Here is a 72,089-nt window from a genome sequence, read left to right on the forward strand (position 1 = left end):
GTTGCTTTGATCGTGGTGTCTCTTCACAGCAATGAAACCCTAAGACAGAAGGCAAGGGGAGAATAGATACCAAGTTTGGGTGATGGAATGTCAAATGTACATGCAGAAGGTGAGGGAAGAAATGTGATAAGAAGGTGAAGGTGGCAATGGGAGGAACTTGGGTGATTGGATTCAAAATGTGTTGTATGAAATTCTCAAAAATTAATTTAAAAAATATTACTTTTACTCCATCCAGAAATCAGATATATGCATTTTTAATTTTTATGTTGACCTTTTTAAAAAGAAAAGCTAACACACTGGCCCAGATAGTGGCATTGTTAGTAGCAAGAATATTATTTTACTACATAGTAGCTTCAAATATGGCACTATTAGGAGATTTCTCTTTGTCTTTCAAGAAGCATATATTAGTTTGAATGCTACAAAAACTATTGACTATCATAATTCAAAATACATTTTGTATAGCAAACCAAGCAAGGGATTACTTTAAACATTTCTTCTTTGGAATAAGTATGAATCTCTAGCAGAGAGTTCATCAGTGCTACCCATTCCTGTACCATCATTTGGTCATTCAATACAAGTTCTGCCTCAGTCTTTGCATGTTCTGCTCTTGCTGTTGGAGGCTGCTCCCCTAAATACCTACAAGTTTATCTTCTTACCTTTTACAAGTCTTCACATAGGCATTACCTCTGCAGGAAGGTCATCTTGACCCATTCTATGATCTCTACTCCCACTACTTAGACAACATTCCTGCATTGTTCTCATCCCCTTCAAGGATACTGCATCATTATTTGTTTTAGTAAGTATTTGGGAGATGGGCACAGCAGTAATTAACAAATAAAAAGCAGGGTGCTAGTGACGTCTGTTTCACTGGAGTAGATACAGGAAGTGGAGGATGACATAGGAGTCTATACCAATGGGGATGGCTTATTACTCCATGGCATACTTAGGGCAGTGTCATGCTGGAATCAAGAATCTGAAACAGTGCCTTCCTGGAGGTTGCAGAAGGAGCACAGACCTTGGTCCACAGACCTTTGGTGGACAGGCTCCCAATTGATACACTAAGAATTTATCCAGGAAGCATACATGCCCCAGTGAGTCTCACAAGCAACTAGCTTCTTCTTAGATCAGCCAAATGTTTCCAATTGTCTCTACAACCGAGCCTTGACAAATACAACACTGTGTATTCACAAGAACATTGAGCATCAAAAATGTTCAATGATAATGGCATATCAAACTCAATTTTCTATGACTCCCCGAAACCAAATTCTAAAATATTACAAAAAAGATGGGTGAATGACCACAAGAAAAAGTTGCATAAAGGCAAGGTGAGTGGGTAGGTTCTCAGAGTTTCTGGGTTGCCACTCTCCACATGTTCAGCCATTCTTTTGATCCCTATGCATTTTGAGTGTTTGTGTAAAGGACCCTAGGGGCTTTCACCAGCCTTACACCCACCTACCTCAGGGCAAGACGAGGCCAGGTTCCAGCTTCCCACCTGGGATTGAGGCTAGGCCAAGTTCCATTTTCCACCCACAGGAACATTCTTGAGTAGAAAATTCTCAGAATGTACTGACTGGTGCTTGCTAGCCGGTAGATTTAAAGGTTAATATACTTAGCCAATAAGTTTAAACTCTAACCTTGCTGAGGTAATCTGTGCCCCTAAAAAGTATAAAAACTGCTTGTAATAGCCATTTGGGGTCACCTTCTAGTCACTCACCTCCAGGGACTGATTGAGGATCGACACTGATGTGCCCAGAAAATAAACCTCTTGCTTTTGCATCAATCTGTGTCTCAGTGTCTCATTCACAGTTGTCTCAGAGTAAGTATCACTGATGGAGGGTGGGGGTCTTACCTGTGGAGGCTTCATTTCAAAGGCAAGTTAACTGTATTACTAGTCCTGGTGCAGTCTCTCTTTGCTTTTCAAGGACTAAGAGGTAGAACTAAAAAATCTGATCATTCTTTACTCTTTTGGAACCACTACTTGTCCTGAAGCTATCTAATGGCTTCCAGCTACAAGTCACTTCATTAATATGAAACAAAATGCTCCTTACTCTGAAACCAAGGATGTTAGAAGCTGTGCATAAGGAAATGAGAACAAATTTCAAGTCCAGATTTCACAATATCACAGAGCATTTCCTAGTCCTCTTCCACCACCTTAGAATGGTTGTTTGTTTTGTTTTTAATTTCCTCAGCTCAAGAAATCTTTTTTTAAGCCCTCAGAAGCAGAAAAATTTGGAACTGATGAATAAATATGTTCTTTATAGCCAGCCCTCTCTCTGGAATACTTTGCACCTGCTGCCGATGTTTCCTAAGGTTCCTCCCAGAAGGCAAGGAAATGGTGTTTCTCAACAGTCATGTTTTGTACATAATAGATCATCTATGATGTATAGGGAATTTTTGAGATGTGTTGCATTGAGAAATTCAAATTAAGTCACAAACGTGCTTGGTTCTAAAACATCCACCGTGAGTTTATGGTACACATTATGCTCATATCCTTTAGCTGAAAATGGCTTGTTTTCCTTTTCTGAGTACTCAGTTGATGACTTGTGTGATTTGGGACAATCAGAGGCTGTGAATCCGGCTGCTGATTCCTATCTTTGCACAGTCTGCTTAGGAAGCTAAACTCTTTCTGAGTTTAGTGAGTTCTTGTGGATTTGTTTTCAGCCTTTGAAACTGAAAATATTTTCTTTCAAGAAAACACCATCTCAGAAAAACATTATAGGCAAAAAAAAACTCCATTATTTAAATAACTTTATATATAAAAGACAGTTTCCCTCTCTAAAGAAGTTAAAGAGAATTCTACTTTATAAACATTAAAAAGTCAGAGGAGCTAGAAGATGAAAAAAGAAATTTTATTTGCTAGTAATAACAGAAAGTTAGCAATACAAAATTTTCAAACACTAGGTTAGTTCACTTTCATTGAATTTTTGCAAACACACTGAAATTTTCTACTTAAATAATTTTTCCATTCTCAAAATTTGATCCAAAACAGCAAGGAAGGCATGGAACAACCTCAGTAAAGACACAAGCTAGACAATGAGAAACTATCTAATCATTACTAAAACATTCTTTTTCATTCAGCCAACATTTAAATGCTCATATCAAATAGAAACCAGACTAGCAGCACAGAGAATACCCCTTTAAAAGGCAGCCTCATTTCATTTGACATTTTATTGATCTGGGGGTGGGGGGGGAACAAGCTGAAAAAGAATAAAATCTTTACTAATAGAAATTATATTTTAAAGGAATTTTTATGGCACAGAACACTACTACATAAAATATTACTCACACATACACTATATAGTAACTACAAGTAAATAGGATAATTCCAGGAGTATATAGTAAGCAGGCTGGGGAAGAATAATTTTGGTAGGTGTGTAGTCTTGAAGACCAACCCTGTTCTGTTTGCACAGAGTGAGGGAGGCATACCATGAGGTGGAATTGGAGTCTCAAGAGCCTCATATTCAGATCCATAGAGCTTGCAGGAGAGCCAAGATGATATATTTCTACACTGAAAATTAAATTATAAAGCCTGATAATTCTGTACATCCGATGTTTCCAAAGATATTGTTAGGCTTCACACCTAATAGCCACTGAATGCAGATGCGGAATACAGTTCTGTCTTTTTCTTGTCTAAATGGTAAAATGATGTCTAAAATAAGAAGTCCTATCTTCCAACCATGAAGCAAAAAGCCAGTATTGTAAGCATGACAGATCTGAAAGATGTGAGGGCATATGAGACTTTAAAGTTATGAATGAGCCTCCTCCAGATAGCTTGTTGCATGATTATTAACGACCTTGATCCTTATTTCTGAAACTACTGGTACTTATCATTTATTCCTTGCAACCAAAAGAATCTTAAGTCAGATATACCTACAAGGAAGAGTTTCTATTTTTTCAAGGCCCTCAGAAATAGCCCAACATGATTTGAAAGGCCTTTCCCTGCGGCACCCTCCTCCACCCTGGGGGACACTTGGGGTAGGGAGACCTGGCTTGCTGACAACTGCAATTCTTGAATTAACAGAACATTCATCTTGGACATGTAGTATCAATTCATACTTGCCTATAAAGTACCTGCCATGTGCATTGTTTGAAGATGTTCTCCAAAAAGCTGCTTCCTATTTGGGGGCCATTTGGAGATACACCTTCAGATAAACTCAACATACTAGGCTGGATTACACCAATAACCATTTAACTACTTCTGAAATGTCTCCTAACAATATTATTATTATTATTATTATTATTATTATTATTATTATTATTATTATTCCTTCAATATTATGACCATCTTAACCAGTTGTCTGCTTATTGCTGGTAAGCGTCTCCTAGTCTGCTTTGATCTCACTTGGTGATGGAAGATTCTGATGTAATAATACACATTTCCTTTGTCATCAGGTGACAATACACATTTCCCTTCTCAGAAGAGGGTGGGAGAGAGATGTGACAGAGAGGGAGAGACAGATTTCCCTGTATGGTTTTACTGAAGCAACTCTCTTTTACAAACAGCAGAACTTCCAGGAGTATTCATGTTCTTGCTAGTTTTGCTAGCTTCACTAACAGGTTCCTGAACACCATAAAGGGAAATGTTCCTGTGAGTTGTACCCATATCCCAGAGGGCAGAGTCCCAGCTCCTTCACTGGCACCCTGGCCCCTTGTACCCATCTCTGCTTTCTTTTATCTGTAGCACCTCTTATCTGTAGTTCACTAAGTGAACCATACTCTACACTGTTGCAGTTGCAAACCTCAAGGTGGGCCACTGAGTTTTCCTTCTACCATGGCTACATAGACTCAGCTATTGGAAACTAGATGTGTTCACCACATCTATTCTTGTGGCTCTGAGGCAGTGTTTTTACTTAATTATTAATCCCTTCTTATTACCAAATTGTTACTGATTATTCAGTAGGGTACTGGCTAGATTTAGCTCAACCTATCACAAACCATAATCATATGAGAGGAGGGAACCCCAATTGGCAAGTACCTCATATACCTCAAGATTGGGCCTGTAAAGCATTTTCTTAATTAGTGATTGATGAGAAGAGCCTAGCTCATTGGGTGGTACCATGCCTGGGCTGATGTTCCTGAGTTCTATAAGAAAGTAGGTTCAGCAAGCCATAGGGAGTAAGCCCAATAATCAGAATCTCTCTATGGCCATGGCCTCTGCATCAGCTGCTGCTTCCACATTCCTGCCCTGTTCGATCCTATCCTGACTTCCTGAGCAGCAATGTGAAAGTGTAAGCCATATAAACCCACCCTTTCCTCCCCAACTGGCTTTTTGGCCAGGGTGTTTCATTGCAACAATATAAATTCTAACTAGGACAAGTAGTCATCTTTGTTTAGTTAATTATCCATTCATCGTAATTCTTTTCTTACCTTTTATTGAAAAAATTCTTTTCTCATGCAACGTATCCTGATTACAGTTTCCCCTCTACTCCCAGTTCCTCCCCACCTCCCCTCCCAACCAGACCCATGCCCTTTCCATCTCTCATTAGAAAAGAACAGACTTCTAAGAATAAAAACAAAAAAATATATAATAAGATAAAACAAAACCATCCCATTGAAGTCAGATGGAGCAAACCAACAGAAGGGAAAGAGTCCAAGGCACAAGAATCAAAGACCACCTCATTCACACACTTATGTGTCCCATAAAAAAAAATGCTAAACTGGAAGTCACAGGATAAATTCAGAGTGCCTTGTGCAGACTTGTGCAGGTCCTGGGGTTGCTGCTTCAGTGTCCTGAGTTCATATGAGCTTTCATTTAAGCATGGTGTGGTAGTGCATTCCTGAAAGCCTAGCACTTCAGAAGCCAAGCCAGGCTATATACAGCAAGACCCTGCCTGAAGCAACCATATTCCATTCTGATTAGTAGTCGAAGATTGCTGCCTCCTAACCCCACCCAGAGTGACACATTATCCCTAGGCAGTTCACAAGAATTTTGCAAATACTATTTTTATTTTGTATACATGTCAGGAGCTGATTAAGTTCTGAAATGTTGATTGGAATGTTGGACATGAAAGGTCAATCTTCTAAGCTTGGTAACCTAGTGTGTTCAATTTAACCAAAATGTAGTATGGAGAAGATCCAAAAATCAGGGGACTCAAGAACATTGAATTTCTACTATACTGACCTTCTTTATGTGAGTGAAAATTTTGTAACTGGGATTCTGTGGTAAAATTTCAAATGTTAGCCCAAAGATTAAATTAAACATCTAAAACTATGTTTCTTTGTAATGTTAGATGTGGTTATAATTCAGTGTCAGAGCACTCATCCAAATTAAAACTCCAGAACCACAGAAATGAACAGTAGTAAGAGTATAAAAGAAACAATACTTTAGTCAGGAATGTGGCACATGTCTGTAATCCCCACATTCAAGAGGCTGGGGTGAGAGGATTGCTGTGCATCAATCAGTCTGGCAATATAGTAAAACTTGTCATAAAACAAATACTCTAAAACCTTGATGTCTAACGCTTAGAAAAATGTTTGAGTAATAAGCTAAATGATTGCTGTAACTTAAAGTTTGAATTATTTTTAGTTCTATGAGCAGTGAACACATAGACAAACTACATTTAACTAATGTCAGTATAGACTAATGACTATCAGAAGATTTTGGATTATTAAGCTTGTATTATTGCTCCTCAAGGATATCCAAAAATAAATCTGATAAAAGATTAGTTTCAAAGATGGTTAGTGGTGCTCATACCTTTAATCGCAGCATTCGGGAGGCAGGGGAAGGTAGATCTCTATGTGAGCTCAACGTCAGCCTGGTCTGGTCTAGGGCTACACAGAGTGAAAGGTAGAAGTTTTAAGGTTACCTCCCACCCCCAGACAAAGGTTTTCAGAGCAGAAGAAAAAAACCAGTTAGGCCCTGGGATTGTATGTTCCAGGAAGCTTCTCCTAGGACCATAGAATGTCGGCTGGTTCGACAACTCTCTTCCAGGAACTAGCTGACCATAAAGTTAGATTAAAATCTTGAGAAGCAAGAAGCTTCTCCCAGAAACTAGCGGACCATAAAGTTAAACAATCTTGAGAAACAGGAAGCTCCTCCTTGTGATTTTTCACTGGTATTCTCGACATTTTCCAATGACCCCCTCCCTACCCCCTTGGGTTGTGGTTTCTTCCTTTAAATTCCCCTTCTCTTAGCTATTGGGGGTCGAGCTCTACTGCCTCTGCGTGGGATATGAGTCTCGACCCCAGTGCACTGGTTCCTATCAATAAACCTCATGTGAATTACAGCAAGGACAGTCTTACGTGAGTTCTTGGGGGGTGGCGTCATCCCGAGACTTGAGTGAGGGTCTCCCCGCTCCAGGGGTCTTTCAAGAGAAACCTTGTCTCAAAAACCTTAAAATGTGGGGGTGAGGATTCGTTTCAAGAATATATTAAAAATTAATACAACTCAGTAGCTTTTTAATCCCAATTAATATGAGCAAAAGATTAATGTTAAAAGTACTTACTGCTTTCCCAGGAGATGTAAATTCCATTCCCAGAGTTCCAGAGAATCCAAAGCCCTCTTCCGGCCTCCTCATGGCCCCCACACGTGGTATACACACAGAGACATTTACACATAAAATAAGAATAAATAGGGTTGGAGATTTGGCTCAGTGGTAGAGCACTTGCCTAGCAAGCGCAAGGCCCTGGGTCCGGTCCCCAGCTCCTAAAAAAAGAAAAAAAAAAAAAAGAATAAATAATATCTTTAAAGTAGACAAAGAACTGGAGACAGTGTGTGAAGAAAAGGTACACAAGTGAACATAAGCAGGAAAAGTCCAGTGTCATTTGGTAACTATGGAAATAAACATTTAAACCACAGTGAGATAATTTTCTATCTACTCAAATGAATATAATAAAAATAACAAATGTTAGTGGAGATGTAAAAACCCAGACTCCTAATGTATTGCTGGTGGGATGCAAATGTTCAGCTGCTATGGTAGAGAGTTTGACTGTTTCACAGTAAGCTTGCCATGAAGTTATCATATGACTCAACCATTATACTCCTAGGCATGTATACCCCAAAAAACTGAAAGCAAATAATCAACCAAAAACTTGTATACAAGTGTTCATAGCAACACTGCATAGTCACCAGAAAGTGAACCGCCTCCATGGTGCCAGATAAAATGTACTGTTTGGCCTTGAAAAGAAATTAAATGCAGACATTGCTGTAATGTGGGTGAAACTGGAAAACAGTGCTAATTAGAAGAACCAGGGTACGAAAAGCAACATGTTGTATGATCATTTTTATACGATGTGTTTCTATGACAGAATACCTGAGAAATCAAGTTAAAGAAGGAAAGGTGGTGGTGGTGGTGGTGGTGGTGGTGGTGGTGGTGGTGGTGGTGGTGGTGGTGGTGGTGGTGGTGGTGGTTATTTTTTGGCGCATTCTTTTAGAGAGTTTAATCCACGATCACTTAGGCTGGCTGGTTTTAACCTTCTATACATGATAGAAGACACCTGTAGAAGGGGAACCCTAACTCACAGTGACTAGGAAGGAGAGAGGAAAGAGAGACTTGCTTTTATTACGAGAGCCCTCTTCCCAAGTCTTTTAAACTATGAATACATTAGTGCATTAATTCATAAATTAGGCTAACAATCATGACACAAACATCTTCCAAAGGTCTCACTGACTAGCACTGCTTTAGGAACCAAACCTTCAACACATAAGCTTCTGAGAACCTGTTACAGTCAGAGTCTGGAATGATCCCACAAGTTCATATTTTATATGCTTGCTCTCTAGCTGATGGTACTATGCTGAGAACGGGTGAGATTTTTAGTTGACATAGCCAGGTGGATGTAGGTCAGTGATGGAGGAGCTTTGAAAATAATACTTGGCCTCTGGCTATTTCAGCATTCTTTGATTCTCTCTCATGATGTAAACAGCTGCCCTAGGGTAGACACTCCCTCTATTATGATGTCTTACTCTTGAGTCCTGGACCAAGTCATCTACGGACTTAAATCTCTGAAACTATGAACAAAAGTAAGTGTTTTTCTCTTTTAAGTTGTTTTCTGTTATGTATTTTTGACACCACAATGCAAAAAAAGTCATTAATTTAAAAAACTGTTTTTAATCCAAACAATACCACCTAAAATAAATACACAGAAGAGGCAAATCCACAGCTAATTAATGTCTAGAAGTTACAGAAATGGGATATGAGGCCAGATTTGCTAAGCAGGGTAGCGGACTCCCTTTGGAAATAATAAAATTAACCTAAAACTAGACAGTGGTGACTTATCCAACTTTGTAAGTGTACTAAATGGCATTAATTATACAATTTTATATAACCAATGTGATGAATTGAGCACATGTAATTTATCACAAAAAGACTATAGAAGAGACACTGGACACGTTAAACATCAATCTGGAAGTTGTGTTATAAATAGATATGGAAAAATGGGACAGAGGGAAAGATGTTTAAAGTAGCAAATACAGTGTCATTTTATGATGATTATTAAAAGATGTTTCATGAATAAATGTATGATTACCAAAGCATAGAAGGTGTCCAAGTTCACCTCAGGATGAACAAATGAAGACTGCCATTGAGTGCTTTAGCTCCTAATGACCTGAGCTACATTATCTGCTAACACTCACTTGCTAATAAATGAATGAACAATGGCAACCAGACAACTTTTTAAACCACAGGAGAACATGTCTTAACTAATATTATTTCTTCAGACATCAATTAGATTCAACCACAGATTGTCTTCTGATAGTGAAACAATACACAAAGATCATTAATATATGCTAATAGAAGATGGGTAAATGATAAATCCTATCCTGAATTGTTGGCGAACAGCAGAGCTAAGCATCTCATGGAATTGGATGGTTCCAAATGATTTAGAGTAAATTCTTTTATTCTACTACTTGAACTTCTATCATTGCTTGACCTAACATCTTAACATAAATGAATTTAGTTACTTTCAAATGAGAAGTACATAATGTGTGAGTACAGGAAGTAAATGAAGTTGTCCCCACCAGCGGGGACCCAGTTATTCCCGAAGGGGCGCTACCCTTGGGCCTAAATGGGGGGCGAGAGAAGAAGGAGACCAAGCAAAGTTCTGTTGTCAAGGTCTTGTTTATTGAGAGAAATGTACAGCATTTAAAGCTCTGAGGAGGAATAGAAGCGGGAACTGAAGCTTAGGGTGGGGGAGTTTGGGAAGTTCCCAAGGATATAAGGTGAATCACTACATTGCAAGATATCCTCCTATAACAAAGAGGCAACAGTCTTCCGTGGACATGTTCTTTGAAAAGGTCGAACCCTTCTCAGGAATCTGCTGAGGGACATCCGGTGTTTTGCTCAGGCTGAAACATCCTGTCATTGCTCCCAGGGTCTTCCTGGGAGAGGCTTTAGTTCAACAATCTCATGTCTGTATGGCAGTCATTTCAAGGTTGAACCTCTGTGGCCATGCAGCCCAGAGTCATGTAGCCACCTTGAGCTATGCAGTCACAAAGCAGCCAGGCCCAAATCCAATACGGCTCCCTACATAAAGTCCTATATCCATGGTTGTTGTTGACATGAACAAGGATCCCAATGCTTCAGCCCCACAGGAGTGGCAAAGTCTTACTCAAATGAAGCTCAGAGGGAGGACAAAGCCTTCCCTGGGTCCAAGTTTGAATGTTGACAGTATGCACTAAAAATGTCTGCTGTAATTTGACATTGCTCTTGGTCCACTCCCTAATTTTCTGCTCCATAATTATATTACAATTTTCTCCTACTCCATATGGCTTATACTTTTTGTGTGGGTGATAGAGAAATTAATTATAAATAGGCTAGAAGACTCTTCATACTGCCTAGGTTACATAGTACTAGCTTACATACTACTAGGTTGCCTGGAAAGGAGAGATATCAATGGTCTATTTGTAATGGAACAGTGCATTCTACAGTACTGATCTGGTAAACAAAATGTGTGACTTGGGCAACACTGACAAGATTCTTTATTGGATAACCAAATGTTCTTTTCATTGGGTTTGAAATACGTTGCAGAGGAGCAGATACACTCCTGAGACTGTGAATATATCAGGAAATATTTAAACCCAATGAGGGCACACTGAAATTGTTTTGTTAATTTTTCATGTTGTCAAAATGCCTCCTAAATATTTACACGTATACCTGGATATAGGATTCTTCCAAACTTCTGCAACAGAAGTTTCTTATTACAGTGGGTCGTGGCAAATACAAAGAAGAATTCTGTTCAAAGTAGTTGTTACAATAAACACACAGTGTACTGCTAAAATAAGCAGTTGTGAGTATTCAACTATTGATGAGACATCTATAACAAGTGTTTACCCATCAATCTGAGGCGTAAGAATGGGTGGAAGAATTACAGAAGTTCAGAAGATAGGCAGGTTTGATATAAATGTTGTCTTTGGTCTATGACAAGGTTCCTACACCCATGAACTCACAGCAGGTGCAGTAACATAAACATACCTGCAATTATTAGGTAAACTAAATTATCCAGGATAGAAGTTATGGAGCCTACTTAGGTCAGACTGGTGGCTGAGGAGCTGTTTGCAGTGTTGGCCACTAGAGAATGAAGACCACGCCTACTCAGAGAAGCCCATATCTTTAAATAGTGCCACTCCCTCACCAAGCATTTTCAAACCAACATAACGGTATTGCTTTTGTTTTACCTAAACATGTCCTACTTTGGTGTTTCTGATTCCCTTTTCTGCACTGTGATAATTATTCAAATGTGGGTATTAGTTTCTAAGGTCAGTAATAGCATATCTAACCTCATAAATATTGTTGTGTCTCTTGATAGAATGCTTCAAAGTCTCTAGTTTCATACTAAGATATTTAGTATAATTTCCTTCTCCATTATCTTGTAAAAGTAGCCCTCTCCTGGATAATAAAAATGGTGTCAAACATTGTAAAAAAAATGTCTGCTGTAACGATCTCTCCATAGATCAGTGATTCTCAACTCATGAATCACTATCCCTTTGGCAAAACCTCTATCTTCACACATATTTACATCACAATTGATAACAGTAGAAAAATTACAGTGATGAAGTAGCAACAAACATAATTTTATAGTTGAGGGTCACCACAACATGAGTAATTGAATTAAAGGGTCACAGCATTGGGAAGGTTGAGAACCACGGCCAAGATGTTTTAGCCTGAAGATTGTTCTCCTACAGAGACTGCTCCTCAAGACTGACAAAAGCTGCCTCTTTGCTCACTTTGTGTAACCACTCTGCCTCAGCTGTGCAGTGATCCCTGCCCTCTGTTCAACTGTAGATAATAAACAGGCTAAGCTTCTAGATGCTGCAGTTTCTCCATCTGAGAACTCAATCTAATCACATCACTTCTGTGTCTGTGTGTCTGTCCTTCCTTCATCTCCTCACTATTGCAGGATATTTGATTACACCATGAACCCTAAGACTGTATTTACTGAAAAAAAAAAACTGTTTTAAGTTGTGGTGCGGCTCAGCCTTAGTACATACTTTTAATCCAAAAATTTTCTGCTTGAATATTATAAACGGGATTAAATAAAGTCAAACATAGCTCAAGAGGCATTCTCCACAGTATGTGCTATCACTTCAGTTTTTTATTTTAGCCATTCTGATGGAATCTTGGAGTCATTTTGAATTTCCCTGATGATTAAGGAAATTGAAATTTTCTTTAACTGCTTCATAGCCATTCAAGATCCCTCTGTTGAGAATTCTGTTCAGTTCTGTACTCCATTTTTTAAATTGGGTCATTTGGTTTGTCGGTGTCTACTTTCTTGAGTTCTTTATGAATTTTTGGACATTAGCCCTCTATCGGCTGTAGGGTTGGTGAAGATGCTTTCCCCATCTGTAGGTTGCCATTTAGTTTTATTGATGTCATCCTTTGCCTTGCAGAAGCTTTTCAGTTTCATGAGGTCCCCCATTTATCAATTGTTGATCTTAGAGCCTGAGCCATTCATATTCAAATGCATATTCTGTTCAAGAAGTTGTCTTCTGTACCAATGAGTTCAAGGCTATTCCCAACTTTATGTTCTGTCAGATTTAGTTTATCTGGTTTTATGCTGAGGTCTTTGAACCACTTGGACTTGAGTTTTGTTTAGGGTGATAGATATGTATCTATTTGTATTCTTTTACTTGCAGACATCCAGTTTTCCATCTCCAAGCTTCTCTATTCTTATTTAAACATTTATCATTATTATCCAAGTCTGTTGTCTGAGTGTTAACCATTGAACCTACATTCCAAGAAACAAGAAAGAAGAAAGAAAAGAGCAGCCTGCTCCCTTCTAAAAAACAAGAACAAAAATACTGTAGATTGTCTACATACAACCTTGACTAAAACATATTCAATCTGGGCTTTGGTTCAGTGTTACAACAACTGCATAGCATGTGCAAGACCCTTGATTCGGTCTTCAACATCAACACCATAGATTTTGTTTCTTTCTTCTTTTTGTTTTTTCAAGACAGATTTTTCCCTGTGTAGTCCTGGGACTTGCTCTGTAAACCGGGCTGCTCTCCAACTCAGAGATCTGCCTGCCCCTGCCTCCTGAGTGCCAGAATTAAAGGCATGCACCTAGCTCAACTCCATAAATATGGACTCATTTATATTTTCCTGGAAAATTGATTGTGGAATATAATCTATTAGTTAACTTGGCATGCTCCAAACTAAAGGCAAAGAGGTTGGAAGTCAATTCTCAGATTTACTATATAGTTCAATATGGATAAAAGATAAATAGAAAAGAATCAGTAAATGTTGAGGAGAATAAGTCTGTGAATGGATACCCAAATCTACTATGAGCAATCATGATAATACTAATAATTTAATGTATTGAGTTTAATGTGCCAAATGCTCTCCTAAGTACTTTATATACATTATCACATGTAATAAGCACCACAACGCCAACTGGATGGACAAAAATTGCCTGATTTTATAAATAAAACTTAACCCCAGAGAGTTTGATCAACTTAAAAATCAGCAGCTTCTACATGGAAAATTGTAATGAAATCTCAGGCCTACATGATTCCAAACTCTGCCTTAAAAACATAGGGTCTATACAGCAGAAGACTTGTAATTACATAGAAACTGTTTATAAAGCATATTCTCAGGCCTACTTAGACTTTCTAAGTCAAATGCAGTTGAAATAATATTTCAGGACAAGTAGTAAACCAAATAAAATTAGAAAACTATGACTGTCAGGTACCCTGCACAAGTATACCAAGACAGAGATGATAAACAGACCTTTTCTTCAGGAAAAAGTTAACTGTTGTAATACAGGGCAAATCTTTGCACCAGCTGTTTGTATGGTTTTTGGAACATAATGATTTCCAAATAACACAGAAGCTGTAGTAATTAATTTTATCCCTATCAAGGGACATGAACTATGCAGTGACCCCCATGCATTCTTAGAAGTGTTTTTAGGAGTTTGTCTTAACACTCCATTTTTCTCCTTTACCAACGTTAGCAGCTTCTATCTTTCCTTATGCCCCTCATCACACACGTTCATTTCTTTTGCAGTGAAAGTACTATATTGGTGGTATCCTTCTCTCAATTGATAGTAATTTATTTTCTAATTTGCAAAGTCTTAGCAGTATAAGGTCTTTGTTCGTTACATTATTTTAAGAGTTCCACCTCAGCTCTATTTCCCTATTTGTCAATATTTTTTCTAAGCAATTTTGCTGGATGAAAGAAGCGATGCACACCAAAGTAAAACAATGACACACTGGGAAAAATACTGTCAATCTTATTTTATTAAATGTCTGTTATCAAAATGATTACTGTCAAATATTCCCAGGGAAATAACAGAAATGTTGTTGGTATTGAAATGTTAGTATGATGAAATTTTTGGACAAAAGTCTCTAGTTACAGAGACTCTAACAAGACTCTGCTTCTGAGCTTTCCCCTAGTCTCATCAACCCTTTGTAATCTCAGATCAATATATACTCTTCATTCTTTCTAGTCCCACTCCTGAACGTAGATGATTCTGATTTGGTGATTCACCCACATGCCTAGGCAGATCCTACACCCAGCCTTGACATGGTCTGTGAAGTCCCGTTCTTGGTGTTGACGCAAATCCTTTCTTTCCCATGAGGTGGGTGTAACTATGAATTAAACTTAAATGTAAAACACACACGGGGATATAATCACTTGTTTAATTCATACATGTTGTATTGAGTTGGTATTTCAAATATTGAGTGTTATCCCTAATTCCTTTGCTTCTCTATGTCTATGCCTGATTATAACATTTTACTTCATATTTTACTCTTAAATGACATTTTTCTTATCAAAGTCCAACTAGACAGCATAATCATTATTAGTGTTTTATCAGTGCTTTAAGTCCATTTCCTTCTGCTTAATCCAAAACCTTAAGGGCATTTCATTTCACTGGGGGAGTTTTCTTTATTAAACAAATGCTTCATATCTTTTTTCACTTAATCTAAAAACTTTAAAGTTATGATGAAACACAAACATTGTGATATTCCAAAAAAAAATCTTTTTGTCAATCCTCTTAATCTAAGTTTTCTGCTTACTGTAGTGTTTTTGGCATGTATAATCCTTTTTCAAAAGTTGATGAATTCAGAGGAACAAATCTGCAAAACTGTGTGCAATTCTAAACCAAAATCTGCTACTATATGTTTTAGCATCCTCCTACCATTTTCCTCACAAACGTGCTGTGTGTTATCATAAAACAGAGAGGCAGAACAGAGCTGCTTTATAAAAAGGCTTAAGGGGTTGGGGATTTAGCTCAGTGGTAGAGCGCTTGCCTAGGAAGCGCAAGGCCCTGGGTTCGGTCCCCAGCTCCGAAAAAAAGAACCAAAATAAATAAATAAATAAAAAATAAAAAGGCTTAAGAAAATGGCAACATCCAGTTTCTCAGTAAGTTATTATGTCAAATCATACAAGTCATTACTGAGTAACCAGAAAAGAAAAATTATTTTTCAATGAAAAGAGGTGAAATCTGTCAGTTAAATCTGTCCTGTCAACAGTTTTTTAAACAAACTGCCTAAGTTGACACATGCACCTTCAGCAGGTGAGAGGAGGCATTGTCAGCAGCTAACTCCCGAAGTAAGAAATTTACTTGACATTTCAGTACAAGGAAACGAGTGTACTGATGGGATGACATGAGCCATAAACAAGCATCTGTTCAAAAAAATGAAACGTTGTTTTTTGGGTTTTGTTGTTGTTGGTTTGGTTTGGTTTGAGTTTGAAATAGGGTTTCTCTGTGTCCCGTTGGTTGTCCTGGAACTCTCTCTGTAACCAGGCTGACCTTGAACTCAACAGAGATACTTGTAAGGCCTCTGGAATTAAAGGATGTGCTACCACCACCAGAGAATCAAATATTGTTAAAGGGAACTTTCCAGAATATGTATGAGACTCCATGAATGGGAGACCAGAGTTAAAGAACTGCATGTAAAATGAATCTACACTCAAAAAATTTTCACAGAGCCTCAGCGGCAAACCTAAGGCTGTTTATAAAGACAGGTTGGTCGAACCAATTAGTCCTTACTTTTCCTGCAGCTAAAGGCTTTTGTTTCCTTCGTCGCTCTACAAGGTCATTAAAATTTGCCAGGCGCACAGAAAACTGGCCATGATCTGCTTTAACTCGAATTCAGGTTTAACCAAAGTAGTTACAATGCACTGCGCATGCGCTCTATTTGCCAACTCTGACGCTCGAAAAACCTCTTCGACGATCCTTTGCGCCTGCTCCATTGCCCGCAGGCGGCTGGTCCAAAGACAAGGAAGTGGTCAGCGCGCCTGCGCCGCCCCTTCTGCGGCTCCGGCGGGTTGCGCAGGCGCACAAGTACCTTTTTGACCGTAAACATCCTGCCGATTTGAACCAAGGATTTGGGCGGCCGGAAGAGCCGCGCCGTAACGGCAGCCATCTTGTTTGTTTGAGTGAATCGGAAAGGAGGCGGCGGCCGTGGCGGTGGCGGGAGCAACTCCGAGGCTACACCGCACAAGGGCTCCCCCTTTCCCCGCCCCCTCCCCCGACCCTTTTCCCCCTCCCCGGGCCACCCACCCCTCCCAGCTCCCCGCAGAGATACAGGTAAGCGACCCGGCCGACCCCTTCTCAGGCTCTGGCTCCCTCCCCCGTGCTCTTCCCCGCCGTGCTGCTTTAGGGGCGCGGGCTCCGCGGCCCGGACTTGCGGTGAGAGGCGGCCGGCACCGCGCCCCCCGCGTGCTGCCAGCTCCCGGGCAGCGCCCAGCTACCCCGCGCGCCCGGGCCCCTGCGTCCCGGGTCCGCCCTCGCCTGGGGTCCTCGCTGGCCGGGCCGTGTTCCGCGCCTGCTGAGTTACTAATGGTTCCGCTGCATTCCACGGCCCACAAAAGCCCCTCCGCTACTTGGAGGTCGGACAGTGGGGACACGGGGAGAGGAGGGAGGTTTGAACGAGCCCGCTCTCGGACCTGGCCGCCCCCTCGGGGGAAAATGGCTGTCTGCAAAGACGCGGGACTCTGGGCGGGAGCCGGCAGGGAGGCTCCTGGGCGGGCGGTCGTGGTGCACCGGGTGTGGGGTCCGGGGTCCGGGGTCCGGGTCGCGCCAGGCGTGTGCTGGCCGCAGGGCCCGGGAACTCGCCAGCCTGTACTGCTGTCTCCCTCAACCCAACTTCTCTCTATATATTTTTTGTATGTTGGGAATCTCAAAATTTGATCAGGCTATTCTAAAACACGACAGAGTAACATTGCTTCCAAGAACATGAGTGTAACTGGTATTCCCCTTAACTTTGCAAAACTTTTTTTTTTTTTTAATGGTTAAGGATCGAGTGCTGTAGAGAGGTTCCGAGGCTGGGTGCCTTTTTCGTAGCAGAGGAAGGCTTTGAGAATGCTCTGCCAGGATAGTGTAAGGTGACACTGTCGAGGTGTTCAACTAGACCAAGCGGCCTTCAAATTTAAGAGGGAAAGACTGTGGACGTTTTCTTCGTGCTCTCTGATTTGTTAAGCCGTCTTCAGCGTTCCAAAACGCGTTGGTGTTTGAAGGGTTTATGGAAGTGGCTTCTCTTTACAAAAGAAAGTTAATATTTGCTCTCGTTAAACTGTATAGGGAAAAACATTGTCGTCGTCCCCCTCCCTCCCCCCACAAGGGTGCAAAATCCTCTTAAAAATCAAGTGTCAGTGAACTGAAAGGCTGCAGAGTTTTGGAACAGACTGAAGTAGCTTTCCTGAGTTGTAAATACCTTTACGGTTGAAAGCAGCTTTCTTTGAGAAGGTGTTGATGAGGGTGTGTGTCCTTGTCCAGTGTTTGAATTATTTTAGAATTTGTATAATCAAAATTACAGAGGTGTTTAAGGAGTGGACTTGGTGCTTTTTGTATTATGCAGAAGTAAGTTGGAATTTCTTTTCAGACTTAGCAAAGCATGCAGATTCTTAGAACTATCGTGTACTTGGGTAGTTGGGGAAACTAATTCTTGAGAAATATATTTTGTTTTTCATTCTATCTTAAAGGTGTGATCATACTAACTGGGCAAGTTGTATTTTGAGACTACTGTTTGAAACTATTTGGGATTACATGTGCTGTTCCATTTAATTGTCATTATCCCTAATGAATACTGTTTGCTCTGTAGTTGATATAGCTGAAAATCAGGGTTATGTTTTGTTCCTGTTGTTAGGAGAGGTGAGGAAATCTGATTATGTACCCCAGGCTGGCTTTGAACATCCTCCTGCCTCAGACTCAGGAATCCTAGGATTACAGACACCCAAGTCCAGGCTAAACTTCAGACATGAAATGACTTCTTATTACAAATAACTAAGTAAAGGAGGAGTTAAATTTGAAATAAAACGCACTCTGTCAGTATTAGAACCAAAGAGAGTTGAGCAGCCATATGCAAGACAGACTAGACACACAGAACACACTCACACACACACCCCTTCCTCTGTAACCTCCCACGCCACTAACAGACAGCTCTGTTTTAATTTGAGTTAGGTATTGATGTTTTCCATGGTTAGCAACCTAACCTTTAGGTTTCCTATTATAAAAACACATACAGATCATAGTTGAGCATTTTGCTAACTGGATAGCTACTACAAATTGTGATTATGCCTTGACTTCTAGTGTGGTGGTTCCAATTTTGGATTGGTGTGCCTAATTTTTGTTTTTTAAGTATTCACATAAATGCAAAATAGTACAAAAGTGAAGAGCCACTCTCCAGATGGAACTGTTGTCACCAGATTCTTAAGTGCCATAGATAATTTGCACTTATGCAAACTCTCCTAACTGTATACAGATGACCCTACATATCCTTAGCTTCCCATAGGGGGACTAAACCAGCCACAGATTAAAAATGTTAATCATACCTCTTTTGTTGCCTTTCATATTTACTATGGCAATTTTTGTCTGTTAAACCAGTGGGAGGTTTGTAACAACCCTTGACCCAGCCAACATAGAGATAGATGCCATTTTTTTCCAACATTCAGATCAGGATCAGGTCATTTGGCTAGTAAAATACTACTTACAGTGTGCACCTAGTTTTCTTAAGATACAAAGCTGTTATACAATTATTGTCCTAAAACAATAACTTTATACATACTGACAAGCGAAAGCCTCCTTTGACTCAGTAGAAACAGTCTAGAACCAAGCCTGCAGTAATAGCTCTGAAATGTACATGTGTTTGTGGAAAATTTGAGACGGCCATTGTGCTTTGGTATCTATAAGAAATTTGCTCCAGGGGACACTGCCCCAGGGATTACAGCCCCCTCCCATACCAAGAAAGAATAAATATATGGACATATTCAAATTTCCTGATATACCATATTGTTTAGGGAATAATGAAAAGGATGAAAGGCGTACATGTTCACTACTGACACACATTTAAAAACTAGTTCTTACTGCTGTTGGCTTAATCTAAGAATATATACCTTTTACCTTTGAAGGGGCAATTGTATGCTCATAGACCACATCCATTAAGTACAAAGACTCCACCACCGTCAAAGCAACAAAAGCTACACTTCTACCAAGCACTTAGGGAATACAGTTATCATGTATATTCTTTATTCTTATGTAAAATGGGCTAGTATTTAGTCCTTAGGAAATTGGGCAAAACATTCGATACATACTTAGTTCATTTTCCCTGTCTCTTTTTCCACACATTCCAGTATATCTTTAATATTGATTAGTGAAAGCATAGTTTCTGTCCAGAAAGCATGAATGTGTGAAATTTTCCTAAGACCTTGCCAAATTGCTCTTGAAAGAGGGTGGACTAGTTTATTCAGTCACTTTCCTAGTAGGTAAGTGAAATGCTGGTAAAAACAGACCTTGGAGCAGAAACATGAGCTTCACTTTGACTTTCCTTCTTTGCTGTAAAAAGAGACTGCTTTAGTTTTGCGTCCGTGAGGATGTTCTAAATAGCATCATCAATTGAGTTGCTTGCTGCTTTAGAAAACTAGAAAACGGTTTAAAATCATGACAAGCTCTGCTTTGACTTCAAATGCAAAGGTCTTTTGCAAGTGATCAACAGAATTTAGAATCTCCAAAATCTCTACAGATTAAGCAGCCATATTTTAAAGTTTAGATTTATTGAGGGAAGGGGGGTAATGATGCTTATGTTTTTTTCTTTATTCAGATACAGGCTGTAACTGAGTGACTTACTGGAGTTGCTCTGTCTGACTTCCCTTGGTAGAATACTCTCCTGTTACTAATTGTTTCCCAGATTAATTTTAGTGCCCCTCTGCTTTACTTGTTATCTCCCACCACGTGCCAAAATCTATTTAGGAATCTGCCTCTGCATAGCTGGAATGCTTTAGGCACAGGCCTCTGCCCAGCAGCTGAAGTAGTGCCATAAACTACTGACACCTGTTGAAACATACTAGTAGTTTTCATTTCTGGACTCTCTAGAATTTTTTACTTTTTTTAATTGAGAGATCAGTTAGTATATCCTATTTTCTTAATAATAAGCACATATTTAGTAACTGTCTTGTGGCCAACGTTATTGTAGCAAGTTTTTCTCTTATTTAGAACAGAGTGTTTGGAGTGACTTTTAAGAACACATTACGGGGGTGGGGGGGAAGAAAAAAAAAGAACACATTACCATATTGAATTCCCATAAATTCTCTAGGTTTGCTTATACACTAGAAATAGTTGAGGTTTTTCTGTAACAAACTTTAATCCTCAAAATCTCTGAATTTCAAATGTAAGTTTCTCCACGATATGGTAAATATTCTATAAAATGTTAAGTGGCAAACATAACTTAATGAAGTATTATTTCATACACCACAGAGCATTAACCTATTATTTTCTATTATAATATTCATTAGTTTCAACCTGGTATTTGATAGAAAGGTTACAGTATAATAAAGAGCTGATGAAGCTTGGTTTCTTGTTTTCCTTTGAGAACACTTTCTACTGTAAATTAATGATGCAGTTAGAACATTAGGCTCAGAAAAATACGGATTTCAGCATCCTTTGTTACTAAGTGTTGGAAAGGAGGGAGCTGAAGCAAACTTGACTGTTTCTGTCTTGCTATCATACCTATTCCAAAGATAATGTATCATTTTCCCTTTCCCTTTTCATCCCTCCAAACCTTCCCTTGTACCCCATGTTCTTCCAATTCATAGCCTATTTTCTTTGTTGAGAGTGTGTGCGTGTGTGTGTGTGTCTGCGTGTGTGTGTGTGCGTGTGTGTGTGTCTGTGTGTTCCTGAATATAAAAATAAAACCTGTTCAGTCTGTATGTCACTTACACGTATGTTTTCAGGGCTGAGCATTTGGTGTGCTCTTCCCTGGGGAAGACTCTCCTCTCAGCATTCCTTAGTTGCCTCTCGTTCTTTGTCTAGGGTTGAGGACTCATGAGCTTGCCCCATCCCCATCCGTGTCTGCATGTTTATTGGTGTTGCCCTCGTTTGGATCGTGTTTGGCAGGCTGCTTGGTGAGACTTCATGGGTGTGGCTTCGCTGGCATTTCTAGTAGACACAGACTAATGGTAAACCTAACATTCCTCTGGCTCTTAAAATCGTCCCACCACTTTTCCTCAATGATCCCTGAGCCTTGGGTGTAGGAGTCGTGTTGTAGATTTGTCATTTAATACTGGATTCCACTATTCTGGATTCTGAAAGTTGTGGCTTTTTGTTAATGGTTTGTTACAAAGAGGAGTTTCTTTAATGAGGGTTGAGAACTGTGTTTATCTGTGGGTCTAAGGATAGTTATTTAGATTGTAGTTAAGAATTGTGCTGGTTTAGTAAAATGACCGTTGTAGGTTCTCCTCCAAGATTCATGACTTCACTAGCCCCCAAGGACTGGCTAGGTTTCCAGTTCCAGGTTTGATTTCCCTCTTAGAGAGAACACATCTTAAGCCCAACTAGAGAACTGTGCTTGCCATCAAGATATGCATGCCACTCCTGTACCCTTAGAGTTACTGCGCCATGCTGGTCATCATTGTAGTTCTGAGGCCTCATAGCTAGGTAGGACTGTTGGTTGCTTCCCTTTGGGTCCTCTGGTCTGGCCTCCAAAGTGTATGGTGTCTTTAGCAATACCATTTACTGTTTACCCAGGGCAGCCACGGGCAGTGGCAATAGTCACAGTATTTGGTAGAGTCTCTTGGACAACCCTGACAACTATTCAAAAGAGAAGGGCTCTTCATGCCTGTGTTGAGTTTTGCTTAAGGCAGTCTTTGGCTCTTAGAAGAAGCATCATCAGTCCAGATGGGAAATTTTTATGTAGAGTATGTATGTATGTTTTTATACCAACTTATGTATTATATGTAATTTTAGGTAGATAATAATATGATTCTTTAAGACTTTCAGACATCCTTCTCTATTATTTCCCTGCTCCCTCTCTAATTAACCCCCTCCCCATTTTTTACATCTTCCCCTTAAGATCACACCAGGTTATTTCCCTCTGTTGCCTCCTTTTCCTTTGTTACTGTACTGATTTCAGCAGTTAAATCTAGGAAACACATGAGAGAAAACATTCAGAGTTTGTCTTTCTGAGTTAGCAATATGATCTTTGCTAGTTCTGTACATTTACCTGAAAATTTCATTTTTCTTTATCACAAATAATGTTTTTGGCATATATGAATTTTCCTGCCTATGATACATTGAAAACAAAGTTTCTTTTCATCAATAGAAGGAACAGGCATGTTGTTAGTTAAAATATAATCAAATTTTCACTTTAAAATTTACTATTCCCTTTTATGTGAAAAAGGAAATTACAGTTACTCTCTCTTTTTTTTTTTTTTTTTTTTTTTTGACTTAAACCGTTGTGATAAGGGTACATTTTCTTAGTGGCTTACTGATACTAGATACCTTTTTATGTTCTCATTTCTCATGGGGATGTCTTTGCTGGGAAATTTCCTTTTTGCTTGTTTTCTTATTGGATTTTCCTCTTTTTTTTTTTTTTTTTTTTTTTTTACTGGTTTTGACAGTTCCTAACATATCCTAGATTAAGTTCTAGGTAAATAATGGGGCTTTTAGCTTTTTCAGTTTGAGTTCTCAGCAGTCTTTTATAAAGCAAACAGTTTTAATTTAATGAAAACCAGTTTACAGAGTTCATTATGGACAGTGTGGTTTTGTTCCTAAGAGCTACATAGCCCATACATTGGTACCTTTTGTCTAAAAGTGCTCTAGTTTACATTTAAGACTGTGGCCTAATTTTGTGGAGAGATTTTTATTCAGATTTAATTTGTTTCCTATGCAGTTAATTGAGTTTAACGTAAAATGGCCAAATGGAATGGTTTAAGACTTAAACTTTTCAGATGTCTACTCTTTAGCTTTTGTTGAATGTGGTACAAATGGAGTGTTCCTTTCATCCAGGGAGCAGGCAAGTTGCATTCTGATTGCACAGTGGCCTCATCCCAGGGTTCAGATAAATGTAATTTGGTTGTTTTTTAAATAATTTGTATGTAGCCTGTGAGGTTTGAATTTAGTTCTGTTGGTTTTGCATTTTGTTTCTGTCGTTTTGGTCTGTTGACTCTTAAGTCTCTCCAGTCCAGTTTGTTGCAGGATTTATCATTCTCTCTGACTTGTTTCTGCATCTCTGCGAAAAGCCAGATTGGAGATACATGGGTGTCTGTGAGCTTTCTGCTTGGTTGCAGCGATCCCTAGGTATATCTTTCTGCCAGTACCGTAGTGGACTTACAGCTCTGTGAGGTTTAAAACTGAATGGACTTGTTCTCTCTGTTTTACTCTTTATTTTTGAAGATGTTTTAGCTTTTCTGTCTGCTGCTCCCTATTAATTTTAGAATAATCTTACCTGTGGTTCTTAAAGCACACTGTTTTTGCTCATTGTGTTAAAATACCCTTGAAACCGTATGTAATCTCACTGTACTGCCTAGCAGCCACACTTAGAACTTTCGCTGTAAAGTCGGCTCACAGTAAGTGTATACACTGTATGTACATTAGCTTTATCAGCAGTAGCCCAAACTTAACAAGTAACTGAATGTTCTTCAGTGGGTGAGTGGCTAAGTAGATTGTAATTTCTTTCCTCTCATAGTTTCCTCAGCAATAAAGAGAATGCACTGTTGATAAATAGCAAGGTGATTGACTGTGCTAAATCAAAAGAAAGCCCATTCTGTGTGACTTTATTGTCAACATGTTTATATAAAAATATCAAAATGAAATGTATACAGTTTTGTTTGCCAAGGCTTAGGCATAGGGGGCAGGAGTGGGCGAGTCAGTTGTCTGAGCAAACAGTTGGATGTCTCATTTACAGTGTTGAGTACACTTGTACACATCCGGCATGATGGTGTAGAGAAGCGATGTGCTCTTAGTTTACAGGATAGCACTACTGAGTCAGCTGTTCGTGAATCTATAATCCTTCCAAAGTTAAAAGGCCAAAACTATTCATAGCCTGTTAAAGGTCTGCTTTCTAGTTCTTAAAGTGGGCCTCTGTTATTTCAGAAAAGGGCACAAATTCATTTGACAAAAAAGGTGGGCTTAACATCTTCTTGAAGGGGGAAATTAAATAACAAAGTCTTCAAAGGTAATTAAAGAGTTAGAGGTGCTGGGTTCCTCCTGTCCCTGCACCTCACCTACTCCTTGCTCAGCCTGACCTCAGCCTGACCGGCCTGCTCACCTCAGCAGGTGTGCTGCTGCCTGTACTGAGCGCCTTTCTTGGAAGGGGTGGGTTTGGGTTTGTGTTTTTGTTTTCTTTTGTGATGCCAGGGATTAAGCCCAAGGCCTCATGCTTGCTAGGCTTACACATTTCTTTTCATGTGGATACTAGCCAATGAGCAGAAGTATTGTCTGCCATCAGTAATTAGATTGGAAATAGGGTTTAATACTTGGTTGGGTTTAGAATAAGAGATTTTTGATGACAGTCTTTAGAATAGCAATTCATAAAAGGGTTTGACCTGTCTCTTTTCCCTATCTGTGTTAATGTTGGCGGTGGGCCTTGCCCTCATACTAAATTAGGATTATTTTGTAAAATGCTTACTGTACTTTTAGGCTCTTTATATTCTCATACTCAATGTAAAAAACTAGTGTTTCCATATTTTCTACATCTTAATAAATATTTCAGTTCTCACACGAAACTTAATAATTTTTTTTCTCTCCTCAGGTTTCTTTTTATTTCATAGCAAATAAGAAAAATGTTCTACGCACATTTTGTCCTCAGCAAACGAGGGCCTCTGGCCAAAATTTGGCTGGCGGCCCATTGGGACAAGAAGCTAACCAAAGCCCATGTGTTTGAGTGTAACCTAGAAAGCAGTGTGGAGAGTATCATCTCACCTAAGGTAGGTTTGGTGCTGGCGATTTTTATATACTCGTGTGTGAGACGGAACTTGTAAAACAACTGTACCTGTGCATCAGAAGCAAGAGAAGCCTATAGGCAGATTCGCCAATTTTCCTTTATTTTCATTTTTATCATTCAAAATAATAATGATCATAATGTATAGACTGAAAAATACTGTAGACCCATTAGGCTAACGCCCCCTGGTATTGGTGTAGGAAGAGAGGATCTGGAGGATAATGGACATGAGCAGAGGCTTGTTCTTAAAAGTTGTGAGGAAACATCTGTTTTTTTAGGTGAGGGGTAGAGGGTTGAGGTTTTTGTTTGTTCTGTAGACATTTGGTTGGTTTTAGACTTAAATAGCTCGTGGATCTTACTGGGATTGTAGGTATTTTTTCATATCCTTCCTAGGACAATTCTCATTTAAAGTTTTTAGTATCATGAAGACCTGACAGACAAACAGTATCAATAACGGTATCACCTAGAGAACTCTTTCATAGTAGTTGCTTTCCTGCAGAATGTTGTAGGTGCTCACATTATACACAGTATTAGTTGTGTCGTCTACATAAGAGTAAGCTATATTGCCTTGTAATTGACTGCATTCAGAAACTGTGTTTATAGCTCATTTAATTGTTGCATAGCACCAGAGTCCTTTGTCTGTAGAACTTAGAGGATTTGAAGCATACTTCAGCTAAGGTGAAATCGTTCATAAAGTCATATAGGACTTTAAGTCTGGAATTCTAAGTCACTGTTTGGGTTGAATGTGACTATCCTAAGCCTTCTCTTAGGATAGTTTACCTTATTTCTAACTTTTTGAAGTCTTAACTCTTTTCTGTATAATACAGCCATTAAAGAAAGATACAGCAGCAAATGATACAGTTGAGAAAGGTAGTCCTCAGGCCAGAGAGATGACTTAATGAGTAAGTGTTTGATGTGCAAGCCTAATGACCTAACTTCAGGGCCCTAGAACTCATTTAAAAGCAGAATGAAGTGGCTCTAAACCTGTGGCGTGGGGGGATTTGAAAAAGGAGGAAACTCCTGCCCAACACCACCACCATCACACCACCACCACCATCACCCCAACACCACCATCACTACCACCATCACCCCAACACCACCACCATCACCCCAACATCACCGTTACCACACCACCACCACCTCCCTGCTGAACAAAGGCTCATGGGCTAGCTATACTGGAGTTCACAGCACGGTGGCAAACTAGGAGAAAGCCCTTGTGTACCTTAAAAAAAAAGAAAGACAGACAAACATGGAGAGCCCCAACAGTGGTTCAATAGATTAAGGTATTTGCTTAAGGGGGACCTAACTATGTGAGTTCAGTCCCTTGAACCCACGAGATAGAAGGAGATAACCTATTCCAGCAAGTTGTCTCCTGGCAGACACACAAATGTACCCACTAAATAAATGTAATTAGGAAAAGAGATGGTGGTGGGAAAATTCTGACCCCTGGTATTGTTCTTTAACCCTATAGACATATACATACATAAACATTGTACATGTGTATTTAGACTTAAGAGTTAAAAATTAATGTTTTTCTTAAAGGGTGGTCTTTTTTATAATAAATAGTGCTAGAATAAATAATATCAGCATGTACGACAACAAATCTGGAGACATACCTTATTTCTTGCAAAAATAAGTTAACTCAGGGTCATAGACCTAAAATGTGAAGTATAAAACTAGAAAATAACCTATTAAGACTCAGACAAACCCTATTTGTAGAAAATATGCCAAACACTTTAGTCAGATGTTGATTAAGAAAATATGCAGAGAACAAGTAAATATATTTAAAGGTGTTTCCACATTGTGTGACAAAATAAATAAAAAATTCCAACAACCAAATGGCATCACATGTCTGTTGAAAAACCAAAATCTAAAACCCTTGGGGTATTAACCATTGGGGAGAAGGTGGAGCTGCAGGGAAACCGAAGTGGGAATGTTTCCTTTACTTTGCATTGTAAGCCCGAAAGAAGTCTTTTTTTTTCTTGATACTTACCCAGAAGTAGTTGAAAACTTATACGTCTATATTTAAAAACAAAGAGATGTTCGTAGCAACTTGACTCAGATTTGCCGTGCAATATCCTAAGTGTTTAAGAGATCCTCAGTGGATGGGTTGATAAAACCTGGCCTGTGCATTGCCCTGCTCTGGAAAAGCTTCCTGCTGCAGGGTTCTGACTGCAGAACACTCTTAGAAAGGCACAGCTATAAAGGTAGTGAAAAATGAGGGCTTGGGGCTAGAAGGAAGTGTGACTGGGCAGACCACAGGCTTGATTTAGGGCAGTAGAGTTGTGCTCCCTTAACTACGATGGTGAGTATATGGCTCTGTCCATTAAATTCAAGTGCTTAGAGGCACTTTAAAACCAAAAGTGGACTTTGGGTTGCCATATATTGCTGTATAACTTATCAGTTATAAATGTACTAAAGAAGGAACTTGAGAGATTGTATTCTTTTATTTAATATCCATAAATACAAAACTACTTTGGCTTTAAGGATACTTGTTACAGTATGTATGAGTACTGTGTACACTACAGAAAGTCTGAGAGGTGAGAGTGTGGTAACAGATATAGACAGTTTGACATTAACGATAACTGTTGGACAGCACAAAGTACTCACTTAACATTTCGAAATCATTTCTTTGGGGGTCTTTATCAGCTTGTATTGTAATACAGTGTGAGACTGACCTGACACTGAGGAGCCTTTCCTGTTGAGGTTAGGATTGTTCTCCCTTAACTGGGAGCTTCTGTGAACTTTCCCAAGTCCTCCCATTAGACCAGGAACCCTTTGTTTTAGCATACAGCCTGTGTCCTATCTACTGTATTTACATCCCTCTGCTTGAAAGCTTGTCTTACCTCATTTTACCCGCTGTAAACCAAATTAACACAAACACAATTATTTACTAATTGTAGACACAGAAGAGGTACTGTCTAAAAATTTATAGTAGCAAATTTATTTTTGCTTTAAATCACATAAGATAACCACAAATGCAGAGACAAGATTGCAGATGGGGTCCTACACAAATGCAGTGTACACATACAATGAACATAATTTCAAACATATCTTTTAACAAGCATGTTTTTACCATAGAATTTGGGAAGCTTAAGTTAATGGGTATGATTTGAAGAGCTGTCTGGGGAACTCTTGAGTTCATATTTTTTATTCTTTGCATTATTTTTTCTTGTATCCAGGAAAGTTTTGAATATTTCTGTTTCGGTCATTAATGCTTTGTCTGTTTAGGTCATTACTGTGTCTTCTGATGTAGTAGAAAGTAATGAACTTTGGCCTAACAAGGGAAAAGTGTTAAAGGGACATTCCAAGACAGCTCTGGTTGGCTCAGTAGTCAGAGATGGCCGAAGCCTTAGCATTCTGCTCAGTGACTCTGTCTTTTTCACACACCATCACGCCCTGTCTCCACACAGCAGGAAAGGGAGAAGGGCAAAGACATTCTCTTATTTTGAAAGTCTTTCTCAGAAATTCACTGGCAAACCCCACCCCTCTTTCTGAGTTGACTGAAGCGTGTTGAGTACGCCTGGTCCATGACAAGTTTTAACAGACAGGCCTGAAATCATCTCTTTTTTAAGGCCAGGAGTGTTTGCTTCTGAAACAAAATTATAATCCTTGGTGTGCTGATGGTAAAGTCCACAGGAAGGTTTGCCTCCTGCTTCATAGTTACCTTTATGTCTAAGTGAATTTATGAGTTAGTGTTGTTCAGTCTGTGTTAGTGGAACTCACAGTAAATGGTAAGGTGCAATATTTATTAACCAACTTTAAATCACCCAGAAAATACAAAAAAGCGAAAGGTCCTTATGAATAGCACAGGATATTCACTTTAAAGTACACCTGCCTCGAAGGTTTAAAGACAGTGGATTTAATGTCTCACAGGTGAAGATGGCGCTGCGGACGTCAGGACACCTCCTCCTGGGCGTAGTCCGCATCTATCACAGGAAAGCCAAATACCTCCTCGCAGACTGTAATGAAGCATTTATTAAAATAAAGATGGCTTTTCGGCCAGGTACTGTGCCTTGCTTTCTACCACGGTGGAAACTGCTGATTGCCTGTTCTACATAGGTGTGTTTTATTTTCATAGCAGTGTAAGGAGCCCTTCATAGGTAACTATTTCCATTCTCAGACTTACAGCTGAGTCATCAGAGCAAAAATGCTGAAAACTGTGGTTCTGTGATGAATTATAAAAGGTGGCTCAGAAAATGCGACTGAAGGGGGTTCTGGCTATTTTTTTCCTGAACAGTCTTAATGTACTTTTAAAATCACATATGCTTTAATCCTGAGACATTTCATTGTCAAGTCATTATAATTGTTTTGCTTGGGGTAAGATTTGGTTCTAGATTTGGATTCTACCAACCAAAGTAAATAGTATTTGGAGTATTCATCTGAACTCACACTCAACAATTTTAGCACTGATGAAATGTTGCTGTTCTAAGTGATCAGAATATGGGGTGGGGTTAGCTGAGTGGGCAACGTGCTTGGAGGCAAACAAGGAGAGCCTGAGGTTAGTCTCCAGTGCCCATGGAAAAATGGTGGGCCCTGCCTCTAATCCTAACTGAAGGGAGGAGGAGATGGGCTCATGCCAGGGGCTCTCTGACCAGCTAGCCTTGCAGAATCTGTGAGATATATGTTGAGGGAGAGGATCCTGTCTCAACAACAACAATAATAACAATAACAACAACTTTGGATGTATAAGGTGTGCTTTTATATAACAGCTTGTGGTGAGGCTATATTCTAATACTTCTATTTTAATACATGACAGTAAACTACCTATTTTTTTCTAATAAATTTATTGTGTCTATACTATGCTAAATAGACAGTAATTTTTTTTGTCCTTAATACTTGTCATGTTATTTTTAAATACTTTAATCATGGAAAATTTTGAACATAGCTAAAATTTTGTGGTACTATTCCTAAGATAACCAACTCCTATCCTAAATAATAACTTAGTTATTACTTTTTTCTATAAACACAAAGGGCATGAGTCCTGCACCCACCTTATAAGAAAACAACAACAAAAGCCAGGCTTGGTGTGGCATTTGTAATTCCAGTGCTAAGGAAGAAGAAAGAGTCCCTTAGACTTCTTTTACAGCCCAACCAGCTTAATTGTTGAGTTTCAAATGTAATGAGACCCTGTGTCAAGAAAGGTCTAGAGCAGTTGGGAAAAGTCCCCTGACCTAGACCTCTGGCTTCCACACTGCTCACAAAGAAAGCACAATTATTATATTTATTATACTTTTTGTAACCATTGATACTACCCCTGATAAGTTCATGGTAAAAAGTAGAAGACTAACAGTGTTGTTGGCGTGCTGTTTTAGATATTCAGTGCCTGGACATGTAGAACAGGGGCTGTAGCTCATGCTAACATGACAGTAGACAAAAGATGTGCTTCTGTCTGAAGACGCTGCGTGGGCTACCTCTGACCCACATGTAATCTACTCAGGCCTTCAAGCCTCATCTCTCTTTTCCAGGTGTTGTCGATCTACCTGAGGAAAATCGGGAAGCGGCTTATAATGCCATTACTTTACCTGAGGAATTTCACGATTTTGACCAGCCACTGCCAGACTTAGAGTATGTCTGCGTCTCTCCTCTCTTATCACTTCCTTCCTCCTTCCTAAGCCCTCATCTTGTACATTGTTTAGTGTTTGATACTAAGGCACCAGTCTTGATTTATGAATATGTTAATTATAAGATGTACAGTTTAGAAAATGTGTTTTTTTTTCCCTCTCTGAGAAAATCTTGTGGCTGTCAACTTCTAACACAGCTATAATTTGAGAATACTGATAGACTTAGGCGGTGCTATCATTAAACTTGGGTCTTGTTTCAAGATTTCTTTTCAGAGGTATTACAGTTATGTACTGTTGTCTTAGCAAACTACTGAAAGCTGTAATTTTTAAAAATACATATATGATGACTTACATTATTCTGTAAAGAATACAAAGGTGTCATTGTTTAAAACAAACATTTAAGAGAAAAAAGTCAAATGGAGATGATTGTTTTGGCAGAGGACTATTGTTCCTCCTTCCTCCTCCCGGCATTAACATCTAACTTCCATGATGTGCTGGTAGATGTGGCTACACCTACTGAGTGTTGGGGAGCGCAGTTGGCAGTCAGCCTATTTACCACTCTAGTCGTCAGTGTGCGCCTGGGCGAGTTGCATCTCAAAATGAAGCAGACTAAAGTTGCATGAAATAGCCAACTTTATTCAGAGACACAGTTTATACTCAGCTGGCAGAGTGTGGTAATGTAAGCCTTTAATCCCAGCACTGGGGATGCAGAAGCAGGCAGATCTCTGAGTTCAAGGACAGCCAGGGCTGTTACACAGAGAAACTTTGTCTCCACCACAGAAAAAGTCACCTGAATAAGGTGTCCAATCACAAGGGCAGGCTTTTCCATAGAGTCACATGATTAACAACAGCTGAAGTAAACTCCTATCTGCTACACCTGAGAGGAGCACAGAAACACATTCCAAGAATAATTCTGTGTTTTGGAGAAACTAAGGTCAAAACAAGGCTCTCATTTACTTGGATTTTTTTCTCAGAAGGCCTCAGAAGTCTCACACTACTTCATTCTTGGACTGTGTTGCCATACCAGACCTCCACACTGAATTGTCTGTGTATTTCACAACAAATTTTCTTGCTTTTTGAGAAGATCTGTGACTCCTAGTGGGTTTTTGGTTTGTTTCCCAATTTTTATATTTTGTTGGTTGTGGCTTGGTGCTATCCACCAGCTTCCCCACCCCTCAAAAAAATAGCATTACGAATTTCCTGTCAATAACTGTAGCCTTTACAGTCATCTAATATCGGCTATTTAAACTCCCCTTCCCACTTTATACTAACCGTGGGTGATGTTTTTATCTGTAAAGCTTGCATCTTTAGAGACAAGGAATTTTTAGACACCCATAATACTCTGCTTTGTTTGGTTTGGTATTTTTATATTGGGTTTTTTCAAGCCTCACTAGTTAGCTCAGGCTATCCTGGAACTCACTATGTAGACCAGACTGTCCTCAAACTCAACCTGCCTCTGCCTCCTGAGTGCTGGGAGTAAAGGTGTGCACCACCACCGTCCTCACAAGAAATACCAGTGATTCTTAATATATCCAGTCAGTATTTAAATGTCCCAGTTGATTCCTACATTTAGCTTTCTTCTTTTTGGTTGAGGGGTACATGAAGTCTGCAGAATGCATTTGGTTGCTCTGTCCAGTAACTATCAGTCTTTAGAAGTCTAGCTCTGCATCTCTTTCCATCTATTGATCATTTGCTTATGCATTTGCCAGTGGTGTTCTCATCAATGTTTAATGTTGTCTACTTTCAAATTATAAGAGAGGTCATTTGTTAATAGATGAACAAGTTTCAGAAACACTAGGGAAAGTTAGAATTATACAGATCCTGTAAGTTTCATCTAATTCATAATCTGTAAGTCTTTACCAAATTACCTTAGGTAGTGGTTTTAATGTATGATATTTTCTTTCCTGTCATTAATGGATTTAAATTTCTAAATACAAATTAAGTTTGGACTATGTTGATTTTTTTAATATTAATATTTAATAAAGTATTAAACTTCTCAAAGGGGTATCTAGAAGAAATTGGCATACTTTGTGAAACTTGCTGTGTTTCAATTTTGTTTAAAGTGACATTGACGTCGCCCAGCAGTTCAGCTTGAACCAGAGCAGAGTAGAAGAGATAACCATGAGAGAAGAAGTTGGGAACATCAGTATCCTACAGGAAAATGACTTCGGTAAAAGCAAATTGCTAGTCATTTAGTTATGTTTTAATTATGTTGTTACATTGCCGGGAATTAAAAAGGTTACTAGGGTTAACATTTTCCCACCTGAGGACAGAAAAACTGTGTCTAGTTTGTGCTATTATATGTCAGACATCTTTTCAGTTGCTGTACCAAAGTTGGGGTTCTTACTCCTGCTGCTGGTTGTGCAGTGAGAGAACCTGTTATTTGAAGTTGTGTGGAAACTCCAAGCACTATAGTAATGCTACTGTAAAGTAGCCGTTTTAGAACAGTTGCTTGTACTGCTATAACACTGTTCAAAACCGAAGTGGTCAAGTACACATTCGGTCTTGCACAGTCCCACTTTATCAGTTGTAGTCAGAGTGTTAATTGTGCATGCTTAGTTTACCCTATGCAATCTGACTTTTGTTAGGCATTCCCCAGAGGTACAAAGTTTACGTCAGATACTTGAATATTTGCCACCAAATAAGGTTTCAGGAAGCAATATGGCATCATAATTGTAATAAAACATCAACTATTATAACAGTAGCATTTTTGACTTTTCACAGCTAATGACGTACTTAATGTGTTTAGGTGACTTTGGAATGGATGACCGTGAAATCATGAGAGAAGGCAGTGCTTTCGAGGATGACGACATGTTAGTGAGCACCAGTGCTTCCAACCTCCTCCTAGAGCCTGAGCAGAGCACCAGCAACCTGAATGAAAAGATTAACCATTTAGAGTATGAGGACCAGTACAAAGATGATAACTTTGGAGAAGGCAATGATGGTGGTATATTGGGTAGGTGGTCGTGCTTGTTCTCCTGTTTCAGAACAGTCCCCAAGTCTGAGGGCTAAGCATGCAGTGTACAAATGGGAATCAGCTGTCTCACGAAAGCTCTCTAGAAAACTAACCAAAAGTGTTTACCTTTATATACATGCTTTGATCAGAGGTCTGAATTTCACTAGACGTTGAAGCTGCTGCATTTGTTTAACATCTAATAAGTAGATTTGGGGGTAGAGGGTCAAGACAGGGATTCACTTTGTAGAAAAAACTGGCCTCAAACTCACAGAGGTCCACTTGCCTCTATTTCCTGAGTGCTGGGATTAAAGGCATGTGTTACCACACATAGATATTTTTTGTGAAAGTATGAACTTAAAAGTGATTGGTAGAATTTTTTTTTAGATACTAAGTGTTTTCGCTTTTATAAACTACTTTAAGAGAAACAAATTGAATATGGATTTAAATTTAATTCCCTTAAACCTAATGCCATTGTTTCCTAGATTAGTTAATGTGATTATAGCATTTCTTTTTCAAATTTTAACTTCAATTTCTATTTCAGACGACAAACTTATAAGTAATAATGATGGTGGCATCTTTGACGACCCCCCTGCCTTGTCTGAGACAGGGGTCATGTTGCCAGAGCAGCCTGCACACGATGATATGGATGAAGATGACAATGGCTCGTGTAAGCATGTTATGTTCCAGGATTCTTGGGGTTGATGGTGTAGCAATGAAAGAGACACATCACAAAGCAGGTGGTGACACAGAACTACCTCCTGGTAGCAGTAAGCACCCTTGACTGGCTTGGTTAGGATTGATTGCCAGTTCTTGGTTTTTGGTGTTACTCAGTGCTATTCCCCTCACTTGTACATTGGAGTTGAACTCTTCAGGGACTGCCTTGCAAATACATCAGTAGTTTCCTTCAAACCCATGAGGTTTGTTCCACTTCCTGAAAGGGGTTTCTTTTTCCATTTGTAGAGTTTGCGTGCTATACCTAAGCCTGTTATAACCATGTTGCTTTTACAGTGGGTGGGCCTGATAGTCCTGACTCTGTGGATCCTGTTGAACCAATGCCAACCATGACTGATCAGACAACACTCGTCCCAAATGAGGAAGAAGCTTTTGCATTGGAGCCCATTGATATAACTGGTGAGCAAATAGAGTTCACAGTGTGTAGAACATAAGGTCCTAGGTGTTTTCTTTCTCTGCTGTTGAAGATAAGCTTCTTGCTCATACTCTATCACAGTCATCACTCTGTCCATTATAATTTGATGTCTGGTAGAAGAGCTATACAGGGTGCTGCAAAGTGTAAAATTACAGGACTGGCTTTCTGTAACTGTGTTTTAGTCTTTGGGAGTCCTCATAAAACTAACAACAGTAGTCTTGGGTCAGCGAGATGACTTAGTGGGTAAAGGTGTTTCTCAGCAGGCCTGAGGATCTGAGCTCCTTCAATCCCAGTGTCCCACATGGTGGCAGAGGAGAAGCAATGCCCCTAAGTTGTCCTCTGGCCTACACATGTGCTACATACACATACACACACACACACCCCTTTTTTTTTTCAATGTATTTTTAGGAAGAACATGACAGTTTTTTGTGAGAGGATTCTAGTCAGTAAGAATGATAGCTCACGGTGGGAGAAGGGAAGGCACTGTAACAGAAGGACAGTTACAGAGAGATCCATCTTTTTATGTTATAAAACTCGTGAATGCTTTTTTATGAAATGGGTTAATGTATGAGAGTGAGATTGAATCAATCCCAGAAGTCTCTGCAGATGCAGGTGTCTTTGTAAAGTGATATGAATGAGAAGCAAACAGCTAAGGTATGCCAGGATGTGTTTCCAGACCCCGATTGACTCTGGGCTTCTTCCCCTTGATCAAGCAGCTCTGTGTAGTTGTCATTTATGAATTATAACTAGTACAGTAAATGCCATACAGCGGAATCCTTTCTAGGCAACTTAGACTACTTTAGATACTGGGCTTCTATATATTTGGCCTATTTCAAACAAAATAATTTTTTTTTTTTGGTTTGTTTTGCTAAAAGTTAGTTCTTTTTCATAGTCCGAGTTTAAAGTGTTAGAACTAGCCAGGCATGCTGACACTTGGGAGGCAGAAGCAGGTGGATCTCGGACTTTGTGGCTAAACTGGTCCACATATGCAGTACCCTGCCTCTCTCAAAAGAAAGTCAGAATTGGCTCATCACTAACAGGTGGTCAGGCCTGAAAACTTGCATGCATACAAGTAACATCATGTAGACTGAATAGGTTATACATACAAGTAACATCATGTAGACTGAATAGGTCATATTTATGAGTACTTGCGTGCTCGCACACCCACATACATGCAATGGGAAGGGTGAAGGGGAAACGGTGTAATTATATTCTCAAAAAGCAAAGATTTAATTAAAAGTTAAATATGCACACTTTCAAAGAATGTCAGAGTTGAGTGACAGGTGTGACGTGTGTACTGCTTACAGAATAAAGCTCTGTGGACTTCAAGGGATTGACCCTTAGATTATTTTACCTATTTTATAGTAAAGTGTGGATTTATGCAGTCAGCAAATTACATCTCTGTTGTAAATAATGCTTGAAATTTTTCGGTTTAGACATATTGTCTTTATGAGGGCTTGCTCCTATGCTCTTTGTCTAGAAAGGTAGAGGATAGCCCCAGCCCAAGATGAGGAGGGTGTTCTAGGCTGGCCTCTCACAAAAATGATCTTATATTCTTTTATTCTAGTCAAAGAAACAAAAGCCAAGAGGAAGAGGAAGCTGATTGTTGACAGTGTCAAGGAATTGGATAGTAAGACAATTAGAGCCCAACTCAGTGATTACTCTGATATTGTTACAACTCTGGACCTGGCCCCGCCCACCAAGAAGCTGATGATGTGGAAAGAGACGGGAGGGGTGGAGAAGCTCTTCTCCTTACCAGCTCAGCCGTTGTGGAATAACCGACTACTGAAGGTAGTGCAGCTGCCAGGGTTAATTGTGTGTTTTGTCTTCTAGAAACAGTGACATCTAAAACCTTGGCTTGGACAGTTTTTGTTTTAGATACGTAGTTCTTCTTTCCACTTTACATCACAGCTTGCTGAGTGCGCTGTGCTCGGACACGGACACTGACGGGATGTGATTTCCCTGGTGTCGACTATCGCTGTTGAGAGTAGTGCCCAGCTATCCACTCTTAATGTACATGGCTTCAGAACGCCGTGCTTCACTCTGCAGTTAGCTCTGCTGCTCCTGCAGTGGAATCCTGGCTCTACACAAGTGCCCCTGCGCAGCCCCGGGCACATTGGAGCTCCAGACTACTGTAAACTAACTGTACAGGACGCCTGCTGCTGGGGATGGTGCTGTGAGATTGGTGAGCTCAGATGTGCAGGGGAACAGCCGGGTGCTCTCTAATACTCCAAAGCAGCAAGGTTATGGTGGCTGCCCTTTAATGGAAACCGTGCAAACAGCTTCGAAGGATGCTGGTAAAAATGTTTATGCTTTGGAAGGATATATTTTGAGTGGCAAAACCACAGGTCACATGCCTGTATTTGTATAGATAACCCCTCGTGCATGCTCATGTATGCACCACTAAACTTACTATGCTTGAATGTAGACGGGCTAGCTCATGTACCTGTATTAAAATGTCATAAAATACCCTGTTCATACGAATAGAGGGTAATAAAAATCTAAACTATGAGGTGTTCTTCGTCTGTGAAATAATCACATATTTTACATGCTTGTTAATAATAAGTAAGAATAGGTTGTGGTGTTGTGTGAGATAGTCAAGAAACCGTGTGAAGACAGGTGCAAGCATTGCGTACTGGGACAGGTTGTATGTTCAATTTATCAATGAAAATAACTGCAGGAAAATAAATTAGAAACCTTAAAGCTTAATATCATTGTTTTCCACTTTCTGAAATGGCTACATTTATAATTTGAATACTTGTTTTTCAAAACAAATGTGAGAATGTGAAATAAAAATGCTAAAGTGTGCGTATGCTGCTTCCTGATTATGAACTATATTAAACTATATTAAAATGTTCTTCAGTGAGAACAGTACAGATGCTAATGAGTCTTCCAATCCATGGCTTTATAGTTGATGCTGTGCTTATGTTTTTATAGCTCTTTACACGCTGCCTTACTCCACTTGTACCAGAAGACCTTAGGAAAAGAAGGAAAGGGGGAGAGGCAGATAATCTGGATGAGTTCCTCAAAGAGTTCGAGAACCCAGAGGTCCCCCGAGAGGAGCAGCAGCCGCAGCCACAGCAGCAGCAGGCGCAGCGTGACGTCATTGGTTAGTTCTGCTGGGGGGATGAAGTTGGAAATGTCTTAAACGTCACAGCCACAGTGCTCTAGGGTGAAGGGGTGTGCTTGGTTGGGAGGCACGGAGATGCATGAGTCTCCTCACCTTGCTGGATTGGAAACTCAAGTTCAGAAAGCTGCAGGGCTCAGCCGACTGAATTGGTGATAAAAGGGTATCTCACAGGATTGTAAGCTACTTTTAATACTCCTCCCCAACTGAATCATCTTTGTGCTTCACTGCCTGTCTTCATTAGGGAAAGTAACTATATCTGAATCTTAATATACCAATTTTAAAAGTAGATTGTTCCAAAATACTGTTGAAAACTAAATTGTTTTCTTGTGATAATTGCAGATGAGCCCATTATAGAAGAGCCAAGCCGCCTTCAGGATTCAGTGATGGAGGCCAGCAGAACAAACATAGAAGAGTCGGCCATGCCTCCACCACCCCCTCAGGGAGTTAAGCGAAAAGCTGGGCAAGTAGACCCGGAGCCTGCGATGCCTGTAAGTACAAAGAAAAACATGGGTGGGAGAGATGGTCGTGCAGTTAGTTGCAAGAGGCGTTTAAGGAGTCTGACTTAGGAGTCTCTTGGTTTGGGCAGAGGATAGCAAAAAGTGGATCTACAAGAGTGACAGCAGAATTAGGAGCAGTCTTTGTCATATGTGGGAAAGGATGTTAATGCACTCAGCAGAGACTTATTGGCTCTTTGTGAATGGTCTTGCTTCAGAGTGGTCCAGAATCAGTAACCTTAATCACTGAAGTGAGTGGTTCTGAACTAGAATTACGTGAGAATTCTTACATCTCTCAAGTACTGGGCAAGTCATTAAATGATTGGTATGTAGAGAGCTGAAAACCAATGAAGCCATAACTGACAACGACAGACTTTGGCTATCATGAAGTCCTGCTAGAAGAGAAAAACTAGCTGTGGTATCTGGTTTAGGACTCCTGTTTTAAGTCTGTGGAATAAATTCCTTTGAAGGGAAAGCAGGACTCTGGTGACACTAGGCTCCTGTTTAGGTCCTCATCAAAACTACCGACAGGACAGCTTATTGCTGGCCTAGCGAAGCTTCTCAGTGCCCTGTGCTGGAAAGGACTTGTCAGTGAGAGCTCTTTCTCCTTGGACAGGTCATATAGACTGTAACCGCAACGCTGCTCTCCGGGCAGTCTCTTTAATGCTCTCAAATGTTTACCTTAAAAATGAAATAATACAGACTCAGGAAACAGTGTCCTTTTCCATGTTTCTTGCTGCCGAGTCCAGAGGTCTTTCTGAAGGAACATGGGATAGTAAGTTATTGTAGCTTTAAAGTAGTTGGCGTGATCCTGCATTTTAGAGAAGGTGCCATTAAAACCCGCATCTTGATTTTTGTTCTTTTATTGTTTAAGCCTCAGCAGGTAGAGCAAATGGAAATACCACCAGTAGAACTTCCCCCAGAAGAACCTCCCAATATCTGTCAGCTGATACCGGAGTTAGAGCTTCTACCAGAAAAGGAGAAGGAGAAAGAGAAGGAGAAGGAGGAGGAAGAAGAGGAGGAGGTAAGAAACTAAAAGGTTTAAAAGAATAAAAATTAGAATAAATTCTTAGTGTGGTGAGTCATCAGATTTTGTGCTGTTATAATTCCAAGTTTTCCTCAGAGGAAAGGCAGGGGCTGCCCTTACAGATTGTTGCTAGACTTCTAAATTGCATTTTATCATCTTGTGGTCGGTAGTCGATTCTTGCTGCTATTAAAGCCAGCCTCTGGTCTAACCTGCCTGCGGCCTGGAAATCAAACAGCCAGACATACTCCATTTGTGCCGGGTTTTGGTTTTGTTTTAATTAAACCAGAGTGAGACCTGGCTCGTGGGAGTGGAGCTTGGAGCACTGTTCCTTTTTACAGAATGGAAAGTGTTTTAGACATGCGTCCCCTTTCTCCCTGGGCTATGTTAAGATCCTCTCTAAAGTTTTTATCTTGCTGATTTCTGGATCTTTCTTGAGGTGTAGTATAACTTAACTCTTCATCTGATATTTTTATCATGTATGTATCTATTTAAACCTTTGCCTTTGAAACTTTTTCCAGATAACTAAATGAATTGTTAAGATCTTTCCCAAACCTGTTTATATATTGCCTACAGTAGTTTTACTAACAGCCATTTGTTTCTAGTTGCCTTCATACCAGTGACAGAAGTAGATCCTTTCCTTTTGTGTGATGTTACAGTGTTTTAAACTAAAATTTAGTGTCAAGCGGTTGGATTATGCTATTATCTCAGATTTATTGTGAATCAGTATTAAAACACTGCTGTTCTAGGTAAAGCTGCCATCACTAGCTCTTCTTAGAGTGTGGCTCTTCTTAGAGCGTGCTGTCTAAAACCCAGTGTTTCTGGGCAACCTGGCAGCTCCTGGCCCATACAACTTAGGATTCAAAAAGCCATTTGGACGGTTAGGGTAAAATAAAGCATACATTAATAATTAACAGTGTACATCATTTAATATAGAAACAATCTGAGTTGTTCACATAAAATGCAGACTCTTTGGTATTGGTCAGAGATGACCCAGAATATCATACTACAAAGTTATCATCCAACATTAACTAACCTTTCCCAGTAACTAGACTGTCATCGTCCAGGGTTGCGCATCCTGGTGTTTTGCTGTGTTTTATTTACAGCTCTATATAATTGAAGGAAATGTTGTACTTTATGTGATTTGAGTCCTGGCACAAAGTTCTTAACTAGGTGACCTGCAACAATCCATGTTCTATGACTTGCAGAGCATTACAGAGACATTATGTACAAGTGTTTGCTTACAAGAGCTATCCTTTGTGATCAAGGTTCATAGCCGATGGCAAATGATTTTGAAAAGGCAAGATCGCAGTTTTCTGTCAACGAGTCCAAACGCGTCCAACTGTTAAAAGGTTTCTGTATATGGGGAAGTAGTCATTTCAGCAGGCAGATTTTTCAATTCTAATGGCTATTTTTTTTCAGGATGAAGATGCTTCAGGGGGTGATCAGGATCAAGAGGAGAGGAGATGGAACAAAAGGACTCAGCAGATGCTTCATGGTCTTCAGGTATGCCAGCAGTCTACAAAGAATTCTTTCCTAGAAAGCCAGTCTGGTAGAACCGTGGAGCATGCCTTTGTGGGAATTTCTCCAGGACTACATTGCTTTGAAGTATCTTAATTACATACATGAAATGTTAAGCTAGGGCATATAGCTAGCCATGATTATCCTAAAAAGCAGACCTGTGGTGCATTGATTCAGAGCGCACCTGTGTATGTGCATTTCTGTCTTCTGTTTGATTAGCAGCGGTAATGTGCTAAGTCATTGAGAGCCAATAAGCTCGGCTCAGGATTCCAAATACAGATGAGGCTTGAGCACCCATGACATTCTGGCGATTTCCTTTCATTTCTTCAAATGAAGGAATGGTTGATACTTAGGGTTTGTGGTGTTGCCAGGGCTGGTTTGGTTTTGGTTTTATTATCTCATCTATAGTGTAGCAACTTCACTTACTGCCTGGACTTTTTATGCCTTTAGCTAATGTGCTGTGGCCCTTTACCTCTTGATTAGCACAGTAACCCCTTGCATAACTACATGAATGTCCGGTCTCTGCTCCAGCCAAAGGGAGCTTGCTTTGGGAGTGCCAAAATTGCATCATCCAAGTACTAGTTTATTGTGTGAGTTACTTAAGTTCACCCGCTTTGTTGTGTTTTATTTCAGCGAGCTCTTGCTAAAACTGGAGCAGAGTCGATCAGTTTGCTTGAGCTATGTCGAAACACAAACCGAAAGCAGGCAGCAGCAAAGTTCTACAGCTTTTTGGTTCTTAAAAAGCAGCAAGCCATCGAGCTCACACAGGAAGAGCCGTACAGTGACATCATTGCAACACCTGGACCAAGGTTCCACATCATCTGAGGAGCTAGACGCTTTAGAGCTAGTGTTAACTCACTAGGACGTACAAATTGCCCCATGTGTAGGGCACCAGAACCCTTTAAGGAAGTTTTTAGATTTTTGTTCGTACAAAATCTTTGCCTTTTCTTTCTTCATTTTTTTTCCCCCAGTGTTTCTAATTTTGTCGACCATCTTTTAAGGGAAACTGCTTATTTGGGTTGGGTTTGTATTCCTGGAGAAGACAGTACCCCAAGAACCCAGAAGACTTTTAACAGTTCAGAGCAGATGTGTGCAATATTGGTGCATGTAAGAATATGGAGTAACAGTCAAAAGTCCCCATTTTTATGTTAGTTTTCCATTACTTTGTTTAAAAGAAAAACCTGCCTAGGAAAATGCCTGACACTTTAAGAACTGTGGTTTGAGTCCCTTGACAGGAAGAGAAAAATGTCTTCCCATCAGTGAAACCAACAGTCTGGTTAACCACTGTACCTGGGGATAGTATGTGAGGCATCGTGCTTGTCTTCTTGATCATGTTTTAAAGTAAGTCAGTTCATAATGAGCAAGAACTTGTGAGTTTGTGCTGACTGATCCTCTTCGACTATTATGTTCTGAAATCATTCCGTGACTCTTAGGAACTCTGACGCTAGTGCAGCTCAGAATGACCAGACTTCTGCAGTGACGGGACTCCTCAAGGGCTGCAGATCGCTTTCTCAAAGGTGTCTGGATGTTTGCTTGAGTAATGAGATCATGAAAATAGAAATTCCCCTGCCTGCTGAAGGGCAAACCAATGAGAAACTACACCAGATTGACTTCCTTTAAGCAAACAGTGCTGTAAAAACTAATGGCTTCTCTGATATTTATTATAAATGTTAGTACTGATCTTCCAATGCTGCACACTCCTGTATTTGAAACTATTTTAATAACTTTGCAACTGTAATCCTGTATCAGTTTCCTATAATTTAAATGGAAAAAAACATCCTAATAAAGGCTTTATTATTAACAGACCAGATAGTACCAGAAATTATGTGACTATATAAATATCAAAACATGTGTTCACTTTGTAGGACAAAATTATGTTGAAAGTTCTAGCTTAAGTGTTGGCACTTTTATGGGGGGGAAATCAGTTTTAAAACTAAGACTTCCATGTATACCCAGTAATTTAAAATTATGTGAAATATTTTAAATTTGTGAACTCGTAATTACTATTTTAATGATTGAGCTTCTCGAGAATGGTAAGTGTATAGATGCTCTTGCGGTTTCTTTTCAGTAAGACGTGCCTGGAAACCATGGATCCCCTTTGTAAAAAGACACTGTAGATAATTGAATGTTGATTATAGAAAGGTCATTAGTTTCTTGTTACACATTTTGTTAGTCCGGTTTTTGTCGCTTATTGGGTTTAATATTGTTCTTGAAAATAGTCGATGCTATGTTATGTATAACTTTTCTAATAAAAGTTGTGTTTCAAGCTGTATATTTTGGAATATACTCGGTGATATATCACAAGAGAAATGTTGACTGAAAAAGGTACCATGGCCAATATTTCATTTGCTTTACCTAGAGCTATTTCATGCTAATTAAGTGAATTTTTTAAGTTCAGTAGTTACATGAATAATGATGACCATTGTCTGATAGCTTGTGCTGAAAGACAGCACTGTCTTAAGGTAATTCTAAACCTAGGCAGAGTGCTTGGAGTCCACACATAGAACAAATCCTGTGCTCTCTTAGAGCTTCTGTCTGACAGGGAGGCAAGTCACGAAGTGACGTCATAGGTCCAGAGAGTAGGATAGGCTGCAGTATTAGTGTAGGTTAGTCAGGATAAGCCTCTCGGAGAAGGTGAGTTACTGAGCAATAAAAGATTTGAAGATTTAGACCAGGGAAGGGGGTAATTAATAAATGGGCCCAGTGTTGCAGAAGGGGGACCCTAGGGACAGGTAAAGAAAGATCAGTATGGCTGAAAGTGTAAAGGAAGTATTAGTAGGTGGAGCAAAAGCTGCTAGGACTCAGATTTTGTGTGGTTATGCTTCCTGTTGCTGTCATTTCCGTCACACCCAGTGAACCTTAGGACAGACTGGCTACAGCCTACTCCCCACAGTGTTCTCTGGCGTCTTGCTTCCCAGTCCATAATAACTGACTGGATAAAAGGGGTTTCAGAGCTTGAGTCTGCTGCCATAAGCTTGCAGGAGTATTGATGCTTCTAGAAGTGTTTTTGCAGTAAATTGTGAGTAATCCTTGGCACCATGCCACCATTGCCTGAATGTGAGAGTGTCAAGTAGAAAGAGACTTAATATTTGCAGTTAAAACAGACCAGGATTTGAAACTCCACTCTGCTTTTTAGCATTAGTGTGTCTTGGGTCTTGGTTTCCTCAATGATACAAGTCGGTCTTGAAGTGTTGAAAATCACATGGCATAAAGAATAGGGAAGCGTTTAAAACTAGGTATTCAATAAATGCTAGCTCTTGTGAAAATGTATAAAACAAGAAACCAAAATAGGCTGTTTTCAGGAATAATGAGTGTTACAGAGACTGGAAGGACTATAGGTATCTGTCTACTGCGACTCCTTCTTTCGAGTATATTGCCTTTGCTGTTGTCTGCAGGGTGAATTGCTTATGCGGACGGTAAATGCTGCATTCCTTTCAGATTCCAGCTGAGGGTAAATTTCCTCAAGAGAGACTGCTGACCCCGCCTGGGCTACATTAGGTCAGGTATTCTGATTGACTGCTCTTTAGGCTCCCAGAAAGTGACTAAGAAATTTCATAAGTAACTGACAATACTTGAAGCAGTTTTAAGATCTTTTCAGTCTTCTACTTAGTTTGACTACGTAATGTTAAATATACGTGAAATATACCAAACTCTCAGAATTCTCATGCTTGGTCCTTCTATAGTCACCTGTGATAAAAGCTTAGCCCAGAGGCAGGTTGACCATCCACACTTTATGTAAACACAAAAGGATCAAATGGCAATGTCTCCTCTAGCTTGGGCCAGGACACACACAGAGCTAAATGAGGAGTGAGTAGTAAGCTACCAGCCAGTCCTTACAGCCCTCAAAACCACAGGAGCCTTGAGGGACGCTTGGAATTAAACACACGCCTTCATATGGGTGGTAGGAATTTCAAGCCAAGCCACTACGCAACTGGTACGGATTCCTCAGAAAACTAAAACTAGGTCAGTATGATCCATTACTGAAAGGGCTGAGGTCAGTATGGTAAATAAGAGACGCAGATGCCTATGGTAGCACAGCTATTCATAGTAGCCAAAGATGGGAACAACCTACAAGTGCCCATTGACAGGTCACTTCATAAAAGATGTATGTGTTCATGGTAGAACACTGAATCATAAAACAGGTAAAATCTCGTCATGTAAGGCAGTGCGGATAGAACTGAGCAATGTGCATTGCACTAGACCTGAATAGGACCAACCCAGTCAGCATATAAGCCTGCAGTGGGGAGGCGTTCATGAACCCACACCACCAGCTAAAAAAACTGGACAGTTGGTGGCTTCTAGGGGAAAGAGAATTGTTTCTGTTTTTTTTAGAGGGTATGGTTTCTGGTAGGTGGACCATACTCCAGTGAGTGGCTCTGGATCCAGGAGCTGCACAAATTGGGAGTCAATGGGCTATTAAGGAAGAAAAGTATGAAGTTGGGGTAGTGAGGTAGGATTGGGTCTGGGAGGAGTTGGGAAATGTGTGAATATAATCAAAATACGTTGTATGAAATATATATAAATTGTAAATATAATTGGAGTCAGACAAATAAGCAAACCATGTTCCTTATGTATAGCACACTATAAGGTTGATAAGGTAGAGAACCTCAGGTGTTGCCTGTCTGAGGACATTGGGATGGACTGTCCAAGATTCTGTAACAGTGTGCTAACTATAGTTGACAGTAATTAGTTGGATGTTTGAAATAAACAAGATCTTAAATGTTGTAGATTATAATGTCACACACCTGAGGTGACGTGTCAGTTATTCTGATCAGTATGTGCTGTATGTCTATTAAAACATCATGCCATGGATTAATATAGTAAAAATGGCCATTTTACCAAAAGTGATCTACAGATTCAATGCAATCCCCATCAAAATACCAATCCAGTTCTTCAAAGAGTTAGACAGAACAATTTGCAAATTCATCTGGAATAACAAAAAACCCAGGATAGCTAAAACTACCCTCAACAATAAAAGGACTTCAGGGGGAATCACTATCCCTGAACTCAAGAAGTATTACAGAGCAATAGTGATAAAAACTGCATGGTATTGGTACAGAGACAGACAGATAGACAGACAGAATATAATTGAAGACCCAGAAATGAACCTACACACCTATGGTCACTTGATTTTTGACAAAGGAGCCAAAACCATCCAATGGAAAAAAGATAGCATTTTCAGCAAATGGTGCTGGTTCAACTGGAGGTCAACATGTAGAAGAATGCAGATCGATCCATGCTTATCACCCTGTACAAAGCTTAAGTCCAAGTGGATCAAGGACCTCCACATCAAACCAGACACACTCAAACTAATAGAAGAAAAACTAGGGAAGCATCTGGAACACATGGGCACTGGAAAAAATTTCCTGAACAAAACACCAATGGCTTATGCTCTTAAGATCAAGAATCGACAAATGGGATCTCATAAAACTGCAAAACTTATGTAAGGCAAAGGATATTGTTGTTAGAAAACGACAACCAACAGATTGGGAAAAGATCTACCAATCCTACAACAAATAGAGGGCTTATATCCAAAATATACAAAGAACTCAATAAGTTAGACCGCAGGGAGACAAATAAAAAAATGGGGTTCAGAGCTAAACAAAGAATTCACAGCTGAGGAATGCCGAATGGCTGAGAAACACCTAAAGAAATGTTCAACATCTCTAGTCATAAGGGAAATGCAAATCAAAACAACCCTGAGACTTCACCTCACACCAGTGAGAATGGCTAAGATCAAAAACTCAGGTGACAGCAAATGCTGACAAGGATGTGGAGAAAGAGGAACACTCCTCCATTGTTGGTGGGATTGCAGACTGGTACAACCATTCTGGAAATAAGTCTGGAGGTTCCTCAGAAAATTGGACATTGAACTACCTGAGGCATATACCCAAAAGATGCCCCAACATATAACAAAGACACATGCTCCACTATGTTCATAGCAGCCTTATTTATAATAGCCAGAAGCTGGAAAGAACCCAGATGCCCTTCAACAGAGGAATGGATACAGAAAATGTACATCTACACAATGGAATATTACTCAGCTATCAAACAATAACTTTATGAATTAATAGGCAAATGGATGGAATTGGAAAACATTATCCTGAGTGAGTTAACCCTATCACAGAAAAACACACATGGTATGCACTCATTGATAAGTGGCTATTAGCCCAAATGCTTGAATTACCCTAGATGCACAGAACACATGAAACTCAAGAAGGATGACCAAAATGCGAATGCTTCACTCCTTCTTTAAAAGGGGAACAAGAATACCCTTGGCAGGGAATAGGGAGGCAAAGTTTAGAACAGAGGCTGAAGGAACACCCATTCAGAGCCTGCCCCACATGTGGCCCATACATATACAGCCACCCAATTAGACAAGATGGATGAAGCAAAGAAGTGCAGGCCGACAGGAGCCAGATGTAGATCTCTCCTGAGAGACATAACCAGAATACAGCAAATACATAGGCGAATGCCAGCAGCAAACCACTGAACTGAGAACGGGACCCCCGTTGAAGGAATCAGAGAAAGAACTGGAAGAGCTTGAAGGGGCTTGAGACCCCATATGAACAACAATGCCAAGCAACCAGAGCTTCCAGGGACTAAGCCACTACCCAAAGACTATACATGGACTGACCCTGGACTCTGACTTCATAGGTAGCAATGAATATCCTAGTAAGAGCACCAGTGGAAGGGGAAGCCCTGGGTCCTGCTAAGACTGAACCCCAGTGAATGTGATTGTTGGGGGGAGGGCAGTAATGAGGGGAGGATGGGGAGGGGAAGCCCATATAGAAGGAGAGGGAGAGGGGTTAGGGAGATGTTGGCCTGGAAACCGGAGAGGGGAATAACAATCGAAATTTAAATCAGAAATACTCAAGTTAATAAAGATTAAAAAAAAAATCGTGCCATAATCAGCATTTATTTTTGGCAAATAAAGTGGACCTCTCCCACATAAACATGAATTCTGATCACAGTTGTTTTCAATGTCATGTAAGCCATACTGCAGACAGACCTATAAATTTAGGCCTTGTGATGTGTATCTGTTCCATTTATGACATTGTCTCAACTATGTATTCCAGACTGACTCAAACTCTGGGCCCTCCTGCTGCCATCGTCTCTCAGTGCTAGAGCTTCAGGCAGATGCACCCTCAGATTCAGCGTATCATGTATTTGCTTTGATATTAAAGAGACACAGACACACCATGATTTTTTTGTACAAGCATTCCCAACCTAAGAAGGGGCAGTATTTTAAACTTAGAAAATCGCTACTCAATCTCCAAAGCCAAACAGCACAGGGATTCCATGTGTTGGTAAGCATGTAGAAGGCAGTGGTTTTTGAGGTCCTAAGAGTTGGTCCAGAGCGGTACCAAGCACTCCCGTGAAAATGAGATAGGCAATCCCTAAGTGAGATTGCCATGTCAAGTGGCTGGCCAACTGGCAGATGCTCTAACTGGGAGCACGTCCTTTGATCAGCTCGTAGGGATGCTCGGGGACTAATGCATTTTCATTTGGCCAACAACTGCTGCCTGGGAATTCCGGTAGGATTTAAGGATGTCATGTGGCTTGCCAAGATGAGCAATTGGTTCTCTGTTATTTCCAGAAGACATGTGGTCAAAGGGATTTTCATGACCCTTTCTGATTGTCCCAGCTGCCGACAGTGTCCTAAGTGCTTTCAACGCGAATAAGGGTGCCAATAGATGGATAGTAACACTGGTACAACAAACATTTCAGCTCTTCAAGGGAGACTGGAGTCCGATGTATTCAGCGTTGCCTCTCCCTCTAACTAGAAACCACGTGAACACCTTAACTTCTTACATCTTGCTCTCTTAGTTAACGTTTCTCCGGGATTAGCATAGCATACCACAGGTGTGTAACCCTTGGGAGTCAGAGCACGTTAGCTGCTTCACAGGCCACAGATACTGAACACTTTGAAGAACTGGTGCCAGGAGTACCAATAGGGACAAAACACACCCTCCCCACTAAATTTTGGTAGCCAATTTTGGTAGAATCAGCTTTTCTTGAGGTTTGGTCGGTTGCTATGTATTATAATGCTAAGTATGGGGCCTGGTTACCCCCCAGGCAGTAATGTTAAGTGACCTTCCTCCTGAGTTTAAAACTTGGTTGAATAAAGATGTGGACAGCCTATAGCCATGCAGAGAAAGGTTGGTGGGGTTTTAGTTCTCATGCTTGGGGTCTAAGGAGGACCTTGAGGAGAGGGAGGAAGAAGGTGGGGAGAAGATGCCACTACCCAGTTTATTTAAAGATGTTCTTGAAGGGATTCCAACAGAAGCAGCTACCTACAGCCACCCTGAGATTCTGGCACAGTTGTGCTCCAAAATATTCCCTGAAGGATGAAATCAATGGAGAAAGGGGCATTTGCTAAGTAGAAACTGCTGTGCTGGGGGCATATGACCATACCATTGCTCCAGACTGAGTAGAACTTCAGGACCTTAAAGAAAGAGCATAGCTTCATTTTCACAAGCTGTGAACAGAACATAAGAGGGAGGGAAGGGTCTTCCAAAGAAGGGCACAGACGTGAGGAGCTGGGGTGATGTAGACGCCTAAGTGTGAGGACCCAAAGCCAACATGATGTAGAGGATGGAATGAACTGAGAGACATTGGCAGCAGGCTCCTCCTTTGTTCCTCCTAACTATAGTACAGCATGTTATACCAACAAATACGGCTTCTACCACTTTTCCCAGTCAGTTTTTGCTCAGGTTATATGGAGTCATAGACCTTCGCAAACCAGTGAATAGAAGGCTGAAAAATATTCCCAGAAATGAGTTTCCAGCTCTCTTTAGGTGTGAGCTTACTGCCAGACACCCAAGCTGCCACTCTAAAATCTGTGGCGACAATAGGGTCTCACACTGACAGCCCACATCAGAGAACACTGGGACCTCAGACTCTTCAATGGACTGCTGACATGCATCATGGCAAGTGCTAGCAAACAGGTTAGGCTAGGCTGGTGAGCGAAGAGCAGTTGCCCCTACAATAGTCATTGGCCTTTCTCGTGGTCAGCCTAAGTATCTGAGAACAGGAGAATGGGTGAAGAAGATGTAGTTCATGTACACAATGAAGTACTATGCTGTCATTTGTCACAACGTGGATAGCCTTACAAGTGTTCTGTAAGTCAAACAAGTCAGTCACAGGCAAATACTTTCATTATCTTAAATCCACAGTTCCTTCAAATGTTTGTACAAGTTTTTCTAACTGGTAGAGCATCCTATAACCTGATTTTCTTCCGCTCTCCCATGGTTTCCTAGAATAGTATACAAATCCCATGACCAGAGTCTGCTCCCCACACAAAATTGTGAAGCTCGTTCTCTAGCCTTATAGTCATTCCTTTGACTCCTACTTAGGACTTTAATCCTAAAAGAATCTAAAAGAATCCCCTGGCCCTCCATTCATACCCATTCAGCATCCCTGAATTTAACAATTTGCTACACATCTATAAGATGACAGCTAAACTCTCACGTGTATGGTTGTGGTGGCCTGTGGTTGAGGGTGTCATTCATGCATCTATGGTTGTTGAACAAAATGGTTATTTTCAATGATGATAGACTACCTCACAGTCTTACTAAGGCTTGGAAGGACTGAAGAGTTTGATTATGTTTGTGACTGTTTGAATGGCCAAAGAAAATATAATCCTCAAGTTCACAGTCGATGTGGCAGGAAAACATTTTTATAGTGAGGATTCATAGGAGGGGATTACTGTAGAAGTTTGAGAAAAAAATCCAGCAGTTCTAAACAAAAACTGTTTGGCAAATTTCTAAACTATAATCCTCCTCAAAGTACTCTTTACATCATAATTCGAGATATCACCAGGAGAAGAGACATCTTCCTACATGGTTTTATAAGACAATAATTGTTTTAAAGATTTTTTTTAAAAAGATTCATTTGTTTATGTTATTTGTGTGAGTACACTGCAGCTGCCTTCAGACACACCAGAGGAGGACATTTGATCCCATTACAGATGGCTGCGAGCCACCATGTGGTTGCTGGGCGTTGAACTCAGGACCTCTGGAAGAGCAGCCAGTGCTCTTAACCGCTGAGCCATCTCTCCAGCCCCAGAAACCTTTTTTAAAAGTTCGTTTATATTCTGTGATAGCCATTTGTCATTTTTGTCTTCCTATCATTCTTTCCTGTGGAGATGCACTATTCTCCAGGACACGGTTACAGTACAGCGTGAGGCATGGGGCCGCATCTTCCCCTTTCCACTCCACCGTATGACTCAGAGCTAGTTGATAACTCAGAGTCAGATGCACATGACCAGTGAAACTAATCAGCTGTCTTCCCTGGCAGTAGGTTATAAGCAAGGTTGAGAGATGCTGTCTTCTGGAAGATGTAAATCTGGAACAAAAAAGCTAGGACACAGAAACACCCTGCTTACAGAATAATCCGGACCGGGTGGTAAAACCAGAAGGCATGTTGAAATGAACCATGTGAGATAGTTATTGACAACCATGCTGATTAAACCAATTAAAGCTCTAAGTCCTTTTATTAATGGTCAGACCAAGAGCAGGCTCGTGCCTCTGAAATGTCTCTTGCTTCTCACACACAGGGGTGCATTTTTAGATATAAATACATAATCACATCAATGCTGGGGAAACTACCTTAGTGAGGAATTTGGGCTGGCCTAATAATATCTGCTTTCTTTGTAAAGTTTTGTGGTATTTTCCAGACATTACATAATATGTTTGGACCATGGTCAAGGTCATGGAGGGTCTCAGAAGCATAGCCAAGGTGAATGTATCTATTAGGGGTGGGAGTGGAGTGGAAGATTGAGAAGTGACCAGGCAGACACAAAACAAAGTTAGAACAAGGTGGCATAACCTTAGTCATCTCACTGTGTATGATTAATATTGATTGTCAACTTAATAAGATCTAAAATAATCTAAAAGAAAAACCTCTGGGCTGATATGTGAGAAAATTTTCTAGAGTAGGTTAATTAAGGTGAGAAGTCCAATCCTAAATGCAGGAGGCAGTATTCCATGTGCTGGTGTACCAAAATGAATATGGAAGGAAGGAAGGAAGGAAGGAAGGAAGGAAGGAAGGAAGGAAGGAAGGAAGGAAGGAAGGAAGGGAGGGAGGGAAAGAAAGGAAGGAAGGAAGAAAGAAAGAAAGAAAGAAAGAAAGAAAGAAAGAAAGAAAGAAAGAAAAAGGAAGGAAGGAAGGAAGGAAGAAAGAAAGAAAAGGAAGAAAGAAGGAAGGAAAGAAAGAAAGAAAGAAAGAAAGAAAGAAAGAAAGAAAGAGAGAAAAGAAAGGAAGAAAGAAAAAATGTAAGCAGAACCAGTATGCTCACTATACTTCCTGACTGTGGATTCAGTGTGACCATCCACCTTCCTCTCCTGCTGCCAGGACTATGATGCTGCTATGATGGACTGTAAGTATTTCAAACTGTAAGCCAAAATAAACCCTTCATTTCTTAAGCTGCTTTCATTGGTTGGTTTGTTGCAACAACAAGAGAAGAAATGAATATACCAAGACCTGGGAGCACTGAATGCTGGTGCTGGCTTATGATTAGCCCTACATCAGGTTCTGCTATTCTGCTTACCCCATGAGCTAGCTAGTTTCCATGTCAACTTGACTCAGATTCATCTCAGAGGAGGGAATCTATTGAGAAAATGCCCCTATAAGATCATGTATTTTCTTAATTAGTGATTGGTTGGGAGGGCCCATCCCATGGTAAGTGTTGCCATCTCCGGGCTGGTGACCTTGGATTTTGTAAGAAATCAAATCAAGTAAACCACAAGCAACAAGCAGTAAGCAGCACCCTTCCATGGCTTCTGCATCAGCTTCTGCCTCCAGGTTCCTGCCCTGTTTGAGTTCCTCCCTGATTTTCTTTGGTAATAAACTATAATATGGAGGTGTAAGCCAAATAAACCCTTTCCTCTCCATGCTGCTTTTGGTCACCTTGTTCATCCCCACCATAGAAAACCTAAGACACTCTACAATCGTTTTCTAATAAGACTTTCGATATATCCCCTTTCCTTAAGGTAACTTCAGTTTCTACCATTCACAGCCAAGAGCCGCGGTTGATTTGAATCCCTTGTCATCACTGTTGAATCAACTTATCCCTGCATTCTAGCCCAATCGCCATCTTTCGCTGTCCACTCTTGAACACTTTAAAACTTCCCTGCAGCCAGGCTGTCATGAGGGGAGAGTGAGGAGGAAAGGAACAAGGCTGAGGAAAATGAATGGGCCATTGGGATATCGAAGCTGACAAGATGAGAAATGGCCTCTCAGAAAGGCCCGGCGCAAGAGGAAGCAGACAGATGGGGGCGGGGGGGGGGCTGTTGGCCGCTGAGAAAGTAGATGAAATCGTGAGAAAGATGGCAAAACTCTAAGACAATATCACCTGACCCGTTCACAGGAATAAGAGCTCAGCACCAGGCCTCCGGGGGCTGTCAGCAAATGCTCTTTGGAAAAAAAAAATGCACTCAAGATGATCGTGAAGAAGAAAAAAGAAAAGTGTGATGGGCAAGCCACCGCACTGCACTTTAAAATGAAAAATGGATTGTAGAGAGAATTACTTCTCAATTAAAGCACAGCCCAGTTGCTCCCAAATTTTGCTATTCCATCAAAAATCCATTAAGCTAATACAGGCTTATCCTCACACATCCAAGTTGCCTTATATGAAGTTTTGCTCAAAGGATCATCTTGTAAAGGGAAACCTAGAGTAGTTATACTATAGCGTTCCGGTCCCTGGGTCTTGTCAACTGAAATACTTTTTAGCTCCCTGTCTTGTGCTCTAACATCACCTTCAAGCAATGTTTTTCTCTCCAATATAAAAAAAAAAAAAAGTTGTAAATGTCTTGCAGTATCTTGGGCACCTGACCTTTATTCACTACCCAAGAACACCCCAGGGTTTTGTTTTCAAACAGCATTTTCCTTCCTACCTGAAGCTGTTTTAAACTTCAAAGGATAAATAAAATGCTATACTCAGCCATGTTTTCAGGAACTTTACTGGCGTCCATGTGGTTTACACTTGAGCACAATTTTGCTGGTTGACAACAATCTCTAACCAGATAGAAGTTGAGGCTGTCTGGTCATGCTTCTGGTCCTCTTTGAGCCAGCATTCAAATCAAGAGTATTTCACATATAGTAATGGATGTGTGTGAAATTTCTTTGAAAAGTAACTCGAGTGAGTGTGCTGGTGCAGCTTTGTAAACCCAGAACTTGGGAGGACTGAAATTTCAGGTCAGCTGGGGAAATACAGCAACATCTTGTATTAAGTAGTAACTTTGGACTGATGAGACAGCTCAGTGGGTAAAGGGCATGTACTGTATATGCCTGATGAACCTGGGTTCTTCCCCTGGAACCTGCGTGAAGGAAGGAGAGGACTGACTTCTCCAAATCATCCTCTGACAGGTACCTTACACAAAAATATATACACATGAGATAAATGCTCAAAAAATGTAATGATATTGCCTATAGCTTGCTCTGCCCTTGTCCACTTGGCCTAGCATGTCCCTGTAGCATGCAGAAGACTTTCTTGTCTGAGGACCACTCCACTCATGGCACAATCACCCTACCTAGCCCAACCTCGAGAACTAAATTCTGACACTTGTAAGACATGGATCTGGCCCTCAGGATCTTGCTTTTGAAAATGCAATCTTCAGAAGAAAAGAGAATGCTCTGGGAATCTAAGTGTGAATTGGGAAAACAAAATCTTAGATGTCATAAGCCTCTTTCAAGCCCTGACATTCGCCGTCCATCTCTCAGGTGGAAAAACTAGAGGCAGAGCATGGGAGTGGCAGTTTGCACACGGATGATTGCCAGGTCCCTGTCTTCCTCCCCTTGAGGCTGCTGTAACAAAATACCAGAAGCTGGGTAATTTATAAAGGGCTGATTTATATTTCCCATATTTCTGGTTGCTTTGGAATCCAAGATGGAGACACTGGCAAGTTCCACCTCTAGTTCCAAGATGGCGCCTTGTTGCTGTGTCCTCTAGATGAGAAGTCTGTGTCCTTACATGACAAAGACACAAGGGGTAAACTCAGAAATGTAAGCTCTTTCAGAGCAGATAGATCCATCCAGGGGTACACTTCTCTTTACCTCAATACCTGCTGCACTGGCTATGTTTCCCCTCATTTTGGGGAAATGGCACTAAGAGATTGTTTGCTTGAAGGAATGGATTGTTTGAGTTTGTCGTTTGGAAAACATTCTATCATGGCAAGAAGGCAGTGCTAACAGGAAGCAGCTGAGATAGCATTGCATCCATAGTCAGCAAGCACAGTGGTGAGGGCTGATACTCCGCCCACTTCTTTTTACCTTTTACCTTTGAAAGCCCCAATCCATGAGATGGGGTAGGTGGGTGTTTTGTTTTGTGTTGTTGTTGTTGTTGTTGTTGTTGTTGTTGTTGTTGTTTTCTTCTCACGTCAATCTCTTTGGAGATGCTCTCAGACATAAACCAAGAGCTAAATGCAGTTGACAACGAATGCTAACCATCACTTCTCCTTTTAGATTTCACCCCTGAACACTGTTACATCGGGCCTTTCCCACTCATGGATTCTGGAGCACACATTCAAAGCATTGCATGAGGTCTTTCAATGTGAAGCAAGATAGAATTTTATGAATTTGTTAGGGAATATGAATCAGCACTGTGATTATCTCCTGGAACTTTCTTTCCTTACTTCACAGAGCCAACACAGTGAATTCCATACACAACAAACTCTAAAAGGATTGTTTCCACTGGCTCAACAGCAGGCAACTTCTGGCTTACTTTGGTTTCCTCACAAAGGGTTGTTGAAGGGGACTCACTGGGAAGGAAGTAGAGATTGAGCCCCCAAGAGGATATCCCAAATGGTGATCCACAAGCATTAAACCAGTGGCTTAGTGATCTGAATAAAAGAGGGATGTTTTCAAATGCCCAGTGACTAACGAGCACTTCTGAGGAGTCTCAGTGACTAGAATTAGAGCAAAGCTTAGAGACCTATGGGTTCTCACACTGTCCAAAATGATTACTATGGAGATTTGGGAATAAGTGATGTTATGATGACTCATAAACTCAGTCTTTTACGTGTTCCAGGAAAATAAAGGTAAAAATAAACACAAAGTCTGTTGGTTCTGGGTGACAACACCGTACATCTTGCTGCTAGACAGAAGGCAAGCTGGAACTGAGCTGGAAAGTTCTTCCCTGGTGGTTAGCTTTCAAAGTGCTGGAAGCTGCTATGTGGACCACTGGGCGAGAAAGGGTGTCAGGAGTCTTACTCATCTGTGAGTGCTACAAATTATAAAACCAACCCACCAAGCAAAGAGGTCCTCATCTGTGGAATTGTAGCACAGTGGTTATGACGGTAACCAGCCATTCTCTAAGTGGATTTGGGACCTGCTCCCCAAGAGGACCCATGTTAGTACTGTGAGTCTCATCAGGAACCTATGTCTAAGGAGGTCAGAATGTCCAAGAGAGAAACGTATTACTTTACTAAACTGACTTAGTACCAAACGTCCTTCTAAATATTGGTTTTTATATTATAGTGTGTGTGTGTGTGTGTGTGTGTGTGTGTGTGTGTGTGTGTCACTCTCTGAGTACTGTTCACCTCATTTTCTTTGAGATAGTGCCTGTCATTGTCTGGGAATTTGCCCAGGAAGCCAGACTGGCTGGCCAGCAAGCCCCAGGGTTTATCTACCTCTTCTTAGTACTGAAAGTATTTTACTGACTGAGTTGTCCCCACAGCCTGAAATTTCCAAATATTCTTAAATCATATGATTTTTATCTGAATGGATGAACTTTATACGCAGAATACACAAACATTAAGTGAGTATTAATTTGAAGTGTCTTCAGTGAATTAATACATTCACCTCACCCTGTAGCTGCAGGCAGCAGAACTAACTTAACATTGCCTCTGGAGGTATATAATACCAGACTTCCAGCTCATGTCTCAAAACTATCTAAGCTAAGATAGCTTTCGAAAAAAAAATCTATTCATTGTATGTGTGTGTGTGTGTGTGTGTGTGTGTGTGTGTGTGTGTGTGTGTGTGTGTGTGTGTGTGTACGTGCGTGCATGTAAATCTTAGGAACAGAATGGTCAATTTGGCCTACAAGTCCAGATTACAGTCAGTCATTGGGAGAAAGTCAGAATAGGAACTTAAAACATCACACCCACAGTCAAGAGCAGAGAGAAATAAATGTATGAATTCCTACTTGTTTGTTTGCTTACTGCTCAGCAGGACTTCGATACATTTTTATTCAATCCCAGAATGACCCGGCCTAGGGAATGTGTCACCCGCAGTGGGCTGGGTCTTCTCACATCAATTGACTTAATTAAGGCATTCCCTGTAGACAAGCTCACATTCCAATGCAGTACAGTCACTTCCTCATTGAAACTCTTCCCAGACAACTCTAAGTCATATGACTAAAATCTAACCATCGCTCTGCACCTTCACCCACTGAGCTGTCTTCCTGGCCATCAAATATTCTTATATGTCGGGTGGGAAGAAGAAAACCTGGAATCCACTGTCACATTCACAATTAAGTAATTACAAGAAAGCACTCTGGAAACCAAAAAATGCTGGTTCTTCTTATTAAGTTAAACCAGAAAATAGCCCCACATGCAGCAAAAATTTCTCAGCTAACACAAACAGAAAAAAAAAAAAAAGTTTTGTCATTGGCTTTATCTTAAAGAGAGTTCTGGGTCAGAGAGTATTGGCATCAAAGAATGACAGGATCAGAGACTTCAACTCCAAGTGACCTTTGCTTTGGGTTTGATTTTGTGTCCTTCTGTTTTGTCAAGAGTGAAAACTGATAGCTTGTCTCAGCAGGAGTTGGCAAGGCCAGGATGCTGGAGCCTAACTGCCTCCTGGCGTCATCACCTGCCCCAGCTGGAGAGAGTGTGGATGAAGAAGGGGGATCGCGAGGGCAGAGGCAGGAGCCAGTGAGGTGATACAGTCCTTGTGCCTTGAAGATAATGAGTTCCAACCCAGCGGTTGGACGGTGCTGATTAAATAAAAGTAGCCCTGAGCCGGAATGTCAGACGTGAAGCCGTTTCCTTTGTGTGGAAAGTCACCTTGGCGTGGTCTCCTCGGGAAAGGAGAGCTACTTTGGCCCACAGGCAGTGAAGCCTTGCAGAGACCTTTCTGCCCTCAAATCTACTGAGCGCCACTCCCGACGGAAACCATCAAGTCAGAACTGCCGGATTCCTGCAGTTCTCTGGGCCTGAAATGTGTACCGAAGGTCAGATTCTCTGAGGGTCAGGTTACGCCCTACGTCATCCAGCTGCAGTGGAGCTAGAAGTGAAAAAAAGTAGGAAGTGCTTTATGGCTACCAAGTCTCTTAAGATGCCTCCAACCAGGCGTCTATTTTGTCACACCAGCCATTGAAAAGACTGATTCTCAAAACCATGCTTATTCAAAGTTAAAAGGTACATGACAAAGAAAATTAATTGTGTTGAGGTCTAATTAATCGAATATTTTAAACACATTTATTCTAAAGAATAATTTTTTATTAATGAATTTAAATAACAAGATCTGGCACTACGTTAATCTCAGCCATAATTTTTAATGTGATTATGAATAGCGAACAGCAGAAACTGTATACCTGCCTCCTTTCAGTACCGAGAGGGTGAAATAGGAGCGTGTGTGCTTTCTTCTGGGTGATAAGGCACTGGCTCTCCGGCTGACACTCTGATGGCTGGTTGCCTGTGTGGATAATGACAGGGAGGGATGTTTTTCAATTAGGAGTTGATAATGATGACATTCCTTTGCCTTCACATGTGGAGATCCCTTGAGAGTCTGACTTCAAATTAAACTCTATCCTGAGATGGATAGAGACTGATTCATTTGATTCACCTCCCTGACCCTCCCCAAGTAGTCCATCAATAAAGGTGTAAATAACGAGACTCATCTCATCCCTCAACTTGGGAAGCTTAAAATGTGTTGATAATTGGTCAAGACATTTATACATAAAATGGGTCTTGTTTAAACACAATAGTGCATTAAACAAACTAAGAAACTTCCCAGTGGGCATTCTTACTGTTTTCCTCCCAACAGCTCTAGGATTAGTACTAATTCTAAGCAAAGTGAAGACATATGAATTAGAGATAAGGGCTGGAGAGATGGCTCAGCAGTTAAGAGCACTGACTGTTCTTCCAGAGGTCCTGAGTTCAAGTCCCAGAAACCACATGTTGGCTCACAACCATCTGTAATGGGATCTGATGTCTTCTGGTATGTCTGAGGACAGTGTACTCATATATAAATTAGAGACAAGAAAGGATTTATTAAAAAGGATGCCAATTGGGCTGGGGAGATGGCTCAGCGATTAAGAGCACTGACTGCTCTTCCAGAAGTCCTGAGTTCAATTCCCAGCAACCACATGGTGGCTCACAACCATCTGCAATGGGATCCAATGCCCTCTTCTGGTGTGTCTGAAGATAGCTATAGTGTGCTCACATACATGAAATAAATAAATAAATAAAATAAAAAGTGTTTAGCTCCAACACACAACCCCCCCCAAAAAAAAAGGATGCCAATTTTATAACATATAAAGAATACTTAGAGATGGAAAAGAAATGGTCTACCTGCTTGATATAGACACAGGAGAAAAACATACAGGAAAGTCTAATAAATGCAAACACCATTCAAATATATTACAAGTTAACACTCAAACAGTTTAAAAAAAAACAAATTAAAACGTCTCTAAAAGATGTTCCTTTCTAAAGCAAAGTGGAGGACATAGCCCAGATTTACTCTACATCAAACCAAAAGAAGAGGACATAAATGGGACAGTGGTTTTCAGATGCTGATCACCGAAGCATCTGTGTGTGTCCCTTCCTTGGGGCAGTGACTCTGAGGAAGCAATCTCCATCCAAACTCAACTCACCAACTGGAGAAAGTTCCCAGATTTCAGCACTGAGCAGGGAAACCCTCATGGTTCCCGACAGTTATATTGATTTGGTTAGGTGGAACTGTGACTTCTACAAAGTCAAAGTGACTGAAATTCAGTGTCCTTCAAGAAGAGGACACTGTAGAGAAAGAACTGCAGCATTTGAAAGTTGGTCAGTCTACCGTGACTGCGCACCTGAATGCTTACTGGTACACAAATGAAGTATGAGAGCCTGGGGAAGACCCACGCAGAGGAAGGTGTGGCTCAGCACCAAGAGACTGCACAGGGATGGAAAGAGTTCGTGTTCCCTCCCTCACTGTGCCAAGTCCAATAGTGAATGGAGGTTAGATAAAGACCTCAAGAGATTATTGCCTCAGTAATGAAGACAAGAGAAAGAAATTGTCATTCTGCATCTAAATAAGAAGTGACGAGACTTGGAAGGAGCCAAGTGTTTCCACGTGTCTTGGTAAGGGTTTCTATTTCTTTTTTTTTTCTTCTCTTTTCTTTTTTTCAGAGCTGGGGACAGAACCCAGGGCCTTGCGCTTGCTAGGCAAGCGCTCTACCACTGAGCTAAATCCCCAACCCCGGGTTTCTATTTCTGTAAAAAGACACCATGATCACGGCAACTCTTATTAAAAAAAAAACATTTCATTGCAGCTGGTTTACACTAAGGGGGTTTAGTTCATTATCATCATGGTGGGAAGCATGGGGGTACACAAGCAGTCATGGTGCTGGAGAGGTACCTGAGAATTTTATATCAGAATCCTTAGGCAGCAAGAAGAGAGAATGACTCTGGGCCTGGCTCGAGTACTCAAAACTTCAAAGTCCACCCCTAGTGACATACTTCCTGCAACAAGGACACAACTAGTCCAACAAAGCCACACTTCCTAATTGTGTCACTCCCTATAAGCCTATGGGGGCCATTTTTATTCAAACCCCTACACCAAGGAACAGTAATGCAGACCTACAATCTTAGCACTTAGGGAGCAGAGGGGGGTGGGGAAGAGGAGCAAAGAAGGGACAGAGGAAAGAAAGAAAGGAAAACAGGCAGGCAAGCTTGAGAACACAGAAACATGGAATGATTTAGCATCCAACATAGTACAATTCACAGAAGCAAACTCAAAGCTTCCACACTTGTTTAAAAGAAGAATAATTAAGCATGATGAGTCAGGATGGTACTGATAGCAGAATTACAAGCAGTAGTGGGTGATTACAGCTATTTTCCTTATGCTAAACAAGGCAAGGATTGAACAGACAAAGTGACAGTATAATCATTAAAGATCAAAACAGAACTCTTACAAGTGAAAAATGTAATGGTTAAAATGAAGAAATGAGTAGCATTAACATATTATGAGTTGTAATAAAAGAAAAAGTAAGCTGTGGATGTGCCATTAGAACTTTCCAAAAAGAAACAGAGAAAGCAACTCACATAAGTTGGACAGACAATCAGCTCTCTGGAAAATTCAGGTAGCTTAATAAATAAAACTGAACACTGAGAGACTATCCCTGAATGAAAGGGGGACAGAAAAAAAATGTGAAAATGATGGAGAAAACTTTCTCAAATATGCTGAAAACCACAAAGAACAAAAGGTTCCCAATACAATAAACATGATGAATTATACAGTAGTCAATTGTTTAAAAGCACCAGTAAAGAGGAACCAAAGAACAACTGTTATGCAGAAGAGAACCAAGATGAAAACGGTTTTTTATTTTCATCAGACACACAGCAAGTCAAATATCTTGCAAATCCATTTTTTACTATAAGAATGCAAATGATTAACCATAAAGGAATAGAAATGAGTAGACTATGCAAATAATAACCCAAAGAAAACTGGAGTGACTATATTCATATCACACAGAGATTTGAGAACAAAAAAAAAAACTATTACAAGGGAAATTGCTTCTCATAATCACAAAAGGGTCAATTTATGACAACAATATAGAATCTTAAATATTTATACCCCTAATGCCAGAATTTTATCATTCATGAAGTAAACTCAATAGATCACAAAGCAAAATTGGCAAATCCATAATTATGTTGTGTATTTTCCTCATCTCTTCCATAAAAACTGTGAGGAAAAGGGAGACAGAAAATCACTAAGGATATGACCAGCTTAAACAAAACTGTCAATCAACTTGACCTACATGACATTTATAGAACTGTACCAGCAACAAAAGCAGAATGCACATTCTTTATAAACATGTATAGAAAACTTAGCAAAAAATTTGCCATATCCTGTACCAAAAGACAAGAGTGAAAAAAATTAAGGGTTAGAAGTTGTAGTGGCTATTCCTGGTTGTCAACTTAACTATATCTGGAATGAACTACAATCCAGAAGTGGAAGGCTCACCTTTGATCCTGATCTTGAGGCTGAGAGATACAAGTTTCTAACTGGATCTCGGTATGGAGATTTTGAGGCAAAGTGCCTATGAATCCCAGGAGCTTAAAGCAATGAGATCTAAGCAAGTCCCAGACACAGGTGTTGTGGTACTCACCTTTAATCTGGGACACACTTTTTGCTGGAGACTTACACAAGGACATTGGAAGAAGGAAGAATCTCTCTATTTTGCTTGCCTCGCGTGGAACTGAGCCACTGCTAGATCCTTGGACTTCCATTGACAGCTGCAGCTGATCATTGTTGGAGAGTTGGACCACAGACTGTAAGTCATCAACCAATTCTCTTACTATATAGAGACTACCCATAAGTTCTGTGACTCTAGAGAACCCTGACTAAGACAGAAGTGAATCAACTCCATGATCTGTGATCAGCAAGGAACTAAACTAAAAATCAACTAGAAAAGTTCAGATCCAAATAACAGACTTTTAAATGAGCTGTGGCCCAACAAATAAGTCAAAAGGGAAGTTACAGATCAATTTCAGTTGGTTAAATTGAAAATAGAAACCATTACAATATACAAAATTTAGAGGGAAAGGTCTCTTTAAGTCCTATCCATGTCTGAGGATTTATGTCAGTTTATAATAGCTGGGGAGGGACCTCACTAGGCCACATCCTTCCCTGAGGATCAAGAAGTAGTTCATGGTTGTTGAAGAGGACATTTTATTTAGTTAGCCACTAGTTAAGATAACCATGCTAATCTAAATAAGCCCTTACCCATATTTCTAAGAAACATACACAAAAACCTGAAAGTAGAGAAGATAGTTAGAAAGAAGAAAGGGGCAGATGGGAGAAGAAAGGGACAAGATTATACTAGATGAATGTGATCAAACTACACTGTATGCATGAATGAAACTAATAATGAAGCCCCATATCACATTCGATTCAGTTGCATAATAAAAAATTAATTAGGGGTCCAAAACCACATGAAATTCAGCTAAACAAGCACATAGATGTTCATTGCACTGAAGAATAGAGGTCTATCAATGTCCTTAATGTATTAAATTTAATTTAATATAATAGTATCAGAACATATTAAATCCATGATAAGTTAGGGAAGTCGTGAAAATAAAAGCAGAAAGAAATTAAAAGTCATAGAGAAAAATGTGGAAAAAAACCTGGAAGCCGCTTGCCAAAAATGCTTTTAACCATAGATGCCCAAAATTCATTCTAACTTAATCCAATATTTTATGTACTTGTTAATTTATTATTCATTGACAATTTCATATATACAGAATATGTTTTCATCATTTCATTTCCCCATTACCCTCTCCATCCCATGTCTCCTTCTGCTGAATCCTTCTAACAATTCCCTGCCTTACTTTCATGTCTTCTGTTTGTTTCCTGACTCGATATGATTATTAGGTCATCACATGAATATGGGTAAAGGGCTCTAACACTAAAGTAAAGGATTCATTCTCTTAACAACTGTTAATTCCTAATAGCTCCTAGTCCAGAGATGGACTCTTAGGAGCCTCCAGTCATGATGGAATGCCAGGAGCCCTGTCTTAGTTAGGGTTTTTCTGCTGTGAACAAATACCATGACCAAGGCAACTCTTATAAGACTACATTTAATTGGGGCTGGCTTACAGGTTCAGAGGTTCAGTCCATTATCATCAAGGCGGGAACATGAAAGCATCCAGGCAGGCATGGTGCAGGAGGAGCTGAGAGTTTTATATCTTCATCTGAAGGCTGCTGGCAGAACACTGACTTTTAGGTAGCTAAAACGAAGACCTTAAAGCCCACACCCACAATGACACACCTACTCCAACTGGGCCACACCTTCTAACAGTGCCAACTCCTGGACTGAGCATCTACAAAACATCACAAACCCCATCTTTTTTTTATTCTTCTCCCATATAGTCGTACATCCTGACCATAGCTTCCCCTATCCAAACTCCAAATGCTGCCCCGTCCCCTTTCCCCTAGATTCAGTTCTCCTCTGTTTCCCTTCAGAAAATAGCACCCCCTGCATATCAACTGAACACAGCATAACAATAAGTCTAGGTACGAACCCTCATATCAAGGCCAAATGACACAACCCAGTGGGAGAAAAAGGATCTCAAGAGCAGGCAAACAACTCAGAGACATTCCCACTCCTGCAAAAGCCCCAAGAACATACACAGAGGACATAGCTCAGATCCAGGTAGACTTTGTCACTGTCACTGTAGTCTCTGTGAGCCCCTATAGGCCCTGCTTGGTTCATCCTATGGGCAGTGGTCTTTTGGTGTCCTTGACCCCTCTGGGGAGCCCCATCTTCTGAAGATATTGTGTGGGTAATCACAGTTATCATGAACTAAGCAGCTGTGGATGATTACACTGGGTCTTTACAAGAAAAGGCTCTTTAACAGTCAGGCATGAATGGATGAGGAGCCCAAGGGGACCTACCACTCCCCACTAAATTATTTGCTACTGATAGATTGAGGGAGAGAAGGAAATCCTTGCCAATTGTGAGCCCACTATTGACCCACTAGACTCCAATGGATAGTTCCAATCCAACTGAGATATAAATGCCCTCCTTCCCCAGAAACATCTGGATACTTTACTCCTGGCTGCCCTCACAATAGATCATGTGACCGTGGGGATGGGTCAAGCAGTCTTCTTTTGCTTGCTTCCTCTGCAGGCTGCTGTATGATATTTTGGGGGCACACTTAGTGCCACCACTCACTATGCTTTCCCTTTAACATGGGGATCATCGTACAGCAATGTTGTGACAATGGGTGAAGAGAACAAAATCAGAGCCATTGCCACAGGTCTGACGGGGAGCCACAGTTTTTCAGGTAAGCACCAGACAGACAGCCCATTCAAGAAGCATCACAAACCCTTGCATTCATTCCTGTGAATACAATCTTGGCAAGGAGACTTGGTGGTCATTTAGGAGTTACCTTTTACCAGATAGGCTATGGTCTGAGTCAATTACAAGGAACTTACTTAACCCTCATAATATGCCTCTAAGGTAGGTATGATTGTTATGACAGTTTTGTGTGAGGGAGGGGTTGGGAATAGTAATCAAGCAAATAGTTCCATTGAAAGACCCTCAGACAGAATCTTCCTTCGGGAAGGAGATCCCCAAGCCCAATGACCAGGCCGAGACCACAGGATGCAATCAGCAAGAGGGTTTATTGTCTGGATACACAGGTACCTGCGGGCATCTCAGTCAGCTCGGAAGGACTGGCGCGCCCAGCAAGACCGGGGACGGGTTTTTATAGGGTTCTGGGGAGCAGAAGCAGGCATACAGAAGCAGATGCATGGTTACAGGGACTTGATTGGTGGATTCAAATGAGGCACGGATGCATGGTTACGCAGCAAAAGAGTACGTGCAGGCTGGGGCGTCCGGAATGTCAGGGGCTAGGGGCTTATCCCTTCCTGCCAGATGGCCTATGAGTCAACACTGATAACTCGGGCTGGTTCCTGCATTCCTTTTTCCTTATCTTTATGGTCTGTTAGTCTTAACAGTGGGGCAGGCCCCACAGGGCCTGGGCATGCCTGGGCTCGCCCGGGCCTGTTTTAGCTCTGAGTTTGTGAATCTTAAGACTTACTTTTTACTTTTATAGTTGTGGACCTTAAGCTCGTATAATTTTCCTTTTAAGGGGGGGTCTTTCACCATTATTCATCCATACTTAGTTTTCAAATGAGGAGTGAAGCTAAGGCTTGCACTCTACTGGCTTCAGACCCAGGCACATGATCTCGGTGATGCCCTGATATATTAACATGCCATCAAGAGTAAAAGGAAGCAATATCCATAAGCCAGTGGATAATGATGCAGCCAAGGACATGTATGTCAGCACTGTACTTTTTGCCTACGCAGACTTTTGAAAGTCATCAAACTTCTTGTCTGTACCATGGCAGTGATGACTCCTTTACAGAGTAACCTGGAAGTTAACAAATGACCACCTAAGGAAATTTCCTGTGGTTCTAGTTTGCAATAGTTAACTTGTGAGTTTGACTATATTGAGGAATACTTCAGAGAGCTCTGGGTGTGTCTTTGAGGGTATGCCAAGAGATGGTTAGGTTGTGGAGAGACTGGCCTAAGTAATAATCCAGTCCACTGTTGAATTCCACACTGGGATAAACTATTAGGAGGTGGTAGAGCTGCGGAGGTGGGGACAAATTGGAAAGGAGAGTTCCAAGGGGGCCTGCCTTTGAAGAGTATGCCTTGGTCTGGCCCCTTCCTGTCTGCTCTCCGTTTCTTGGCTGCCAATGAGGTTAGAGGTTTCCTCCTCCACCTGCTCACTGTGACACTTTCAATTGATTGTCAAGTTTACAAGATCTAGAGTCACCTTGGAGATCAATTTCTAGACACTGCACAGTCTGTGAGGAACTATGTACATTGGATTACTTGGGGTGGGAAGATCCACTTTAACTGTTGGACCAATGTAACAGAGAAAGCAAGCAGAGGCTCAGCACTCGCTGCTCTCTGCGTCCTTGCTGCACATGCTGCACATGCTGCACATGCTGCACATGCTGCACATGCCATGTGACCAGCTCCTCGAGCTCCTGATACAGGGTTTCCCCATGATGGACCACACCATTGAACTCCCCTGTACTTTCTCACAGCAGTGTAATAACTAAGGCACTTGTGTTGCCGTCTCACCTTGGGCCCAAGGCGAGGGTCACTTGCTGATCACGAACTCAACTTTCAGAGCCATAATCTAAAATAAGCCCATACTGCTTTCAGTTGTTCTCTTGAGCATTTTGTCACAGTCTCAAAAACCAACTAACACATAGTCCCATGGTAAGGTGCCAACCACAGGAAGTAAATCCAGTCTGAATCTCATCCTTCCTAAGGCTTCTTTCCGATTCCCATCCTCTCTGAGAGTTCATATGAGCCTTCTTCAGTTGATTCTGAGGAACTTGTTCTGGTCTCCATTCACCTCTGGTTCTTTCGTTCTTCCCACCTCCTCTTCCATGGGCTTCCCTGAGCTTGCAGGGGAGGGATTTGACAGGACATCTGACTTAGAACTGTGTGTTCCAAGAATGCTCTCTCCATCTAATGTCTGTCTGTGGGCCCCTGCATCTGGTCACCTCTGATGCAGGAAGAAACTTTTCTGATGATGACTGAATAAGGCTCTGATCTATAAATAGAGCATATTCTCATTCCTTTTTGTTTTTGTAACCAGTAGCATTTAGTTTTACCATTGCTGTCTGGGTTATTGAATCTCTGCTTCTTGTTTACCCAAGCTGAGACCCATATGGGTTCCAACTCATGGAGTGGGCTTTAAGTCAAATTGGTGGGTGTGGTGGTTTGAATATGCTTGGCCCAGGGAGTGGCACTTGTTGGAGGAAGTGTGCTGCTCTGGGGATGGGCTTGGAGAGACCTTTCTCCCAGCTGCCTGGAAGTCAGCTAGTCTTCTCCTAATTCTCAGCTCCTTCCTCCCCACCCCCATGCCTATCTGAACACAGCTAGGCTTCCACCTTGATGATGCTGGATGGAACCTCTGAACCTGTCAGCCAGCTCCAATTAAATGTTGGCCTTATAAGAGTTGTGTTGGTCATGGTATCTATTCACAGCAATGGAAGCCATAACCAAGACAGTGGGTTACTCCCATGAGTTTGCACCATCATTGTCCTACCATTTCTTGCAGGCAGGACAGATTGCAGATCAAAGGGTTTGTGGGTGTGTTGGTGTTTATATTTCTTTTTCTGTACTTTACAGAGTAACTTCCCATACCAAAGACCCTAGAGTATAAGGGTAAAGGCTCTAGTTAGGCACCAACTTGACTTCTTCCTTTTAAAGAATTGTGTTGACCTTGGCCTTGGCCCTGGGTCCCACTGTCAGCTGTGGAGAACAACCCATTGTCTTATCAACAGCCTGGGTTGTTTGGGGATTTTCATGGGACAGCCTTGGTTAATAACTCAATTGAATGTCCCACGGCATTCCCAGCACTGGAAGTCTCATTTGGTGACAAGAAATAGCCAGTTGGGACTCCATCTCCTCCATTTTTAGGAGACCTCATTAGGATCATCTATTTAGGGGAGTTTCCACTGCTCTAAGTTTCCATATCAGCCCTCAAATGTCCCTCAGTTCAAGATTTCTCTCCTCATTCCCTCCTTCCCACCTGACTCTCCCATTCTCATCTCTGCCCTCAGTTCAGCAATAAAATCTATTCTATTTCCCTCTCCTTGGGGGATCCATGTGTCTCTCCCACCCCCCACTCTCTTCCTCTATACCTGACCTTTCTGGCTTTATGGATTGTCAGTTGGTTATCATTCATTTGCCATTGAAAACCATCCTAAAAGCCAGTCATAATGACGCATGCCTGTGATCCCAGCACTGGGGTAAGAGGCAGGTGGGAGGGGGTGGAGGCAGAGGGAGAAAGACAGAGTGAATTGGAGGCTTGACTGGTTGACATAGGAAATTTTAGGCCAGTTGGGCGAGTGAGACCCTGTCTCATAAACAATATTCTAAACCAACAATGTTTCCAAGTTAAACCGTCGCAGTCCTATCTTCCTCACACTGAAGTCTCCACTCCTTACTAAGTCCAGGATTCTGCTTTATGGTCTCACCTTTTCATCTTTACCCGCTTGCACTGGGGGACAGTTCCTCGGACTAAACATTCATTTATGCCTGGTGTGGTGATAGGTTTTGGAGTATCCTTCCAATACCTTCTACTACCTGCAGCCTTCATTCAGAAAACTCTTGCTCAGTTGAAAGAACCCACCTCAATTCTATCATTCCTCCTGGAAAAGGCAAATATCTTTAAATGCCAACATAGCTGTTCCCATAGCAACCAACGGTAACTTTCTCTTAACACTAGGATGTAAACTTTGTAGTGTCTAGTTTTGTGAATAAGCTATTCAACCTTCAGCTCCAGACAGTCTGGCAGGCAGTTAGCAAATATTGAGAGTATCCTTAGAGTGTTACCATGCTGCAACATAATTGTTTCTTGGGAGTCTGCCAGCTCCACAGGAACGTGAGCTCCTTGGGGGCAAAGACAGTACCTATTACCTCTGTAGGGCAACACGTACCCCGATGCCAGGCATAAATAGACGTTCAGTGTTGAGTGAATTAATGTGAAGACAAATAAATGAATAAGCCACACAAGCCTCCAGGATTTTCTTTCCTGGTACATAACCTGACCCTGCTGTTTCCGTGGTGCTTAGAGGGCATTGTTCATCAAAAGCAAATCGTGAGTATAGCTGAAAGATTCCATTTGGAAGCAAACCAAACTGCCAGGGACCAAAAGGTACCCGAATTACATGAGCTGTGATCGTAAACAAAAACACTTCGAGATGGAATCCGGTTTAAACTCAGGTGAGTGGAGCTTCTGCAGGATACTAATTTTGTCCTCTTTATCAGAGGGAATTTGAAACATTAATTTAATGTGTGGTCTGAAAAGAGGAAAAATTCCACTCACTTGAGGGTCTCTGGAGAACCCATTTCCACAGTCACTCAGAGGAACGTTCAGGCTTGTCCTATCACCTTCCTGGAGGTGGGCATTGTGATCAACCTGGGAGGTGGGCGTTAGGAGTGCCTCTGCTGAGGAAAGGGACTACATTGAACTACAGATAGATTTCATAGCAGACCAGGTAGTCCCGTTAGGGCAGAGTGTGTCCAGATTGAAGGACTGTCTTTTAGGAAGCTTATCTGCAAGGGAATTTCACCTCCTTTGCACAATTACTGAACACACAGAAACTGACTGTGGAGACAGTTGTGTGCTTCCGTCCCATTCACACCATGGAGGACCATTGGTATGGCTCAAGACCTTGTTCGCGCAGCACATACTACGCTTCTGAATTAGATAAGGTCATGATTAGCTTGGAAAAAGATGGACGGCTTTCAAGAGAATTTTCTGGTAGCGGATTCCTGAGCTACATAAAGATGATGGTTTTGAAGGCTATTTAAGGGTAAGAGTATTTTTTTTCCTTTATTTTTTTTTCATGAGATACTTATAGATTTTTGTGAGAACCCTTGCTGCAAATAAAAGTCAACATGTGCTAGGCAAAGTACTCTATCAAAAAGTACTTCCCCAGCTTACTGATTATTTTTATTTTCATTGTGACAAAAACAGACAGGAAAAAGAGGCTACTTATAGAGCAATGAGGAAGAGTTAGTCCATTTCAGTACAGAGGAATTAAGTTGAGTTGAGTTCAGTTCAGTTTGGAACAGTTCAGTGCAGCTGAGCTCAGTTCAGAGTAGGGCAGTTTAGGTTGTAGAGTTCAGAGGCAGTCTTTCCAAGCAGAACAATTCAATCAAAAGCCGAGAGAAGCCAGTTTTAATCAAGCAGCTCTGAGCTGAGTTAAACCAGCCAGCCAGAGTTTAGAAAGAGCTAGAAAAAAAGAAAAAAAGAAAAAAAGAAAAAAAAGGGGGGGGGTTGGAGATTTAGCTCAATGGTAGAGCGCTTGCCTAGGAAGCGCAAGGCCCTGGGTTCAGTCCCCAGCTCCGGAAAAAAAAAAAAAAAAGAAAGAAAGAAAGAGCTAGAAATGGTAAGCTCCTTCAGCAGTTAAGAGGCTGAAACATTCTTGGCCTAGGTTAGAGGCTGGAAGCTGAAGACTTCGAGGTCCCAGCTTACAGAAGATTAGATTGCATGGAGGCTAGAAGCTTCATAAAGAATACCTGGGCTCAGCCTAAGCCATGTATTCACTTGGGTACAGCTTGGGTACAGTTCTCATCTCATCCCTTCATCTGAGGAATAGAAGTGACATTTACACAGCAGTAAAGAGACTCAGAAGCTACATTAATGCTTTGCTCTGCCCCACAACCCCAGACAACCACATGTCAAGAATGCTCATTAATTTGTTCAACAAAGTTGGCTGAGTTTCTACCTCTTGGGCCCTGTGGTAATGGATGGAATCTTGTGATGTATTTGGTTTAGTGTTTGTATTATGTTAATTAGGTTCCCAAAATTGCATGAGATTCCACAAGTAAGATGCTGATGGTCTCTGCCCCCAGTTGGCCTTGATTGGTAAATAAAGTTGCCGGTAGCCAATTGCTGGGTAGTGAGACAGAGTTGGGACTTTAGGATTTGAGGGCAAGGGCACCTGGAGAGGAAGGAGACTTTAGAGAAAGGAGTAAAGTCCAACTTTCAGAGCTGCAGTAGAGAGAAAATACCAATCACATAAGAGCCAGGGAAGAGTGGCTCCAGCTCCCCCCACCTTCCCCACCCCCACACACATCGGGTCTAGGGTAACAAAGATGGAATATAGATTTTAGTAAGTAATAACTCAGGAGTATGGGAGGGGAGGTGTTAGCCATGTGGAAGCTTGGGTGTAGCCCCACCATTGAGCTGCTTGAGGCATATTGACTATAAGGCTGAGTGTGTTTTTCAGTTAGGAATCCAGAAACTTGCCCAGTCACTGCTGGGGTGATTTGAGCAGCATTAATCACCTACTGCTACAGCTACGTTAATGCCCAGCTCTGCCTCACAACCCCAGACGACCACATGTCAGCAGCGCTCATTTATTCATTCAACAAAGTTGTTTGAGTTTCTAACCCTTGG

At 40.8% G+C, this 72,089-nt stretch overlaps 1 protein-coding gene across 1 annotated transcript; it reads left to right on the forward strand.

The window, feature by feature from the left end:
* The first annotated feature begins 16,770 nt into the window (after positions 1-16,770).
* Positions 16,771-43,702, forward strand: Rad21 (RAD21 cohesin complex component). Its single transcript, XM_032915295.1, has 14 exons — positions 16,771-16,971; positions 25,406-25,580; positions 29,471-29,600; positions 31,063-31,162; positions 33,222-33,328; positions 33,908-34,114; positions 34,656-34,781; positions 35,123-35,245; positions 36,829-37,052; positions 38,199-38,370; positions 38,731-38,879; positions 39,760-39,909; positions 41,332-41,415; positions 42,064-43,702. The coding sequence occupies exons 2-14, from the start codon at positions 25,437-25,439 to the stop codon at positions 42,253-42,255; spliced, it is 1,908 nt and encodes a 635-aa protein (XP_032771186.1). The 5' UTR covers positions 16,771-16,971; positions 25,406-25,436; the 3' UTR covers positions 42,256-43,702.
* Positions 43,703-72,089: the final 28,387 nt, after the last annotated feature.

Source organism: Rattus rattus, chromosome 1, assembly GCF_011064425.1.
Source record: "Rattus rattus isolate New Zealand chromosome 1, Rrattus_CSIRO_v1, whole genome shotgun sequence".
Taxonomy (NCBI): Eukaryota; Metazoa; Chordata; class Mammalia; order Rodentia; family Muridae; genus Rattus; species Rattus rattus.

Excerpts from the sequence above, each read along its gene's own strand:
- Rad21 (XM_032915295.1), top strand. The coding sequence starts at position 25,437 with ATGTTCTACGCACATTTTGTCCTCAGCAAACGAGGGCCTCTGGCCAAA. Across the intron at positions 25,581-29,470 it reads AGAGTATCATCTCACCTAAG|GTGAAGATGGCGCTGCGGAC; the intron begins GTAGGTTTGGTG and ends AATGTCTCACAG. Across the intron at positions 34,782-35,122 it reads TGAAGATGACAATGGCTCGT|TGGGTGGGCCTGATAGTCCT; the intron begins GTAAGCATGTTA and ends TTGCTTTTACAG.